Source organism: Pseudophryne corroboree, unplaced genomic scaffold, assembly GCF_028390025.1.
Source record: "Pseudophryne corroboree isolate aPseCor3 unplaced genomic scaffold, aPseCor3.hap2 scaffold_213, whole genome shotgun sequence".
In the NCBI taxonomy this organism is placed as follows: domain Eukaryota; kingdom Metazoa; phylum Chordata; class Amphibia; order Anura; family Myobatrachidae; genus Pseudophryne; species Pseudophryne corroboree.
The window spans coordinates 964,988-1,037,076 of NW_026968774.1; the positions used below are offsets into that span (position 1 = coordinate 964,988).

General features: G+C 36.8%; 8 non-coding genes across 8 annotated transcripts; all 8 read right to left on the reverse strand.

Annotated features, from left to right (window-relative positions):
* Positions 1-26,882: 26,882 nt before the first annotated feature.
* Positions 26,883-27,046, reverse strand: LOC135006437 (U1 spliceosomal RNA). Its single transcript, XR_010206636.1, has one exon. It is a non-coding gene; the product is annotated as a U1 spliceosomal RNA (small nuclear RNA).
* A 151-nt stretch (positions 27,047-27,197) lies between these two features.
* Positions 27,198-27,361, reverse strand: LOC135006366 (U1 spliceosomal RNA). Its single transcript, XR_010206568.1, has one exon. It is a non-coding gene; the product is annotated as a U1 spliceosomal RNA (small nuclear RNA).
* Positions 27,362-28,035: 674 nt separating this feature from the next.
* Positions 28,036-28,198, reverse strand: LOC135006503 (U1 spliceosomal RNA). The gene has a single exon (XR_010206696.1). It is a non-coding gene; the product is annotated as a U1 spliceosomal RNA (small nuclear RNA).
* A 152-nt stretch (positions 28,199-28,350) lies between these two features.
* Positions 28,351-28,514, reverse strand: LOC135006346 (U1 spliceosomal RNA). Its single transcript, XR_010206549.1, has one exon. It is a non-coding gene; the product is annotated as a U1 spliceosomal RNA (small nuclear RNA).
* Positions 28,515-39,507: 10,993 nt separating this feature from the next.
* On the reverse strand, positions 39,508-39,671 carry LOC135006433 (U1 spliceosomal RNA). Its single transcript, XR_010206632.1, has one exon. It is a non-coding gene; the product is annotated as a U1 spliceosomal RNA (small nuclear RNA).
* A 150-nt stretch (positions 39,672-39,821) lies between these two features.
* Positions 39,822-39,985, reverse strand: LOC135006374 (U1 spliceosomal RNA). The gene has a single exon (XR_010206576.1). It is a non-coding gene; the product is annotated as a U1 spliceosomal RNA (small nuclear RNA).
* A 674-nt stretch (positions 39,986-40,659) lies between these two features.
* On the reverse strand, positions 40,660-40,822 carry LOC135006504 (U1 spliceosomal RNA). The gene has a single exon (XR_010206697.1). It is a non-coding gene; the product is annotated as a U1 spliceosomal RNA (small nuclear RNA).
* Positions 40,823-40,974: 152 nt separating this feature from the next.
* On the reverse strand, positions 40,975-41,138 carry LOC135006621 (U1 spliceosomal RNA). Its single transcript, XR_010206797.1, has one exon. It is a non-coding gene; the product is annotated as a U1 spliceosomal RNA (small nuclear RNA).
* Positions 41,139-72,089: the final 30,951 nt, after the last annotated feature.

Consider the following 72,089-nt stretch of genomic DNA (forward strand, 5'->3'; position numbering starts at 1 on the left):
ATGAACAAAAAAAAATGCATATAGCAAAGGATAGTTTCAATCTGCCTACCTCTGGGTTATGGGCCCAGCATGCTTCCAGTGCAGTACTCTGCTGCACATGTAAGTGCAAGAGATCCTGAAGCACTCACTCATCATGCGAAAGTACCAATGTGTTTCTTCATTGGTTGCTGGAAGAAACATCTTACAAAAACTCTCCAGATTATTGACTTTTTAAAGTTTTTCTAGGAAACGTTCTAGATGAATGCTTATTAGTCTTTGTCAGTATGTACTTTTTGCAAAGTGTCTCTGTGGCGCAATCGGTTAGTGTGTTCAGCTATTAATCAAAAGGTTGGTGGTTCAATCCCACCCAGGGACGTAATTGACCTTGTGATCAGATTTTGGTGATATTTAAGTAGACAAGTCAAAATTTCGAAAACCCCTGTTATGGTGTAGGGTACCTGGCCTTCTCTGATGTAATCAGAGTTAGATTTGATTCAGTGATTTTATAAAAACAGCTAGGAAGCACAATTTAGCAGTGGGTTGCAGAGAAAAAGAAATATGCTGGCAAAAAAATCCAATTGACTGATTAAACAGCTCTTCATTTTCTGGCTTTATTTTTATGCTAACAAATTTGTTCTCTGAAAAGTGTCCACAAAGCCAAGTATCTGATTAACATCTTTGAAGGGATGGTTTTTCACCTATTACTAAATTAAACTTGCTTCATTGGAAAGGCAGCAAGATGCATCCTCATTTCAATATCTACTGAAATAATACAGGTTGACACCAGGAAACATTAACGCCACTGCATCCTTGCTGCTTTCTCATGTGGAAGTCTGTTTAATGTGAAAACAAGGTGATATCTAATTAGCACACAGGTAAGGAATTAAGAAAATCTTTATTTAAGGGTGAAGATGTTTCTCACAAAATCGTTGCCCCAATGCATCATTGAAATTCAAGCTGGAAAGATGATTTTAATATATCACTTGTACATTTTGTATTGCTCTTCTGGTGACAATGTAGTTTGCTTTTGTCAATTACCATTTTAATAATCGGGTAAAGAAAATTAATTGGATTTTTGAAAGAAAACAATACTGTCAATATACTATTAAAACAAATTAAAATGGTAAAAGTTATTGTACTTTAAGTAAAAATAAAAGAGCAAAAATATCAATCCCAGTTTTGGATTACTTTAATTAACAAAAAAAAAATGCATATAGCAGAGGATAGTTTCAATCTGCCTACCTCTGGGTTATGGACCCAGCATGCTTCCATTACAGTACTCTGCTGCACATGTAAGTGCAAGAGATCCTGAAGCACTCACTCATCATGGGAAAGTACCAATGTGTTTCTTCATTGGTTGCTGGAAGAAACATCTTACAAAAACTCTCCAGATTAATGACTTTTTAAAGTTTTTCTAGGAAACGTTCTAGATGAATGCTTATTAGTCTTTGTCAGTATGGACTTTTTGCAAAGTGTCTCTGTGGCGCAATCGGTTAGTGTGTTCAGCTATTAGTCAAAAGGTTGGTGGTTCAATCCCACCCAGGGACGTAATTGACCTTGTGATCAGATTTTGGTGATATTTAAGTAGACAAGTCAAAATTGCAAACCCCCTCTTATGGTGTAGGGTACCTGGCCTTCTCTGATGTAATCAGAGTTAGATTTGATTAAGTGATTTTATAAAAAATCAGCTAGGAAGCACAATTTAGCAGTGGGTTGCAGAGAAAAAGAAAAATGCTGGCAGAAAAATCCAATTGAGTGATTAAACAGCTCTTCATTTTCTGGCTTTATTTTTATGATAACAAATTTGTTCTCTGAAAAGTGTCCACAAAGCCAAGTATCTGATTAACATCTTTGTAGGGATGGTTTTTCACCTATTACTAAATTAAACTTGCTTCATTGGAAAGGCAGCAAGATGCATCCTCATTTCAATATCTACGGAAATAATACAGGTTGACACCAGGAAACATTAACGCCACTGCATCTTTGCTGTTTTCTCATGTGGAAGTCTGTTTAATGTGAAAACAAGGTGATATCTAATTAGCACACAGGTAAGGAATTAAGAAAATCTTTATTTAAGGGTGAAGATGTTTCTCACAAAATCGTTGCCCCAATGCATCATTGAAATTCAAGCTGGAAAGATGATTTTAATATATCACTTGTACATTTTGTATTGCTCTTCTGGTGACAATGTAGTTTGTTTTTGTCAATTACCATTTTAATAATCGGGTAAAGAAAATTAATTGGATTTTTGAAAGAAAACAATACTGTCAATATACTATTAAAACAAATTAAAATGGTAAAAGTTATTGTACTTTAAGTAAAAATAAAAGAGCAAAAAATATTAATCCCAGTTTTGGATTACTTTAATTAACAAAAAAAATGCATATAGCAGAGGATAGTTTCAATCTGCCTACCTCTGGGTTATGGACCCAGCATGCTTCCATTACAGTACTCTGCTGCACATGTAAGTGCAAGAGATCCTGAAGCACTCACTCATCATGGGAAAGTACCAATGTGTTTCTTCATTGGTTGATGGAAGAAACATCTTACAAAAACTCTCCACATTATTGACTTTTTAAAATGTTTCTAGGAATCGTTCTAGATGAATGCTTATTAGCCTTTGTCAGTATATAGTTTTGCAAAGTGTCGCTGTGGCGCAATCAGTTAGTGTGTAAGGCTATTAACCAAAAGGTTGGTGGTTCAATCCCACCCAGGGACTTAATTGACCTTGTTATCAGATTTTGGTGATCTTTAAGTAGACAAGTCAAAATTTCAAACCCCCTGTTATGGTGTAGGGTACCTGGCCTTCTCTGATGTAATCAGAGTTAGATTTGATTCAGTGATTTTATAAAAACAGCTAGGAAGCACAATTTAGCAGTGGGTTGCAGAGAAAAAGAAATATGCTGGCAGAAAAATCCAATTGAGTGATTAAACAGCTCTTCATTTTCTGGCTTTATTTTTATGCTAACTAATTTGTTCTCTGAAAAGTGTCCACAAAGCCAAGTATCTGATTAACATATTTGTAGTGATGGTTTTTCACCTATTACTAAATTAAACTTGCTTCATTGGAAAGGCAGCAAGATGCATCCTCATTTCAATATCTACTGAAATAATACAGGTTGACACCAGGAAACATTAACGCCACTGCATCCTTGCTGCTTTCTCATGTGGAAGTCTGTTTAATGTGAAAACAAGGTGATATCTAATTAGCACACAGGTAAGGAATTAAGAAAATCTTTATTTAAGGGTGAAGATGTTTCTCACAAAATCGTTGCCCCAATGCATCATTGAAATTCAAGCTGGAAAGATGATTTTAATATATCACTTGTACATTTTGTATTGCTCTTCTGGTGACAATGTAGTTTGTTTTTGTCAATTACCATTTTAATAATCGGGTAAAGAAAATTAATTGGATTTTTGAAAGAAAACAATACTGTCAATATACTATTAAAACAAATTAAAATGGTAAAAGTTATTGTACTTTAAGTAAAAATAAAAGCTAAAATATCAATCCAAGTTTTGGATTACTTTAATGAACAAAAAAAAAATGCATATAGCAAAGGATAGTTTCAATCTGCCTACCTCTGGGTTATGGGCCCAGCATGCTTCCAGTGCAGTACTCTGCTGCACATGTAAGTGCAAGAGATCCTGAAGCACTCACTCATCATGCGAAAGTACCAATGTGTTTCTTCATTGGTTGCTGGAAGAAACATCTTACAAAAACTCTCCAGATTATTGACTTTTTAAAGTTTTTCTAGGAAACGTTCTAGATGAATGCTTATTAGTCTTTGTCAGTATGTACTTTTTGCAAAGTGTCTCTGTGGCGCAATCGGTTAGTGTGTTCAGCTATTAATCAGAAGGTTGGTGGTTCAATCCCACCCAGGGATGTAATTGACCTTGTGATCAGATTTTGGTGATATTTAAGTAGACAAGTCAAAATTTCGAAAACCCCTGTTATGGTGTAGGGTACCTGGCCTTCTCTGATGTAATCAGAGTTAGATTTGATTCAGTGATTTTATAAAAACAGCTAGGAAGCACAATTTAGCAGTGGGTTGCAGAGAAAAAGAAATATGCTGGCAAAAAAATCCAATTGAGTGATTAAACAGCTCTTCATTTTCTGGCTTTATTTTTATGCTAACAAATTTGTTCTCTGAAAAGTGTCCACAAAGCCAAGTTTCTGATTAACACCTTTGTAGGGATGGTTTTTCACCTATTACTAAATTAAACTTGCTTCATTGGAAAGGCAGCAAGATGCATCCTCATTTGAATATCTACTGAAATAATACAGGTTGACACCAGGAAACATTAACGCCACTGCATCCTTGCTGCTTTCTCATGTGGAAGTCTGTTTAATGTGAAAACAAGGTGATATCTAATTAGCACACAGGTAAGGAATTAAGAAAATCTTTATTTAAGGGTGAAGATGTTTCTCACAAAATCGTTGCCCCAATGCATCATTGAAATTCAAGCTGGAAAGATGATTTTAATATATCACTTGTACATTTTGTATTGCTCTTCTGGTGACAATGTAGTTTGTTTTTGTCAATTACCATTTTAATAATCGGGTAAAGAAAATTAAGTGGATTTTTGAAAGAAAACAATACTGTCAATATACTATTAAAACAAATGAAAATGGTAAAAGTTATTGTACTTTAAGTAAAAATAAAAGAGCAAAAATATCAATCCCAGTTTTGGATTACTTTAATTAACAAAAAAAAACGCATATAGCAGAGGATAGTTTCAATCTGCCTACCTCTGGGCTATGGACCCAGCATGCTTCCATTACAGTACTCTGCTGCACATGTAATTGCAAGAGATCCTGAAGTACTCACTCATCATGGGAAAGTACCAATGTGTTTCTTCATTGGTTGATGGAAGAAACATCTTACAAAAACTCTCCAGATTATTGACTACTTAAAGTTTTTCTAGGAAACGTTCTAGATGAATGCTTATTAGCCTTTGTCAGTATGTACTTTTGCAAAGTGTCGCTGTGGCGCAATCAGTTAGTGTGTACGGCTATTAACCAAAAGGTTGGTGGTTCAATCCCACCCAGGGATGTAATTGACCTTGTTATCAGATTTTGGTGATCTTTAAGTAGACAAGTCAAAATTTCAAAAACCCCTGTTATGGTGTAGGGTACCTGGCCTTCTCTGATGTAATCAGAGTTAGATTTGATTCAGTGATTTTATAAAAACAGCTAGGAAGCACAATTTAGCAGTGGTTTGCAGAGAAAAAGAAATATGCTGGCAAAAAAATCCAATTGAGTGATTAAACAGCTCTTCATTTTCTGGCTTTATTTTTATGCTAACAAATTTGTTCTCTGAAAAGTGTCCACAAAGCCAAGTATCTGATTAACATCTTTGTAGGGATGGTTTTTCACCTATTACTAAATTAAACTTGCTTCATTGGAAAGGCAGCAAGATGCATCCTCATTTCAATATCTACTGAAATAATACAGGTTGACACCAGGAAACATTAACGCCACTGCATCCTTGCTGCTTTCTCATGTGGAAGTCTGTTTAATGTGAAAACAAGGTGATATCTAATTAGCACACAGGTAAGGAATTAAGAAAATCTTTATTTAAGGGTGAAGATGTTTCTCACAAAATCGTTGCCCCAATGCATCATTGAAATTCAAGCTGGAAAGATGATTTTAATATATCACTTGTACATTTTGTATTGCTCTTCTGGTGACAATGTAGTTTGTTTTTGTCAATTACCATTTTAATAATCGGGTAAAGAAAATTAAGTGGATTTTTGAAAGAAAACAATACTGTCAATATACTATTAAAACAAATGAAAATGGTAAAAGTTATTGTACTTTAAGTAAAAATAAAAGAGCAAAAATATCAATCCCAGTTTTGGATTACTTTAATTAACAAAAAAAAACGCATATAGCAGAGGATAGTTTCAATCTGCCTACCTCTGGGCTATGGACCCAGCATGCTTCCATTACAGTACTCTGCTGCACATGTAATTGCAAGAGATCCTGAAGTACTCACTCATCATGGGAAAGTACCAATGTGTTTCTTCATTGGTTGATGGAAGAAACATCTTACAAAAACTCTCCAGATTATTGACTACTTAAAGTTTTTCTAGGAAACGTTCTAGATGAATGCTTATTAGCCTTTGTCAGTATGTACTTTTGCAAAGTGTCGCTGTGGCGCAATCAGTTAGTGTGTACGGCTATTAACCAAAAGGTTGGTGGTTCAATCCCACCCAGGGATGTAATTGACCTTGTTATCAGATTTTGGTGATCTTTAAGTAGACAAGTCAAAATTTCAAAAACCCCTGTTATGGTGTAGGGTACCTGGCCTTCTCTGATGTAATCAGAGTTAGATTTGATTCAGTGATTTTATAAAAACAGCTAGGAAGCACAATTTAGCAGTGGTTTGCAGAGAAAAAGAAATATGCTGGCAAAAAAATCCAATTGAGTGATTAAACAGCTCTTCATTTTCTGGCTTTATTTTTATGCTAACAAATTTGTTCTCTGAAAAGTGTCCACAAAGCCAAGTATCTGATTAACATCTTTGTAGGGATGGTTTTTCACCTATTACTAAATTAAACTTGCTTCATTGGAAAGGCAGCAAGATGCATCCTCATTTCAATATCTACTGAAATAATACAGGTTGACACCAGGAAACATTAACGCCACTGCATCCTTGCTGCTTTCTCATGTGGAAGTCTGTTTAATGTGAAAACAAGGTGATATCTAATTAGCACACAGGTAAGGAATTAAGAAAATCTTTATTTAAGGGTGAAGATGTTTCTCACAAAATCGTTGCCCCAATGCATCATTGAAATTCAAGCTGGAAAGATGATTTTAATATATCACTTGTACATTTTGTATTGCTCTTCTGGTGACAATGTAGTTTGTTTTTGTCAATTACCATTTTAATAATCGGGTAAAGAAAATTAATTGGATTTTTGAAAGAAAACAATACTGTCAATATACTATTAAAACAAATTAAAATGGTAAAAGTTATTGTACTTTAAGTAAAAATAAAAGAGCAAAAATATCAATCCCAGTTTTGGATTACTTTAATTAACAAAAAAAAATGCATATAGCAGAGGATAGTTTCAATCTGCCTACCTCTGGGTTAAGGGGCCCAGCATGCTTCCATTGCAGTACTCTGCTGCACATGTAAGTGCAAGAGAACCTGAAGCACTCACTCATCATGGGAAAGTACCAATGCGTTTCTTCATTGGTTGATGGAAGAAACATCTTACAAAAACTCTCCAGATTATTGACTTTTTAAAGTTTTCTAGGAAACGTTCTAGATGAATGCTTATTAGCCTTTGTCAGTATGTACTTTTGCAAAGTGTCTCTGTGGTGCAATCGATTAGTGTGTTTGGTTATTAACCAAAGGGTTGGTGGTTCAATCCCACCCAGGGATGTTATTGACCTTGTCATCAGATTTTGGTGATCTTTAAGTAGACAAGTCAAAATTTCAAACCCCCTCTTATGGTGTAGGGTACCTGGCCTACTCTGATGTAATCAGAGTTAGATTTGATTAAGTGATTTTATCAAAAAACAGCTAGGAAGCACAATTTAGCAGTGGTTTGCAGAGAAAATGAAATATGCTGGCAGAAAAATCCAATTGAGTGATTAAACAGCTCTTCATTTTCTGGCTTTATTTTTATGCTAACTAATTTGTTCTCTGAAAAGTGTCCACAAAGCCAAGTATCGGATTAACATCTTTGTAGGGATGGTTTTTCACCTATTACTAAATTAAACTTGCTTCATTGGAAAGGCAGCAAGATGCATCCTCATTTCAATATCTACTGAAATAATACAGGTTGACACCAGGAAACATTAACGCCACTGCATCCTTGCTGCTTTCTCATGTGGAAGTCTGTTTAATGTGAAAACAAGGTGATATCTAATTAGCACACAGGTAAGGAATTAAGAAAATCTTTATTTAAGGGTAAGATGTTTCTCACAAAATCGTTGCCCCAATGCATCATTGAAATTCAAGCTGGAAAGATGATTTTAATATATCATTTGTACATTTTGTATTGCTCTTCTGGTGACAATGTAGTTTGTTTTTGTCAATTACCATTTTAATAATCGGGTAAAGAAAATTAATTGGATTTTTGAAAGAAAACAATACTGTCAATATACTATTAAAACAAATTAAAATGGTAAAAGTTATTGTACTTTAAGTAAAAATAAAAGAGCAAAAATATCAATCCCAGTTTTGGATTACTTTAATTAACAAAAAAAAATGCATATAGCAGAGGATAGTTTCAATCTGCCTACCTCTGGGTTATGGACCCAGCATGCTTCCATTACAGTACTCTGCTGCACATGTAAGTGCAAGAGATCCTGAAGCACTCACTCATCATGGGAAAGTACCAATGTGTTTCTTCATTGGTTGATGGAAGAAACATCTTACAAAAACTCTCCACATTATTGACTTTTTAAAATGTTTCTAGGAATCGTTCTAGATGAATGCTTATTAGCCTTTGTCAGTATGGACTTTTGCAAAGTGTTGCTGTGGCGCAATCAGTTACTGTGTAAGGCTATTAACCAAAAGGTTGGTGGTTCAATCCCACCCAGGGACGTAATTGACCTTGTTATCAGATTTTGGTGATCTTTATGTAGACAAGTCAAAATTTCAAACCCCCTCTTATGGTGTAGGGTACCTGGCCTTCTCTGATGTAATCAGAGTTAGATTTGATTCAGTGATTTTATAAAAACAGCTAGGAAGCACAATTTAGCAGTGGGTTGCAGAGAAAAAGAAATATGCTGGCAAAAAAATCCAATTGAGTGATTAAACAGCTCTTCATTTTCTGGCTTTATTTTTATGCTAACAAATTTGTTCTCTGAAAAGTGTCCACAAAGCCAAGTTTCTGATTAACACCTTTGTAGGGATGGTTTTTCACCTATTACTAAATTAAACTTGCTTCATTGGAAAGGCAGCAAGATGCATCCTCATTTGAATATCTACTGAAATAATACAGGTTGACACCAGGAAACATTAACGCCACTGCATCCTTGCTGCTTTCTCATGTGGAAGTCTGTTTAATGTGAAAACAAGGTGATATCTAATTAGCACACAGGTAAGGAATTAAGAAAATCTTTATTTAAGGGTGAAGATGTTTCTCACAAAATCGTTGCCCCAATGCATCATTGAAATTCAAGCTGGAAAGATGATTTTAATATATCACTTGTACATTTTGTATTGCTCTTCTGGTGACAATGTAGTTTGTTTTTGTCAATTACCATTTTAATAATCGGGTAAAGAAAATTAAGTGGATTTTTGAAAGAAAACAATACTGTCAATATACTATTAAAACAAATGAAAATGGTAAAAGTTATTGTACTTTAAGTAAAAATAAAAGAGCAAAAATATCAATCCCAGTTTTGGATTACTTTAATTAACAAAAAAAAACGCATATAGCAGAGGATAGTTTCAATCTGCCTACCTCTGGGCTATGGACCCAGCATGCTTCCATTACAGTACTCTGCTGCACATGTAATTGCAAGAGATCCTGAAGTACTCACTCATCATGGGAAAGTACCAATGTGTTTCTTCATTGGTTGATGGAAGAAACATCTTACAAAAACTCTCCAGATTATTGACTACTTAAAGTTTTTCTAGGAAACGTTCTAGATGAATGCTTATTAGCCTTTGTCAGTATGTACTTTTGCAAAGTGTCGCTGTGGCGCAATCAGTTAGTGTGTACGGCTATTAACCAAAAGGTTGGTGGTTCAATCCCACCCAGGGATGTAATTGACCTTGTTATCAGATTTTGGTGATCTTTAAGTAGACAAGTCAAAATTTCAAAAACCCCTGTTATGGTGTAGGGTACCTGGCCTTCTCTGATGTAATCAGAGTTAGATTTGATTCAGTGATTTTATAAAAACAGCTAGGAAGCACAATTTAGCAGTGGTTTGCAGAGAAAAAGAAATATGCTGGCAAAAAAATCCAATTGAGTGATTAAACAGCTCTTCATTTTCTGGCTTTATTTTTATGCTAACAAATTTGTTCTCTGAAAAGTGTCCACAAAGCCAAGTATCTGATTAACATCTTTGTAGGGATGGTTTTTCACCTATTACTAAATTAAACTTGCTTCATTGGAAAGGCAGCAAGATGCATCCTCATTTCAATATCTACTGAAATAATACAGGTTGACACCAGGAAACATTAACGCCACTGCATCCTTGCTGCTTTCTCATGTGGAAGTCTGTTTAATGTGAAAACAAGGTGATATCTAATTAGCACACAGGTAAGGAATTAAGAAAATCTTTATTTAAGGGTGAAGATGTTTCTCACAAAATCGTTGCCCCAATGCATCATTGAAATTCAAGCTGGAAAGATGATTTTAATATATCACTTGTACATTTTGTATTGCTCTTCTGGTGACAATGTAGTTTGTTTTTGTCAATTACCATTTTAATAATAGGGTAAAGAAAATTAAGTGGATTTTTGAAAGAAAACAATACTGTCAATATACTATTAAAACAAATTAAAATGGTAAAAGTTATTGTACTTTAAGTAAAAATAAAAGAGCAAAAATATCAATCCCAGTTTTGGATTACTTTAATTAACAAAAAAAAATGCATATAGCAGAGGATAGTTTCAATCTGCCTACCTCTGGGTTAAGGGGCCCAGCATGCTTCCATTGCAGTACTCTGCTGCACATGTAAGTGCAAGAGAACCTGAAGCACTCACTCATCATGGGAAAGTACCAATGCGTTTCTTCATTGGTTGATGGAAGAAACATCTTACAAAAACTCTCCAGATTATTGACTTTTTAAAGTTTTCTAGGAAACGTTCTAGATGAATGCTTATTAGCCTTTGTCAGTATGTACTTTTGCAAAGTGTCTCTGTGGTGCAATCGATTAGTGTGTTTGGTTATTAACCAAAGGGTTGGTGGTTCAATCCCACCCAGGGATGTTATTGACCTTGTCATCAGATTTTGGTGATCTTTAAGTAGACAAGTCAAAATTTCAAACCCCCTCTTATGGTGTAGGGTACCTGGCCTACTCTGATGTAATCAGAGTTAGATTTGATTAAGTGATTTTATCAAAAAACAGCTAGGAAGCACAATTTAGCAGTGGTTTGCAGAGAAAATGAAATATGCTGGCAGAAAAATCCAATTGAGTGATTAAACAGCTCTTCATTTTCTGGCTTTATTTTTATGCTAACTAATTTGTTCTCTGAAAAGTGTCCACAAAGCCAAGTATCGGATTAACATCTTTGTAGGGATGGTTTTTCACCTATTACTAAATTAAACTTGCTTCATTGGAAAGGCAGCAAGATGCATCCTCATTTCAATATCTACTGAAATAATACAGGTTGACACCAGGAAACATTAACGCCACTGCATCCTTGCTGCTTTCTCATGTGGAAGTCTGTTTAATGTGAAAACAAGGTGATATCTAATTAGCACACAGGTAAGGAATTAAGAAAATCTTTATTTAAGGGTAAGATGTTTCTCACAAAATCGTTGCCCCAATGCATCATTGAAATTCAAGCTGGAAAGATGATTTTAATATATCATTTGTATATTTTGTATTGCTCTTCTGGTGACAATGTAGTTTGTTTTTGTCAATTACCATTTTAATAATCGGGTAAAGAAAATTAATTGGATTTTTGAAAGAAAACAATACTGTCAATATACTATTAAAACAAATTAAAATGGTAAAAGTTATTGTACTTTAAGTAAAAATAAAAGAGCAAAAATATCAATCCCAGTTTTGGATTACTTTAATTAACAAAAAAAAATGCATATAGCAGAGGATAGTTTCAATCTGCCTACCTCTGGGTTATGGACCCAGCATGCTTCCATTACAGTACTCTGCTGCACATGTAAGTGCAAGAGATCCTGAAGCACTCACTCATCATGGGAAAGTATCAATGTGTTTCTTCATTGGTTGATGGAAGAAACATCTTACAAAAACTCTCCACATTATTGACTTTTTAAAATGTTTCTAGGAATCGTTCTAGATGAATGCTTATTAGCCTTTGTCAGTATGGACTTTTGCAAAGTGTTGCTGTGGCGCAATCAGTTACTGTGTAAGGCTATTAACCAAAAGGTTGGTGGTTCAATCCCACCCAGGGACGTAATTGACCTTGTTATCAGATTTTGGTGATCTTTATGTAGACAAGTCAAAATTTCAAACCCCCTCTTATGGTGTAGGGTACCTGGCCTTCTCTGATGTAATCAGAGTTAGATTTGATTCAGTGATTTTATAAAAACAGCTAGGAAGCACAATTTAGCAGTGGGTTGCAGAGAAAAAGAAATATGCTGGCAAAAAAATCCAATTGAGTGATTAAACAGCTCTTCATTTTCTGGCTTTATTTTTATGCTAACAAATTTGTTCTCTGAAAAGTGTCCACAAAGCCAAGTTTCTGATTAACACCTTTGTAGGGATGGTTTTTCACCTATTACTAAATTAAACTTGCTTCATTGGAAAGGCAGCAAGATGCATCCTCATTTGAATATCTACTGAAATAATACAGGTTGACACCAGGAAACATTAACGCCACTGCATCCTTGCTGCTTTCTCATGTGGAAGTCTGTTTAATGTGAAAACAAGGTGATATCTAATTAGCACACAGGTAAGGAATTAAGAAAATCTTTATTTAAGGGTGAAGATGTTTCTCACAAAATCGTTGCCCCAATGCATCATTGAAATTCAAGCTGGAAAGATGATTTTAATATATCACTTGTACATTTTGTATTGCTCTTCTGGTGACAATGTAGTTTGTTTTTGTCAATTACCATTTTAATAATCGGGTAAAGAAAATTAAGTGGATTTTTGAAAGAAAACAATACTGTCAATATACTATTAAAACAAATGAAAATGGTAAAAGTTATTGTACTTTAAGTAAAAATAAAAGAGCAAAAATATCAATCCCAGTTTTGGATTACTTTAATTAACAAAAAAAAACGCATATAGCAGAGGATAGTTTCAATCTGCCTACCTCTGGGCTATGGACCCAGCATGCTTCCATTACAGTACTCTGCTGCACATGTAATTGCAAGAGATCCTGAAGTACTCACTCATCATGGGAAAGTACCAATGTGTTTCTTCATTGGTTGATGGAAGAAACATCTTACAAAAACTCTCCAGATTATTGACTACTTAAAGTTTTTCTAGGAAACGTTCTAGATGAATGCTTATTAGCCTTTGTCAGTATGTACTTTTGCAAAGTGTCGCTGTGGCACAATCAGTTAGTGTGTACGGCTATTAACCAAAAGGTTGGTGGTTCAATCCCACCCAGGGATGTAATTGACCTTGTTATCAGATTTTGGTGATCTTTAAGTAGACAAGTCAAAATTTCAAAAACCCCTGTTATGGTGTAGGGTACCTGGCCTTCTCTGATGTAATCAGAGTTAGATTTGATTCAGTGATTTTATAAAAACAGCTAGGAAGCACAATTTAGCAGTGGTTTGCAGAGAAAAAGAAATATGCTGGCAAAAAAATCCAATTGAGTGATTAAACAGCTCTTCATTTTCTGGCTTTATTTTTATGCTAACAAATTTGTTCTCTGAAAAGTGTCCACAAAGCCAAGTATCTGATTAACATCTTTGTAGGGATGGTTTTTCACCTATTACTAAATTAAACTTGCTTCATTGGAAAGGCAGCAAGATGCATCCTCATTTCAATATCTACTGAAATAATACAGGTTGACACCAGGAAACATTAACGCCACTGCATCCTTGCTGCTTTCTCATGTGGAAGTCTGTTTAATGTGAAAACAAGGTGATATCTAATTAGCACACAGGTAAGGAATTAAGAAAATCTTTATTTAAGGGTGAAGATGTTTCTCACAAAATCGTTGCCCCAATGCATCATTGAAATTCAAGCTGGAAAGATGATTTTAATATATCACTTGTACATTTTGTATTGCTCTTCTGGTGACAATGTAGTTTGTTTTTGTCAATTACCATTTTAATAATAGGGTAAAGAAAATTAAGTGGATTTTTGAAAGAAAACAATACTGTCAATATACTATTAAAACAAATTAAAATGGTAAAAGTTATTGTACTTTAAGTAAAAATAAAAGAGCAAAAATATCAATCCCAGTTTTGGATTACTTTAATTAACAAAAAAAAATGCATATAGCAGAGGATAGTTTCAATCTGCCTACCTCTGGGTTAAGGGGCCCAGCATGCTTCCATTGCAGTACTCTGCTGCACATGTAAGTGCAAGAGAACCTGAAGCACTCACTCATCATGGGAAAGTACCAATGCGTTTCTTCATTGGTTGATGGAAGAAACATCTTACAAAAACTCTCCAGATTATTGACTTTTTAAAGTTTTCTAGGAAACGTTCTAGATGAATGCTTATTAGCCTTTGTCAGTATGTACTTTTGCAAAGTGTCTCTGTGGTGCAATCGATTAGTGTGTTTGGTTATTAACCAAAGGGTTGGTGGTTCAATCCCACCCAGGGATGTTATTGACCTTGTCATCAGATTTTGGTGATCTTTAAGTAGACAAGTCAAAATTTCAAACCCCCTCTTATGGTGTAGGGTACCTGGCCTACTCTGATGTAATCAGAGTTAGATTTGATTAAGTGATTTTATCAAAAAACAGCTAGGAAGCACAATTTAGCAGTGGTTTGCAGAGAAAATGAAATATGCTGGCAGAAAAATCCAATTGAGTGATTAAACAGCTCTTCATTTTCTGGCTTTATTTTTATGCTAACTAATTTGTTCTCTGAAAAGTGTCCACAAAGCCAAGTATCGGATTAACATCTTTGTAGGGATGGTTTTTCACCTATTACTAAATTAAACTTGCTTCATTGGAAAGGCAGCAAGATGCATCCTCATTTCAATATCTACTGAAATAATACAGGTTGACACCAGGAAACATTAACGCCACTGCATCCTTGCTGCTTTCTCATGTGGAAGTCTGTTTAATGTGAAAACAAGGTGATATCTAATTAGCACACAGGTAAGGAATTAAGAAAATCTTTATTTAAGGGTAAGATGTTTCTCACAAAATCGTTGCCCCAATGCATCATTGAAATTCAAGCTGGAAAGATGATTTTAATATATCATTTGTACATTTTGTATTGCTCTTCTGGTGACAATGTAGTTTGTTTTTGTCAATTACCATTTTAATAATCGGGTAAAGAAAATTAATTGGATTTTTGAAAGAAAACAATACTGTCAATATACTATTAAAACAAATTAAAATGGTAAAAGTTATTGTACTTTAAGTAAAAATAAAAGAGCAAAAATATCAATCCCAGTTTTGGATTACTTTAATTAACAAAAAAAAATGCATATAGCAGAGGATAGTTTCAATCTGCCTACCTCTGGGTTATGGACCCAGCATGCTTCCATTACAGTACTCTGCTGCACATGTAAGTGCAAGAGATCCTGAAGCACTCACTCATCATGGGAAAGTACCAATGTGTTTCTTCATTGGTTGATGGAAGAAACATCTTACAAAAACTCTCCACATTATTGACTTTTTAAAATGTTTCTAGGAATCGTTCTAGATGAATGCTTATTAGCCTTTGTCAGTATGGACTTTTGCAAAGTGTTGCTGTGGCGCAATCAGTTACTGTGTAAGGCTATTAACCAAAAGGTTGGTGGTTCAATCCCACCCAGGGACGTAATTGACCTTGTTATCAGATTTTGGTGATCTTTATGTAGACAAGTCAAAATTTCAAACCCCCTCTTATGGTGTAGGGTACCTGGCCTTCTCTGATGTAATCAGAGTTAGATTTGATTCAGTGATTTTATAAAAACAGCTAGGAAGCACAATTTAGCAGTGGGTTGCAGAGAAAAAGAAATATGCTGGCAAAAAAATCCAATTGAGTGATTAAACAGCTCTTCATTTTCTGGCTTTATTTTTATGCTAACAAATTTGTTCTCTGAAAAGTGTCCACAAAGCCAAGTTTCTGATTAACACCTTTGTAGGGATGGTTTTTCACCTATTACTAAATTAAACTTGCTTCATTGGAAAGGCAGCAAGATGCATCCTCATTTGAATATCTACTGAAATAATACAGGTTGACACCAGGAAACATTAACGCCACTGCATCCTTGCTGCTTTCTCATGTGGAAGTCTGTTTAATGTGAAAACAAGGTGATATCTAATTAGCACACAGGTAAGGAATTAAGAAAATCTTTATTTAAGGGTGAAGATGTTTCTCACAAAATCGTTGCCCCAATGCGTCATTGAAATTCAAGCTGGAAAGATGATTTTAATATATCACTTGTACATTTTGTATTGCTCTTCTGGTGACAATGTAGTTTGTTTTTGTCAATTACCATTTTAATAATCGGGTAAAGAAAATTAAGTGGATTTTTGAAAGAAAACAATACTGTCAATATACTATTAAAACAAATGAAAATGGTAAAAGTTATTGTACTTTAAGTAAAAATAAAAGAGCAAAAATATCAATCCCAGTTTTGGATTACTTTAATTAACAAAAAAAAACGCATATAGCAGAGGATAGTTTCAATCTGCCTACCTCTGGGCTATGGACCCAGCATGCTTCCATTACAGTACTCTGCTGCACATGTAATTGCAAGAGATCCTGAAGTACTCACTCATCATGGGAAAGTACCAATGTGTTTCTTCATTGGTTGATGGAAGAAACATCTTACAAAAACTCTCCAGATTATTGACTACTTAAAGTTTTTCTAGGAAACGTTCTAGATGAATGCTTATTAGCCTTTGTCAGTATGTACTTTTGCAAAGTGTCGCTGTGGCGCAATCAGTTAGTGTGTACGGCTATTAACCAAAAGGTTGGTGGTTCAATCCCACCCAGGGATGTAATTGACCTTGTTATCAGATTTTGGTGATCTTTAAGTAGACAAGTCAAAATTTCAAAAACCCCTGTTATGGTGTAGGGTACCTGGCCTTCTCTGATGTAATCAGAGTTAGATTTGATTCAGTGATTTTATAAAAACAGCTAGGAAGCACAATTTAGCAGTGGTTTGCAGAGAAAAAGAAATATGCTGGCAAAAAAATCCAATTGAGTGATTAAACAGCTCTTCATTTTCTGGCTTTATTTTTATGCTAACAAATTTGTTCTCTGAAAAGTGTCCACAAAGCCAAGTATCTGATTAACATCTTTGTAGGGATGGTTTTTCACCTATTACTAAATTAAACTTGCTTCATTGGAAAGGCAGCAAGATGCATCCTCATTTCAATATCTACTGAAATAATACAGGTTGACACCAGGAAACATTAACGCCACTGCATCCTTGCTGCTTTCTCATGTGGAAGTCTGTTTAATGTGAAAACAAGGTGATATCTAATTAGCACACAGGTAAGGAATTAAGAAAATCTTTATTTAAGGGTAAGATGTTTCTCACAAAATCGTTGCCCCAATGCATCATTGAAATTCAAGCTGGAAAGATGATTTTAATATATCACTTGTACATTTTGTATTGCTCTTCTGGTGACAATGTAGTTTGTTTTTGTCAATTACCATTTTAATAATAGGGTAAAGAAAATTAAGTGGATTTTTGAAAGAAAACAATACTGTCAATATACTATTAAAACAAATTAAAATGGTAAAAGTTATTGTACTTTAAGTAAAAATAAAAGAGCAAAAATATCAATCCCAGTTTTGGATTACTTTAATTAACAAAAAAAAAATGCATATAGCAGAGGATAGTTTCAATCTGCCTACCTCTGGGTTAAGGGGCCCAGCATGCTTCCATTGCAGTACTCTGCTGCACATGTAAGTGCAAGAGATCCTGAAGCACTCACTCATCATGGGAAAGTACCAATGCGTTTCTTCATTGGTTGATGGAAGAAACATCTTACAAAAACTCTCCAGATTATTGACTTTTTAAAGTTTTCTAGGAAACGTTCTAGATGAATGCTTATTAGCCTTTGTCAGTATGTACTTTTGCAAAGTGTCTCTGTGGTGCAATCGGTTAGTGTGTTTGGTTATTAACCAAAGGGTTGGTGGTTCAATCCCACCCAGGGATGTTATTGACCTTGTCATCAGATTTTGGTGATCTTTAAGTAGACAAGTCAAAATTTCAAACCCCCTCTTATGGTGTAGGGTACCTGGCCTACTCTGATGTAATCAGAGTTAGATTTGATTAAGTGATTTTATCGAAAAACAGCTAGGAAGCACAATTTAGCAGTGGTTTGCAGAGAAAATGAAATATGCTGGCAGAAAAATCCAATTGAGTGATTAAACAGCTCTTCATTTTCTGGCTTTATTTTTATGCTAACTAATTTGTTCTCTAAAAAGTGTCCACAAAGCCAAGTATCGGATTAACATCTTTGTAGGGATGGTTTTTCACCTATTACTAAATTAAACTTGCTTCATTGGAAAGGCAGCAAGATGCATCCTCATTTCAATATCTACTGAAATAATACAGGTTGACACCAGGAAACATTAACGCCACTGCATCCTTGCTGCTTTCTCATGTGGAAGTCTGTTTAATGTGAAAACAAGGTGATATCTAATTAGCACACAGGTAAGGAATTAAGAAAATCTTTATTTAAGGGTAAGATGTTTCTCACAAAATCGTTGCCCCAATGCATCATTGAAATTCAAGCTGGAAAGATGATTTTAATATATCACTTGTACATTTTGTATTGCTCTTCTGGTGACAATGTAGTTTGTTTTTGTCAATTACCATTTTAATAATCGGGTAAAGAAAATTAAGTGGATTTTTGAAAGAAAACAATACTGTCAATATACTATTAAAACAAATTAAAATGGTAAAAGTTATTGTACTTTAAGTAAAAATAAAAGAGCAAAAATATCAATACCAGTTTTGGATTACTTTAATTAACAAAAAAAAATGCATATAGCAGAGGATAGTTTCAATCTGCCTACCTCTGGGTTATGGACCCAGCATGCTTCCATTACAGTCCTCTGCTGCACATGTAAGTGCAAGAGATCCTGAAGCACTCACTCATCATGGGAAAGTACCAATGTGTTTCTTCATTGGTTGATGGAAGAAACATCTTACAAAAACTCTCCACATTATTGACTTTTTAAAATGTTTCTAGGAATCGTTCTAGATGAATGCTTATTAGCCTTTGTCAGTATGGACTTTTGCAAAGTGTTGCTGTGGCGCAATCAGTTACTGTGTAAGGCTATTAACCAAAAGGTTGGTGGTTCAATCCCACCCAGGGATGTAATTGACCTTGTTATCAGATTTTGGTGATCTTTATGTAGACAAGTCAAAATTTCGAAAACCCCTGTTATGGTGTAGGGTACCTGGCCTTCTCTGATGTAATCAGAGTTAGATTTGATTCAGTGATTTTATAAAAACAGCTAGGAAGCACAATTTAGCAGTGGGTTGCAGAGAAAAAGAAATATGCTGGCAAAAAAATCCAATTGAGTGATTAAACAGCTCTTCATTTTCTGGCTTTATTTTTATGCTAACAAATTTGTTCTCTGAAAAGTGTCCACAAAGCCAAGTTTCTGATTAACACCTTTGTAGGGATGGTTTTTCACCTATTACTAAATTAAACTTGCTTCATTGGAAAGGCAGCAAGATGCATCCTCATTTGAATATCTACTGAAATAATACAGGTTGACACCAGGAAACATTAACGCCACTGCATCCTTGCTGCTTTCTCATGTGGAAGTCTGTTTAATGTGAAAACAAGGTGATATCTAATTAGCACACAGGTAAGGAATTAAGAAAATCTTTATTTAAGGGTGAAGATGTTTCTCACAAAATCGTTGCCCCAATGCATCATTGAAATTCAAGCTGGAAAGATGATTTTAATATAACACTTGTACATTTTGTATTGCTCTTCTGGTGACAATGTAGTTTGTTTTTGTCAATTACCATTTTAATAATCGGGTAAAGAAAATTAAGTGGATTTTTGAAAGAAAACAATACTGTCAATATACTATTAAAACAAATGAAAATGGTAAAAGTTATTGTACTTTAAGTAAAAATAAAAGAGCAAAAATATCAATCCCAGTTTTGGATTACTTTAATTAAAAAAAAAAAACGCATATAGCAGAGGATAGTTTCAATCTGCCTACCTCTGGGCTATGGACCCAGCATGCTTCCATTACAGTACTCTGCTGCACATGTAATTGCAAGAGATCCTGAAGTACTTACTCATCATGGGAAAGTACCAATGTGTTTCTTCATTGGTTGATGGAAGAAACATCTTACAAAAACTCTCCAGATTATTGACTATTTAAAGTTTTTCTAGGAAACGTTCTAGATGAATGCTTATTAGCCTTTGTCAGTATGTACTTTTGCAAAGTGTCGCTGTGGCGCAATCAGTTAGTGTGTACGGCTATTAACCAAAAGGTTGGTGGTTCAATCCCACCCAGGGATGTAATTGACCTTGTTATCAGATTTTGGTGATCTTTAAGTAGACAAGTCAAAATTTCAAAAACCCCTGTTATGGTGTAGGGTACCTGGCCTTCTCTGATGTAATCAGAGTTAGATTTGATTCAGTGATTTTATAAAAACAGCTAGGAAGCACAATTTAGCAGTGGTTTGCAGAGAAAAAGAAATATGCTGGCAAAAAAATCCAATTGAGTGATAAAACAGCTCTTCATTTTCTGGCTTTATTTTTATGCTAACAAATTTGTTCTCTGAAAAGTGTCCACAAAGCCAAGTATCTGATTAACATCTTTGTAGGGATGGTTTTTCACCTATTACTAAATTAAACTTGCTTCATTGGAAAGGCAGCAAGATGCATCCTCATTTCAATATCTACTGAAATAATACAGGTTGACACCAGGAAACATTAACGCCACTGCATCCTTGCTGCTTTCTCATGTGGAAGTCTGTTTAATGTGAAAACAAGGTGATATCTAATTAGCACACAGGTAAGGAATTAAGAAAATCTTTATTTAAGGGTAAGATGTTTCTCACAAAATCGTTGCCCCAATGCATCATTGAAATTCAAGCTGGAAAGATGATTTTAATATATCACTTGTACATTTTGTATTGCTCTTCTGGTGACAATGTAGTTTGTTTTTGTCAATTACCATTTTAATAATCGGGTAAAGAAAATTAAGTGGATTTTTGAAAGAAAACAATAATGTCAATATACTATTAAAACAAATTAAAATGGTAAAAGTTATTGTACTTTAAGTAAAAATAAAAGAGCAAAAATATCAATACCAGTTTTGGATTACTTTAATTAACAAAAAAAAAATGCATATAGCAGAGGATAGTTTCAATCTGCCTACCTCTGGGTTATGGACCCAGCATGCTTCCATTACAGTCCTCTGCTGCACATGTAAGTGCAAGAGATCCTGAAGCACTCACTCATCATGGGAAAGTACCAATGTGTTTCTTCATTGGTTGATGGAAGAAACATCTTACAAAAACTCTCCACATTATTGACTTTTTAAAATGTTTCTAGGAATCGTTCTAGATGAATGCTTATTAGCCTTTGTCAGTATGGACTTTTGCAAAGTGTTGCTGTGGCGCAATCAGTTACTGTGTAAGGCTATTAACCAAAATGTTGGTGGTTCAATCCCACCCAGGGATGTAATTGACCTTGTTATCCGATTTTGGTGATCTTTATGTAGACAAGTCAAAATTTCGAAAACCCCTGTTATGGTGTAGGGTACCTGGCCTTCTCTGATGTAATCAGAGTTAGATTTGATTCAGTGATTTTATAAAAACAGCTAGGAAGCACAATTTAGCAGTGGGTTGCAGAGAAAAAGAAATATGCTGGCAAAAAAATCCAATTGAGTGATTAAATAGCTCTTCATTTTCTGGCTTTATTTTTATGCTAACAAATTTGTTCTCTGAAAAGTGTCCACAAAGCCAAGTATCTGATTAACATCTTTGTAGGGATGGTTTTTCACCTATTACTAAATTAAACTTGCTTCATTGGAAAGGCAGCAAGATGCATCCTCATTTCAATATCTACTGAAATAATACAGGTTGACACCAGGAAACATTAACGCCACTGCATCCTTGCTGCTTTCTCATGTGGAAGTCTGTTTAATGTGAAAACAAGGTGATATCTAATTAGCACACAGGTAAGGAATTAAGAAAATCTTTATTTAAGGGTGAAGATGTTTCTCACAAAATCGTTGCCCCAATGCATCATTGAAATTCAAGCTGGAAAGATGATTTTAATATATCATTTGTACATTTTGTATTGCTCTTCTGGTGACAATGTAGTTTGTTTTTGTCAATTACCATTTTAATAATCGGGTAAAGAAAATTAATTGGATTTTTGAAAGAAAACAATACTGTCAATATACTATTAAAACAAATTAAAATGGTAAAAGTTATTGTACTTTAAGTAAAAATAAAAGAGCAAAAATATCAATCCCAGTTTTGGATTACTTTAATTAACAAAAAAAAATGCATATAGCAGAGGATAGTTTCAATCTGCCTACCTCTGGGTTATGGACCCAGCATGCTTCCATTACAGTACTCTGCTGCACATGTAAGTGCAAGAGATCCTGAAGCACTCACTCATCATGGGAAAGTACCAATGTGTTTCTTCATTGGTTGATGGAAGAAACATCTTACAAAATCTCTCCACATTATTGACTTTTTAAAATGTTTCTAGGAATCGTTCTAGATGAATGCTTATTAGCCTTTGTCAGTAAGGACTTTCGCAAAGTGTTGCTGTGGCGCAATCAGTTACTGTGTAAGGCTATTAACCAAAAGGTTGGTGGTTCAATCCCACCCAGGGACGTAATTGACCTTGTTATCAGATTTTGGTGATCTTTATGTAGACAAGTCAAAATTTCAAACCCCCTCTTATGGTGTAGGGTACCTGGCCTTCTCTGATGTAATCAGAGTTAGATTTGATTCAGTGATTTTATAAAAACAGCTAGGAAGCACAATTTAGCAGTGGGTTGCATAGAAAAAGAAATATGCTGGCAAAAAAATCCAATTGAGTGATTAAACAGCTCTTCATTTTCTGGCTTTATTTTTATGCTAACAAATTTGTTCTCTGAAAAGTGTCCACAAAGCCAAGTTTCTGATTAACACCTTTGTAGGGATGGTTTTTCACCTATTACTAAATTAAACTTGCTTCATTGGAAAGGCAGCAAGATGCATCCTCATTTGAATATCTACTGAAATAATACAGGTTGACACCAGGAAACATTAACGCCACTGCATCCTTGCTGCTTTCTCATGTGGAAGTCTGTTTAATGTGAAAACAAGGTGATATCTAATTAGCACACAGGTAAGGAATTAAGAAAATCTTTATTTAAGGGTGAAGATGTTTCTCACAAAATCGTTGCCCCAATGCATCATTGAAATTCAAGCTGGAAAGATGATTTTAATATATCACTTGTACATTTTGTATTGCTCTTCTGGTGACAATGTAGTTTGTTTTTGTCAATTACCATTTTAATAATCGGGTAAAGAAAATTAAGTGGATTTTTGAAAGAAAACAATACTGTCAATATACTATTAAAACAAATGAAAATGGTAAAAGTTATTGTACTTTAAGTAAAAATAAAAGAGCAAAAATATCAATCCCAGTTTTGGATTACTTTAATTAACAAAAAAAAACGCATATAGCAGAGGATAGTTTCAATCTGCCTACCTCTGGGCTATGGACCCAGCATGCTTCCATTACAGTACTCTGCTGCACATGTAATTGCAAGAGATCCTGAAGTACTCACTCATCATGGGAAAGTACCAATGTGTTTCTTCATTGGTTGATGGAAGAAACATCTTACAAAAACTCTCCAGATTATTGACTATTTAAAGTTTTTCTAGGAAACGTTCTAGATGAATGCTTATTAGCCTTTGTCAGTATGTACTTTTGCAAAGTGTCGCTGTGGCGCAATCAGTTAGTGTGTACGGCTATTAACCAAAAGGTTGGTGGTTCAATCCCACCCAGGGATGTAATTGACCTTGTTATCAGATTTTGGTGATCTTTAAGTAGACAAGTCAAAATTTCAAAAACCCCTGTTATGGTGTAGGGTACCTGGCCTTCTCTGATGTAATCAGAGTTAGATTTGATTCAGTGATTTTATAAAAACAGCTAGGAAGCACAATTTAGCAGTGGTTTGCAGAGAAAAAGAAATATGCTGGCAAAAAAATCCAATTGAGTGATTAAACAGCTCTTCATTTTCTGGCTTTATTTTTATGCTAACTAATTTGTTCTCTGAAAAGTGTCCACAAAGCCAAGTATCGGATTAACATCTTTGTAGGGATGGTTTTTCACCTATTACTAAATTAAACTTGCTTCATTGGAAAGGCAGCAAGATGCATCCTCATTTCAATATCTACTGAAATAATACAGGTTGACACCAGGAAACATTAACGCCACTGCATCCTTGCTGCTTTCTCATGTGGAAGTCTGTTTAATGTGAAAACAAGGTGATATCTAATTAGCACACAGGTAAGGAATTAAGAAAATCTTTATTTAAGGGTAAGATGTTTCTCACAAAATCGTTGCCCCAATGCATCATTGAAATTCAAGCTGGAAAGATGATTTTAATATATCACTTGTACATTTTGTATTGCTCTTCTGGTGACAATGTAGTTTGTTTTTGTCAATTACCATTTTAATAATCGGGTAAAGAAAATTAAGTGGATTTTTGAAAGAAAACAATACTGTCTATATACTATTAAAACAAATTAAAAAGGTAAAAGTTATTGTACTTTAAGTAAAATAAAAAGAGCAAAAATATCAATCCCAGTTTTGGATTACTTTAATTAACAAAAAAAATGCATATAGCAGAGGATAATTTCAATCTGCCTACCTCTGGGTTATGGACCCAGCATGCTTCCATTACAGTACTCTGCTGCACATGTAAGTGCAAGAGATCCTGAAGCACTCACTCATCATGGGAAAGTACCAATGTGTTTCTTCATTGGTTGATGGAAGAAACATCTTACAAAAACTCTCCAGATTATTGACTATTTAAAGTTTTTCTAGGAAACGTTCTAGATGAATGCTTATTAGCCTTTGTCAGTATGTACTTTCACAAAGTGTCGCTGTAGCGCAATCAGTTAGTGTGTACGGCTATTAACCAAAAAGTTGGTGGTTCAATCCCACCCAGGGACGTAATTGACCTTGTGATCAGATTTTGGTGATATTTAAGTAGACAAGTCAAAATTTCAAACCCTCTCTTATGGTGTAGGGTACCTGGCCTACTCTGATGTAATCAGTTAGATTTGATTAAGTGATTTTATGAAAAAAAACAGCTAGGAAGCACAATTTAGCAGTGGGTTGCAGAGAAAAAGAAATATGCTGGCAGAAAAATCCAATTGAGTGATTAAACAGCTCTTCATTTTCTGGCTTTATTTTTATGCTAACAAATTTGTTCTCTGAAAAGAGTCCACAAAGCCAAATATCTGATTAACACCTTTGTAGGGATGGTTTTTCACCTATTACTAAATTAAACATGCTTCATTGGAAAGGCAGCAATATGCATCCTCATTTCAATATCTACTGAAATAATACAGGTTGACACCAGGAAACATTAACGCCACTGCATCCTTGCTGCTTTCTCATGTGGAAGTCTGTTTAATGTGAAAACAAGGTGATATCTAATTAGCACACAGGTAAGGAATTAAGAAAATCTTTATTTAAGGGTGAAGAGGTTTCTCACAAAATCGTTGCCCCAATGCATCATTGAAATTCAAGCTGGAAAGATGATTTTAATATATCACTTGTACATTTTGTATTGCTCTTCTGGTGACAATGTAGTTTGTTTTTGTCAATTACCATTTGAATAATAGGGTAAAGAAAATTAAGTGGATTTTTGAAAGAAAACAATACTGTCAATATACTATTAAAACAAATTAAAATAATAAAAGTTATTGTACTTTAAGTAAAAATAAAAGAGCAAAAATATCAATCCCAGTTTTGGATAACTTTAATTAACAAAAAAAAAATGCATATAGCAGAGGATAGTTTCAATCTGCCTACCTCTGGGTTATGGGCCCAGCATGCTTCCATTGCAGTACTCTGCTGCACATGTAAGTGCAAGAGATCCTGAAGCACTCACTCATCATGGGAAAGTACCAATGTGTTTCTTCATTGGTTGATGGAAGAAACATCTTACAAAAACTCTCCAGATTATTGACTTTTTAAAGTTTTTCTAGGAAACGTTCTAGATGAATGCTTATTAGCCTTTGTCAGTATATACTTTTGCAATGTGTCTCTGTGGCGCAATCAGTTAGCGTGTTCGGTTATTAACCAAAAGGTTGGTGGTTCAATCCTACCCAGGGACGTAATTTTCCTTGTTATCAGATTTTGGTGATCTTTAAGTAGACAAGTCAAAATTTCAAACCCCCTCTTATGGTGTAGGGTACCTGGCCTTCTCTGATGTAATCAGAGTTAGATTTGATTAAGTGATTTTATAAAAGAACAGCTAGGAAGCACAACTTAGCAGTGGGTTGCAGAGAAAAAGAAATACGCTTGCAGAAAAATCCAATTGAGTGATTAAACAGCTCTTCATTTTCTGGCTTTATTTTTATGCTAACAAATTTGTTCTCTGAAAAGTGTCCACAAAGCCAAGTATCTGATTAACACCTTTGTAGGGATGGTTTTTCACTTATTACTAAATTAAACTTGCTTCATTGGAAAGGCAGCAAGTGATGTCATCCAAGCAGTGGGTCAAAGTTGGCTTCATCCCTCGTCTGCTTATGAAAAGAGAAAAGGGATATGCAGGGCATGGCGGCCTTTTGCGACGCTTGGATGACCCCTAGTTCGCATTAAACACCCCCACCCTCCTTCGGTGTGGGGCTCATGTTGGCCATGCCCCAGCCCCTAAAGCATTCAAGCTGATTTCTTGCAGCAGCTGGGTACTGTAACAGCTCCAGAGCTGCTCTGTAAGGCAAGTAAAAGGGTGTGGGCCCTGCAGCACTACCTGTAGTTTGCATTGTGCATTGGAAGGCACAAAGTAAGCAGACGGGAGGAGAAGTCAGGATAGTGCACAAGGTTATAGAAGGGATGGGCTCAAGAAAAGAGAAGTGGAAACAGACAGCATACTAGGCTGGAGAGAGACCTGAGACAAAGAGATCTGAATTATACGAGAGCCGTCCAGGGGAAACACAAATTATGCAGTCAAGTTTCCCACATTTGGGGAAATCGCAAGGGGCAGCACACCCAGAGTGCAATGGGTGAGCCTTGCCCTGGGAGAAGCACCTTCATGATCATAGTATCTCACCTGGCAGGTTAGTAGGAGTTGGGCTAGAGCTGGGGAGGGTCGCTGCTCGGGCACTACCTTTCAAGTGAAGGAGATCCAACTGAGGCAGCACAAGGGAACTCTCAAAAGAAGAACAAGGCTAGAGGAAGATCTGAGACAAAGAAATCTGACTTTTACCAGAGCTGACCAGAGGAAAGCACAAACACAGTCCACCACTACCACAAATAATGCAGTCGAGTTTCCCACATTTGGGGAAATCACAGGGGTCAGCATACCCAGAATGCAATGAATGAACCTCACCCTGGGAGAACAATCTTCATGACAATAGTATCTCCTATGCAAAATAAGTATGATTTGGGATAGGGCTGGGGAGGGCCGTTGCTCAGGCACATCTCTGTCAAGTAAAGGAGATTCAACTGAGGCAGCACAAGGGAACTCTCATCTGGGGACAACAACTGCAGGGAGAACACATATTTTCAGATGAACATGGGGTGGCAGAAGGCTGCCTAATACTGAAGCACCCCCAAACAACAAACCAAATGCAACAACTAGTGCAAGCATTCCTGGGGGATGGCCTGCAGCAGATGGATTTGAATATGGTGATGTCTTCCAAGCAGTGGGTCAAAGTTGGCTTCAACCCTCGTCTGCATATGAAAAGAGAAAAGGAGCGTGCAGGGCATGGAGGCCTTTTGTGGTGCTTGGATGACCCCTAGTTCGCATTAAGCACCCCCACCCTCCTTCGGTGTGGGGCTCATGTTGGCCATTCCCCAGCCCCTGAAGCATTCAAGCTGATTTCTTGCAGCAGCTGGGCACTGTAACAGCTCCAGAGCTGCTCTGTAAAGCAAGTAAAAGGGTGTGGGCCCTGCAGCACTACCCGTAGTTTGCATTGTGCATTGGGAGGCACAAAGTAAGCAGACGGGAGGAGAAGTCAGGATAGTGCACAAGGGTATAGAAGGGAGGGGCTCAAGAAAAAAGAAGTGGAACCAGACAGCAAACTAGGCTGGAGAGAGACCTGAGACAAAGAGATCTGAATTACATGAGAGCCGACCAGGGAAAACTCAAATTATGCAGTCAAGTTTCCCACATTTGGGGAAATCGCAGGGGCAGCACACCCAGAGTGCAATGGGTGAGCCTTGCCCTGGGAGAAGCAACTTCATGATCATAGTATCTCACCTGGCAGGTAAGTAGGAGTTGGGCTAGAGCTGGGGAGGGTCGCTGCTCGGGCACCCCCCTGTCAAGTGAAGGAGATCCAACTGAGGCAGCACAAGGGAACTCTCGAAAGAAGACAAAGGCTAGAGGAAGATCTGAGACAAAGAAATCTGACTTTTACCAGAGCTGACCAGAGGAAAGCACAAACACAGTCCCCCACTACCACAAATAATGCAGTCGAGTTTCCCACATTTGGGGAAATCACAGGGGTCAGCATACCCAGAATGCAATGAATGAACCTAACCCTGGGAGAACAATCTTCATGACCATGGTATCTCCTATGCAAAATAAGTATGATTTGGGATAGGGCTGGGGAGGGCCGTTGCTCAGGCACATCTCTGTCAAGTAAGTTGCATTTGATTTGTTGTTTGGGGGTGCTTTAGTATTAGGCAGCCTTCTGCCCTACCATGTTCATCTGAAAATATGTGTTCTCCCTGCAGTTGTTGTCCCCAGATGAGAGTTCCCTTGTGCTGCCTCAGTTGAATCTCCTTTTGGAGAAGACCTCAATAAGATTGTAGCTGATCTGGCTACTGCTAAAACAGCTTGCCTACCTAGTATGACTCCTACCACGCAGAAGGCTAAAAGTACTTTTCTTGGCCCTTTCATCCTCCAGGTAAAGCGTACCCAAGGTCAGGCATACCCAAAGCAAGCTCATGTTTCCAGACCTGCCAAGCCCAGACTGAAGCAATCCTGGGCTGCCCATCAGCCTGCTTCCAAAACGGACAAGCCTGCCGCATGACGGTGCAGGCCTCCCTCTGGGGGATCCCAGGGTGGGGGGCCCGACTTCTAGGTTTGGCAAAGAAAGGTATAATTCTAAGCTAGAGAATTCTGTTTGGAGCTCACCTTGTACTTTGTGAAGAAATAATCAGCATTGTGGCTGAGCAGATACATGTAGTGTGTGGCTGCAAACTGCATGGATCTGCTGCGTTGTAATGCTGATTCTTTTTTTTTGCAAAGTACCAATAGCTTCATATAATGTTCACAATTTTTATGCAGGATCAAATAGCTCAATAGGTAGGGTGTTTGATTAGAATTCAACAGGTTATAGGTTTGAATCCTGGGTATGGTAGTTTGAGATGTGTTATTTAATAAAGTATGTTGTTCTGACTGCCGGCATCCTATCACCTGGGATATCATACTAAATAAATGGAGTTGATCAAATTTTTTTTTTTTTTTTTTTAACTAGGGACAATTTCCAGATACTTCTCTTTATAACTGAGATTGCCCCCTGGAACTTCACATCAGTTGACAACTATGCATGAGTGGGCAGTGCTTGCCCTGGATCTGTCCACCCATTTATGTGCCGCCATAAAATAAAGCATGACTAACAGTTATCCTGGGCGTACACTACACAATTATCTGTCAGGCTATCTATCCAGTCTGGATGGATGGAATGAAAATCTGGTAATGTATAGGAGCAAATGTCAATTAACCATTTGCTCCCAAACACTAGAAAAGTGGTCAAAAATGGTCATTACACAAATTGGTTAAACCCAAAATTTAACCAATTTGTTTAGGGGACCATTTTTGTCCATTTTTTAGTGTTTGAGAGTAAATCGTTGATGGTCATTTGCTCACATAGATAACCGGATTTCTATTCCAACCAGCCAGTGTTGGAGAGATGGTCTGCCAGATTACATAATGCATACCAGAGCCATAACTAGACTTTTTGGTGCCCTGTGACAGAGAATTATATGCCCTCCCCCCCATTTTTGCAATATGGACAAAAGGCGCATGCCTTGTGGGGAAGGGGCATAACAAGATTGGTCTCAGAGAAAGCACATGAGATATGAAGATATATCTAGTATACTTGACACTCAATGGTTTGTGGTATTGCAGGGGTGCCCTCCTTAAATGCATATACAGTCACACATGGCATGTTTGTGTAAATGGCATATCAGCAGTCAGCACTAACTGGTGACATGCCATTTGTACAAGTAAGCCATGTGTGACTAATATATAAACATACTTTATTAAATAACACCTCAAACTATCATACCCAGGATTCAAACCTATAACCTGTTAAATTCTAATCAAACACCCTACCCATTGAGCTACTTGATCCTGCATCTATTCTAACCTCCAAAAACAGATTCAGTTGCATTTTCCAGCGTGTTTTGTTTGCGCCTTTGCAAATGTCTTACATCGACAAACTTATTTAGTACTATTTTGCAAATAGGGTTACATTGTCGCAACATTGTGTTCCCTAATTGCTTGATTTTTTAAATGCAAAAATTGATAAAGACACCTGATAATTGCTCTGTGGAGTCTTCTTTTGTGTCTACTTCTTATCTACATTTAATTCCCTACCTATAATCAAGGCATTTTTAAATGCTGGGTGCTGCCAGGACGTGAGGCCTACCTAGTCTTTAGATCTGAATTTGAATGTACTTGTGAACTAACTTAATTTCCTACTTCTAAACTCATTCCTAAATTCACTACTTACATTAATCCTGTAGTTGGGCATTTTGAGCCTTCAATTGTGGGCATTGTTTTGTGTCCAGACCAGCAGCTGGTGGTGTGCATTTGCTGGAAAGGCATCGAAGACCTCCGATATGCTGCATCTCCTGATGTGTGTCTGCCTCAAGTGGCTGTCAGCAAATGCATGCTAGACACCCCATTCCAAGCTGATTGTGACATCACGGAACATGCATCATAGAACAGGCATGCTAGAACATGGGTCTTCAACCTGCGACCCTCCAGCTGCTGTGGAACTACATATCCCAGCATGCCCTGCCTCAGTTTTAGCATACCTTAATAGCAAAACTGTGGCAGGGCATGCTGGGATGTGTAGTTTCACAGCAGCTGGAGGGCCACAGGATGAAGACCCATGTGCTAGAACCAAACCGCAGGTACATTGAATGCTAGCAAGCTGAATGTTTAAATCCTTTTTGTTCCGCAGCATTCCAATGCGGAAGATTCCATGGAACCAGAGATTATTCCATTGAGAAGGACATGCTGCCTGGATGACTGCACTGTGCAAATTAAATCACGGAGCCAGTTGGCTTGTGGGTGGCTCTGGTGACTGGGTGGTTGGGTGGGCGGTGTGTCGGAGGTGGAGCACATGCAAATGAATGTGTATCATCCAGCTAGTGAGAGAGAAAACTCATGCAGGAGTGTGCCTGCTTGTCAGTGAGTTATGCACCTTGCCAGACGTCAAATCTACATGGAGCAACTGGAGGGGACAAGAGCAGGTTTGGAAAATATACACAGAAGAGCATATATGCTGGCGCATTCTCCATGATTGTGTCAGCTTATGTTTTGGTGCACTGCACTTTCCTCCACTAAGTTTTAGCCATTTTGTTTAAACGCAAGTGTAGTTGCTTCTCGCTCTTTTGGCTGTGATATTGTATTGTGGTTGAAGAGTCTGCTGGAGGGATTGTTTTCTTCATTGGCGAGAGACTGAAGATATTCCAGGATGGAAGGCTTGGGAACACTATCCGTTTTTCAGTTGTGGAAGAGTTGAAAGACCGGATTGGACTACATTCTATAGTAAAGGGTATCTTTGTATTTATTAATCCTCCCTTTATATGTGTCTGTCTTTCAATAAAGCTTTGGGCTTGTGATTCCGTCACCCTCTTACACTCCACACCCATAGCCTTATTAACTATTGTATTGTTTAAATGTATAGTGCAGTTCATGATTTATAGTGTAGGCTGACCTGTACTGTAGTTCTTGAACTGTACTATACCGACAGCATTTGTATTGTGTTTTGGCTGTGCTGCAACACAGTACTTATGTGTGTAATGTTTATGTATGTTTTTTTGCTTCTTTATGTCAATAAAGACTGCTTTTTCAATCCAATATCTGAAAACAATCAATGTTTATCTTTGATGGCAATAGAAGTGGTATGATATTTGCTGCTTTTGAAAGGCAATATCTGATATGTCCCCTATCTGGGAACCATATATTAAATGGCTTTTCAGAAAAGGGAGATGGGAGAAGAGCTTTCAGTACTTGTAGGACCGATGCACATTTCCTATTCTAGCCTCCAAAAACAGATTCAGTTGCATTTTCCAGCGTGTTTTGGATGCGCCTTTGCAAATGTCTTACATCGACAAACTTATTTAGTACTATTTTGCAAATAGGGTTACATTGTTGCAACATTGTGTTCCCTAATTGCTTGATTTTTTAAATGCAACAATTGATAAAAACACCTGATAACTGCTCTGCGGAGTCTTATTTTGTGTCTACTTCTTATCTACATTTAATTCCGTACCTCTAATCAAGGCATTTTTAAATGCTGGCGGCTGCCAGGACGTGAGGCCTACCTAGACTTTAGATCTGAATTTGAATGTACTTGTGAACTAACTTAATTTCCTACTTCTAAATTCATTCCTAAATTCACTACTTACATGAATCCTGTAGTTGGGCATTTTGGGACTTCGATTGTGGGCATTGTTTTGTGTCCAGACCAGCAGCAGGTGGTGTGCATTTGCTGGAAAGGCATCAAAGACCTCCGATATGCTGCATCTCCTGATGTGTGTCTCCCTCAAGTGGCTGTCAGCAAATGCCTGCTAGACACCCCATTCCAAGCTGATTGTGACATCACGGAACATGCATCATAGAACAGGCATGCTAAAACATGGGTCTTCAACCTGCGACCCTCCAGCTGCTGTGGAACTACACATCCCAGCATGCCCTGCCTCAGTTTTAGCATACCTTATAGCAAAACTGTGGCAGGGCGTGCTGGGATGTGTAGTTTCACAGCAGCTGGAGGGCCACAGGATGAAGACCCATGTGCTAGAGCCAAGCCGCAGGTACATTGAATGCTAGCAAGCTGAATATTTAAATCCTTTTTGTTCCGCAGCATTCCAATGCGGAAGATTCCATGGAACCAGAGATCCTTCCATTGAGAAGGACATGCTGCCTGGATGACTACACTGTGCAAATTAAATCACGGAGCCAGTTGGTTTGTGGGTGGCTCTGGTGACTGGGTGGTTGGGTGGGTGGTGTGTCGGAGGTGGAGCACATGCAAATGATTGTGTATCATCCAGCTAGTGAGAGTGAAAACTCATGCAGGAGTGTGCCTGCTTGTCAGTGGGTTATGCACCTTGCCAGACGTTAAATCTACATAGAGCAGCTGGAGGGGACAAGAGCATGTTTGCAAAATATAGATAGAAGAGCATATATGCTGGCGCATTCTCCATGATTGTGTCAGCTTATGTTTTGGTGCACTGCACTTTCCTCCACTAAGTTTTAGCCATTTTTGTTAAGCTCAAGTGTAGTTGCTTCTCGGCCTTTTGGCTGTGATCTTGTATTGTGGTTGAAGGGTCTGCTGGAGGGAGGGATTGCTTTCTTCATTGGCGAAAGACCAAAGATATTCCAGGATGGAAGGCTTGGGAACACTATCTGTTTTTCAGTTGTGGAAGAGCACAGAGGTCGGATTGGACTACATTCTATAGTAAAGGATGTCTTTCTATTTATTAAACCTCCCCTTATATGTGTCAGTCTTTCAATAAAGCTTTGGGCTTGTGATTCCCTCACCCTCTTACACTCCACACCCATAGCCTTATTAACTGTTGTATTATTGTACAGTTTAAATGTATAGTGCAGTTCATGATTTATAGTGTAGGCTGGCCTGTGCTGTAGTTCTTGAACTGTACTATACCATCAGCATTTCTATTGTGTTTTGGCTGTGCCGCAACGCGGTACTTATGTGTGTAATGTTTATGTATGTTTTTTTGCTTCTTTATGTGCATCGGTCCTACAAGTAATGAAAGCTCTTCTCCCATCTCCCTTTTCTGAAAAGCCATTTAATATATGGTTCCCAGATAGGGGACATATCAGATATTGGATTTCAAAAGCATCAAATATCATACCACTTTTATTGCCATCAAAGATAAACATTGATTGTTTTCAGATATTGGCTTGAAAAAGCAGTCTTTATTGACATAAAAAAAAAACATACATAAACATTGCACACATAAATACAGTGTTGCAGCACAGCCAAAACACAATACAAATGCTGACGGTATAGTACAGTTCAAGAACTACAGCACAGGCCAGTCTACACTATAAATCATGAACTGCACTATACATTTAAAGTATACAATAATACAACAGTTAATAAGGCTATGGGTGTGGAGTGTAAGAGGGTGAGGGATTCACAAAACCGAAGCTTTATTGTAACACAGACACATATAAGGGGAGGGTCAATAAATAGAAAGATATCCTTTACTATAGAATGTAGTCCAATCCGACCTCTGTGCTCTTCCACAACTGAAAAACAGATAGTGTTCCCAAGCCTTCCATCCTGGAATATCTTTGGTCTTTCGCCAATGAAGAAAACAATCCCTCCCTCCAGCAGACCCTTCAACCACGATACAAGATCACAGCCAAAAGGCCGAGAAGCAACTACACTTGAGCTTAACAAAAATGGCTAAAACTTAGTGGAGGAAAGTGCAGTGCACCAAAACATAAGCTGACACAATCATGGAGAATGCGCCAGCATATATGCTCTTCTATCTATATTTTGCAAACCTGCTCTTGTCCCCTCCAGCTGCTCTATGTAGATTTAACGTCTGGCAAGGTGCATAACCCACTGACAAGCAGGAACACTCCTGCATGAGTTTTCTCTCTCACTAGCTGGATGATACACAATCATTTGCATGCGCTCCACTTCCGACACACCACCCACCCAACCACCCAGTCACCAGAGCCACCCACAAGCCAACTGGCTCCGTGATTTAATTTGCACAGTGTAGTCATCCAGGCAGCATGTCCTTCTCAATGGAAGGATCTCTGGTTCCATGGAATCTTCCGCATTGGAATGCTGCGGAACAAAAAGGATTTAAATATTCAGCTTGCTAGCATTCAATGTACCTGCGGCTTGGCTCTAGCACATGGGTCTTCATCCTGTGGCCCTCCAGCTGCTGTGAAACTACACATCCCAGCATGCCCTGCCACAGTTTTGCTATTAAGGTATGCTAAAACTGAGGCAGGGCATGCTGGGATGTGTAGTTCCACAGCAGCTGGAGGGTCGCAGGTTGAAGACCCATGTTTTAGCATGCCTGTTCTATGATGCATGTTCCATGATGTCACAATCAGCTTGGAATGGGGTGTCTAGCAGGCATTTGCTGACAGCCACTTGAGGGAGACACACATCAGGAGATGCAGCATATCGGAGGTCTTCGATGCCTTTCCAGCAAATGCACACCACCTGCTGCTGGTCTGGACACAAAACAATGCCCACAATCGAAGTCCCAAAATGCCCAACTACAGGATTCATGTAAGTAGTGAATTTAGGAATGAATTTAGAAGTAGGAAATTAAGTTAGTTCACAAGTACATTCAAATTCAGATCTAAAGACTAAACACAAAACACAAAATAAGACTCCACAGAGCAATTATCAGGTGTCTTTATCAATTGTTGCATTTAAAAAATCAAGCAATTAGGGAGCACAATGTTGCGACAATGTAACCCTATTTGCAAAATAGTACTAAATAAGTTTGTCGATGTAAGACATTTGCAAAGGCGCAAACAAAACACGCTGGAAAATGCAACTGAATCTGTTTTTGGAGGTTAGAAAAGATGCAGGATCAAGTAGCTCCATGGGTAGGGTGTTTGATTAGAATTCAACAGGTTATAGGTTTGAATCCTGGGTATGATAGTTTGAGGTGTTATTTAATAAAGCATGTTTATATATTAGTCACACATGGCTTACTTGTACAAATGGCATGTCACCAGTTAGTGCTGACTGCTGATATGCCATTTGCACTAAAACAAATTAAAATGGTAAAAGTTATTGTACTTTAAGTAAAAATAAAAGCTAAAATATCAATCCCAGTTTTGGATTACTTTAATGAACAAAAAAAAAATGCATATAGCAAAGGATAGTTTCAATCTGCCTACCTCTGGGTTATGGACCCAGCATGCTTCCATTACAGTACTCTGCTGCACATGTAAGTGCAAGAGATCCTGAAGCACTCACTCATCATGGGAAAGTACCAATGTGTTTCTTCATTGGTTGATGGAAGAAACATCTTACAAAAACTCTCCACATTATTGACTTTTTAAAATGTTTCTAGGAATCGTTCTAGATGAATGCTTATTAGCCTTTGTCAGTATAGACTTTTACAAAGTGTTGCTGTGGCGCAATCAGTTACTGTGTAAGGCTATTAACCAAAAGGTTGGTGGTTCAATCCCACCCAGGGACGTAATTGACCTTGTTATCAGATTTTGGTGATCTTTATGTAGACAAGTGAAAATTTCAAACCCCCTCTTATGGTGTAGGGTACCTGGCCTTCTCTGATGTAATCAGAGTTAGATTTGATTCAGTGATTTTATAAAAACAGCTAGGAAGCACAATTTAGCAGTGGGTTGCAGAGAAAAAGAAATATGCTGGCAAAAAAATCCAATTGAGTGATTAAACAGCTTTTCATTTTCTGGCTTTATTTTTATGCTAACAAATTTGTTCTCTGAAAAGTGTCCACAAAGCCAAGTTTCTGATTAACACATTTGTAGGGATGGTTTTTAACCTATTACTAAATTAAACTTGCTTCATTGGAAAGGCAGCAAGATGCATCCTCATTTCAATATCTACTGAAATAATACAGGTTGACACCAGGAAACATTAACGCCACTGCATCCTTTGTGCTTTCTCATGTGGAAGTCTGTTTAATGTGAAAACAAGGTGATATCTAATTAGCACACAGGTAAGGAATTAAGAAAATATTTATTTAAGGGTGAAGATGTTTCTCACAAAATCGTTGCCCCAATGCATCATTGAAATTCAAGCTGGAAAGATGATTTTAATATATCACTTGTACATTTTGTATTGCTCTTCTGGTGACAATGTAGTTTGTTTTTGTCAATTACCATTTTAATAATCGGGTAAAGAAAATTAAGTGGATTTTTGAAAGAAAACAATACTGTCAATATACTATTAAAACAAATGAAAATGGTAAAAGTTATTGTACTTTAAGTAAAAATAAAAGAGCAAAAATATCAATCCCAGTTTTGGATTACTTTAATTAACAAAAAAAAAACGCATATAGCAGAGGATAGTTTCAATCTGCCTACCTCTGGGCTATGGACCCAGCATGCTTCCATTACAGTACTCTGCTGCACATGTAATTGCAAGAGATCCTGAAGCACTCACTCATCATGGGAAAGTACCAATGTGTTTCTTCATTGGTTGATGGAAGAAACATCTTACAAAAACTCTCCAGATTATTGACTATTTAAAGTTTTTCTAGGAAACGTTCTAGATGAATGCTTATTAGCCTTTGTCAGTATGTACTTTTGCAAAGTGTCGCTGTGGCGCAATCAGTTAGTGTGTACAGCTATTAACCAAAAGGTTGGTGGTTCAATCCCACCCAGGGATGTAATTGACCTTGTTATCAGATTTTGGTGATCTTTAAGTAGACAAGTCAAAATTTCAAAAACCCCTGTTATGGTGTAGGGTACCTGGCCTTCTCTGATGTAATCAGAGTTAGATTTGATTCAGTGATTTTATAAAAACAGCTAGGAAGCACAATTTAGCAGTGGTTTGCAGAGAAAAAGAAATATGCTGGCAAAAAAATCAAATTGAGTGATTAAACAGCTCTTCATTTTCTGGCTTTATTTTTATGCTAACAAATTTGTTCTCTGAAAAGTGTCCACAAAGCCAAGTATCTGATTAACATCTTTGTAGGGATGGTTTTTCACCTATTACTAAATTAAACTTGCTTCATTGGAAAGGCAGCAAGATGCATCCTCATTTCAATATCTACTGAAATAATACAGGTTGACACCAGGAAACATTAACGCCACTGCATCCTTGCTGCTTTCTCATGTGGAAGTCTGTTTAATGTGAAAACAAGGTGATATCTAATTAGCACACAGGTAAGGAATTAAGAAAATCTTTATTTAAGGGTGAAGATGTTTCTCACAAAATCGTTGCCCCAATGCATCATTGAAATTCAAGCTGGAAAGATGATTTTAATATATCACTTGTACATTTTGTATTGCTCTTCTGGTGACAATGTAGTTTGTTTTTGTCAATTACCATTTTAATAATAGGGTAAAGAAAATTAAGTGGATTTTTGAAAGAAAACAATACTGTCAATATACTATTAAAACAAATTAAAATGGTAAAAGTTATTGTACTTTAAGTAAAAATAAAAGAGCAAAAATATCAATCCCAGTTTTGGATTACTTTAATTAACAAAAAAAAATGCATATAGCAGAGGATAGTTTCAATCTGCCTACCTCTGGGTTAAGGGGCCCAGCATGCTTCCATTGCAGTACTCTGCTGCACATGTAAGTGCAAGAGTTCCTGAAGCACTCACTCATCATGGGAAAGTACCAATGCGTTTCTTCATTGGTTGATGGAAGAAACATCTTACAAAAACTCTCCAGATTATTGACTTTTTAAAGTTTTCTAGGAAACGTTCTAGATGAATGCTTATTAACCTTTGTCAGTATGTACTTTTGCAAAGTGTCTCGGTGGTGCAATCGGTTAGTGTGTTTGGTTATTAACCAAAGGGTTGGTGGTTCAATCCCACCCAGGGATGTTATTGACCTTGTCATCAGATTTTGGTGATCTTTAAGTAGACAAGTCAAAATTTCAAACCCCCTCTTATGGTGTAGGGTACCTGGCCTTCTCTGATGTAATCAGAGTTAGATTTGATTAAGTGATTTTATAAAAGAACAGCTAGGAAGCACAACTTAGCAGTGGGTTGCAGAGAAAAAGAAATACGCTTGCAGAAAAATCCAATTGAGTGATTAAACAGCTCTTCATTTTCTGGCTTTATTTTTATGCTAACTAATTTGTTCTCTGAAAAGTGTCCACAAAGCCAAGTATCTGATTAACACCTTTGTAGGGATGGTTTTTCACCTATTACTAAATTAAACTTGCTTCATTGGAAAGGCAGCAAGTGATGTCATCCAAGCAGTGGGTCAAAGTTGGCTTCAACCCTCGTCTGCTTATGAAAAGAGAAAAGGGATATGCAGGGCATGGCGGCCTTTTGCGACGCTTGGATGACCCCTAGTTCGCATTAAACACCCCCACCCTCCTTCGGTGTGGGGCTCATGTTGGCCATGCCCCAGCCCCTGAAGCATTCAAGCTGATTTCTTGCAGCAGCTGGGTACTGTAACAGCTCCAGAGCTGCTCTGTAAGGCAAGTAAAAGGGTGTGGGCCCTGCAGCACTACCTGTAGTTTGCATTGTGCATTGGAAGGCACAAAGTAAGCAGACGGGAGGAGAAGTCAGGATAGTGCACAAGGTTATAGAAGGGAGGGGCTCAAGAAAAGAGAAGTGGAAACAGACAGCATACTAGGCTGGAGAGAGACCTGAGACAAAGAGATCTGAATTATACGAGAGCCGTCCAGGGGAAACACAAATTATGCAGTCAAGTTTCCCACATTTGGGGAAATCGCAAGGGGCAGCACACCCAGAGTGCAATGGGTGAGCCTTGCCCTGGGAGAAGCACCTTCATGATCGTAGTATCTCACCTGGCAGGTTAGTAGGAGTTGGGCTAGAGCTGGGGAGGGTCGCTGCTCGGGCACTACCTTTCAAGTGAAGGAGATCCAACTGAGGCAGCACAAGGGAACTCTCAAAAGAAGAACAAGGCTAGAGGAAGATCTGAGACAAAGAAATCTGACTTTACCAGAGCTGACCAGAGGAAAGCACAAACACAGTCCACCACTACCACAAATAATGCAGTCGAGTTTCCCACATTTGGGGAAATCACAGGGGTCAGCATACCCAGAATGCAATGAATGAACCTCACCCTGGGAAAACAATCTTCATGACAATAGTATCTCCTATGCAAAATAAGTATGATTTGGGATAGGGCTGGGGAGGGCCGCTGCTCAGGCACATCTCTGTCAAGTAAAGGAGATTCAACTGAGGCAGCACAAGGGAACTCTCATCTGGGGACAACAACTGCAGGGAGAACACATATTTTCAGATGAACATGGGGTGGCAGAAGGCTGCCTAATACTGAAGCACCCCCAAACAACAAACCAAATGCAACAACTAGTGCAAGCATTCCTGGGGGATGGCCTGCAGCAGATGGATTTGAATATGGTGATGTCATCCAAGCAGTGGGTCAAAGTTGGCTTCAACCCTTGTCTGCATATGAAAAGAGAAAAGGAGCGTGCAGGGCATGGAGGCCTTTTGTGGTGCTTGGATGACCCCTAGTTCGCATTAAGCACCCCCACCCTCCTTCGGTGTGGGGCTCATGTTGGCCATTCCCCAGCCCCTGAAGCATTCAAGCTGATTTCTTGCAGCAGCTGGGCACTGTAACAGCTCCAGAGCTGCTCTGTAAAGCAAGTAAAAGGGTGTGGGCCCTGCAGCACTACCCGTAGTTTGCATTGTGCATTGGGAGGCACAAAGTAAGCAGACGGGAGGAGAAGTCAGGATAGTGCACAAGGGTATAGAAGGGAGGGGCTCAAGAAAAAAGAAGTGGAACCAGACAGCAAACTAGGCTGGAGAGAGACCTGAGACAAAGAGATCTGAATTACATGAGAGCCGACCAGGGAAAACTCAAATTATGCAGTCAAGTTTCCCACATTTGGGGAAATCGCAGGGGCAGCACACCCAGAGTGCAATGGGTGAGCCTTGCCCTGGGAGAAGCAACTTCATGATCATAGTATCTCACCTGGCAGGTAAGTAGGAGTTGGGCTAGAGCTGGGGAGGGTCGCTGCTCGGGCACCCCCCTGTCAAGTGAAGGAGATCCAACTGAGGCAGCACAAGGGAACTCTCGAAAGAAGAACAAGGCTAGAGGAAGATCTGAGACAAAGAAATCTGAATTTTACCAGAGCTGACCAGAGGAAAGCACAAATACAGTCCCCCACTACCACAAATAATGCAGTCGAGTTTCCCACATTTGGGGAAATCACAGGGGTCAGCATACCCAGAATGCAATGAATGAACCTAACCCTGGGAGAACAATCTTCATGACCATGGTATCTCCTATGCAAAATAAGTATGATTTGGGATAGGGCTGGGGAGGGCCGTTGCTCAGGCACATCTCTGTCAAGTAAGTTGCATTTGATTTGTTGTTTGGGGGTGCTTCAGTATTAGGCAGCCTTCTGCCCTACCATGTTCATCTGAAAATATGTGTTCTCCCTGCAGTTGTTGTCCCCAGATGAGAGTTCCCTTGTGCTGCCTCAGTTGAATCTCCTTTTGGAGAAGACCTCAATAAGATTGTAGCTGATCTGGCTACTGCTAAAACAGCTTGCCTACCTAGTATGACTCCTACCACGCAGAAGGCTAAAAGTACTTTTCTTGGCCCTTTCATCCTCCAGGTAAAGCGTACCCAAGGTCAGGCATACCCAAAGCAAGCTCATGTTTCCAGACCTGCCAAGCCCAGACTGAAGCAATCCTGGGCTGCCCATCAGCCTGCTTCCAAAACGGACAAGCCTGCCGCATGACGGTGCAGGCCTCCCTCTGGGGGATCCCAGGGTGGGGGGCCCGACTTCTAGGTTTGGCAAAGAAAGGTATAATTCTAAGCTAGAGAATTCTGTTTGGAGCTCACCTTGTACTTTGTGAAGAAATAATCAGCATTGTGGCTGAGCAGATACATGTAGTGTGTGGCTGCAAACTGCATGGATCTGCTGCGTTGTAATGCTGATTCTTTTTTTTTGCAAAGTACCAATAGCTTCATATAATGTTCACAATTTTTATGCAGGATCAAATAGCTCAATAGGTAGGGTGTTTGATTAGAATTCAACAGGTTATAGGTTTGAATCCTGGGTATGGTAGTTTGAGATGTGTTATTTAATAAAGTATGTTGTTCTGACTGCCGGCATCCTATCACCTGGGATATCATACTAAATAAATGGAGTTGATCAAATTTTTTTTTTTTTAACTAGGGACAATTTCCAGATACTTCCCTTTATAACTGAGATTGCCCCCTGGAACTTCACATCAGTTGACAACTATGCATGAGTGGGCAGTGCTTGCCCTGGATCTGTCCACCCATTTATGTGCCGCCATAAAATAAAGCATGACTAACAGTTATCCTGGGCGTACACTACACAATTATCTGTCAGGCTATCTATCCAGTCTGGATGGTTGGAATGAAAATCTGGTAATGTATAGGAGCAAATGTCAATTAACCATTTGCTCCCAAACACTAGAAAAGTGGTCAAAAATGGTCATTACACAAATTGGTTAAACCCAAAATTTAACCAATTTGTTTAGGGGACCATTTTTGTCCATTTTTTAGTGTTTGAGAGTAAATCGTTGATGGTCATTTGCTCACATAGATAACCGGATTTCTATTCCAACCAGCCAGTGTTGGAGAGATGGTCTGCCAGATTACATAATGCATACCAGAGCCATAACTAGACTTTTTGGTGCCCTGTGACAGAGAATTATATGCCCTCCCCCCCATTTTTGCAATATGGACAAAAGGCGCATGCCTTGTGGGGAAGGGGCATAACAAGATTGGTCTCAGAGAAAGCACATGAGATATGAAGATATATCTAGTATACTTGACACTCAATGGTTTGTGGTATTGCAGGGGTGCCCTCCTTAAATGCATATACAGTCACACATGGCATGTTTGTGTAAATGGCATATCAGCAGTCAGCACTAACTGGTGACATGCCATTTGTACAAGTAAGCCATGTGTGACTAATATATAAACATACTTTATTAAATAACACCTCAAACTATCATACCCAGGATTCAAACCTAAAACCTGTTAAATTCTAATCAAACACCCTACCCATTGAGCTACTTGATCCTGCATCTATTCTAACCTCCAAAAACAGATTCAGTTGCATTTTCCAGCGTGTTTTGTTTGCGCCTTTGCAAATGTCTTACATCGACAAACTTATTTAGTACTATTTTGCAAATAGGGTTACATTGTCGCAACATTGTGTTCCCTAATTGCTTGATTTTTTAAATGCAAAAATTGATAAAGACACCTGATAATTGCTCTGTGGAGTCTTCTTTTGTGTCTACTTCTTATCTACATTTAATTCCCTACCTATAATCAAGGCATTTTTAAATGCTGGGTGCTGCCAGGACGTGAGGCCTACCTAGTCTTTAGATCTGAATTTGAATGTACTTGTGAACTAACTTAATTTCCTACTTCTAAATTCATTCCTAAATTCACTACTTACATTAATCCTGTAGTTGGGCATTTTGAGCCTTCAATTGTGGGCATTGTTTTGTGTCCAGACCAGCAGCTGGTGGTGTGCATTTGCTGGAAAGGCATCGAAGACCTCCGATATGCTGCATCTCCTGATGTGTGTCTGCCTCAAGTGGCTGTCAGCAAATGCATGCTAGACACCCCATTCCAAGCTGATTGTGACATCACGGAACATGCATCATAGAACAGGCATGCTAGAACATGGGTCTTCAACCTGCGACCCTCCAGCTGCTGTGGAACTACATATCCCAGCATGCCCTGCCTCAGTTTTAGCATACCTTAAAAGCAAAACTGTGGCAGGGCATGCTGGGATGTGTAGTTTCACAGCAGCTGGAGGGCCACAGGATGAAGACCCATGTGCTAGAACCAAACCGCAGGTACATTGAATGCTAGCAAGCTGAATGTTTAAATCCTTTTTGTTCCGCAGCATTCCAATGCGGAAGATTCCATGGAACCAGAGATTATTCCATTGAGAAGGACATGCTGCCTGGATGACTGCACTGTGCAAATTAAATCACGGAGCCAGTTGGCTTGTGGGTGGCTCTGGTGACTGGGTGGTTGGGTGGGCGGTGTGTCGGAGGTGGAGCACATGCAAATGAATGTGTATCATCCAGCTAGTGAGAGAGAAAACTCATGTAGGAGTGTGCCTGCTTGTCAGTGAGTTATGCACCTTGCCAGACGTCAAATCTACATGGAGCAACTGGAGGGGACAAGAGCAGGTTTGGAAAATATAGACAGAAGAGCATATATGCTGGCGCATTCTCCATGATTGTGTCAGCTTATGTTTTGGTGCACTGCACTTTCCTCCACTAAGTTTTAGCCATTTTGTTTAAACGCAAGTGTAGTTGCTTCTCGCTCTTTTGGCTGTGATATTGTATTGTGGTTGAAGAGTCTGCTGGAGGGATTGTTTTCTTCATTGGCGAGAGACTGAAGATATTCCAGGATGGAAGGCTTGGGAACACTATCCGTTTTTCAGTTGTGGAAGAGTTGAAAGACCGGATTGGACTACATTCTATAGTAAAGGGTATCTTTGTATTTATTAATCCTCCCTTTATATGTGTCTGTCTTTCAATAAAGCTTTGGGCTTGTGATTCCGTCACCCTCTTACACTCCACACCCATAGCCTTATTAACTATTGTATTGTTTAAATGTATAGTGCAGTTCATGATTTATAGTGTAGGCTGACCTGTGCTGTAGTTCTTGAACTGTACTATACCGACAGCATTTGTATTGTGTTTTGGCTGTGCTGCAACACAGTACTTATGTGTGTAATGTTTATGTATGTTTTTTTGCTTCTTTATGTCAATAAAGACTGCTTTTTCAATCCAATATCTGAAAACAATCAATGTTTATCTTTGATGGCAATAGAAGTGGTATGATATTTGCTGCTTTTGAAAGGCAATATCTGATATGTCCCCTATCTGGTAACCATATATTAAATGGCTTTTCAGAAAAGGGAGATGGGAGAAGAGCTTTCAGTACTTGTAGGACCGATGCACATTTCCTATTCTAGCCTCCAAAAACAGATTCAGTTGCATTTTCCAGCGTGTTTTGGATGCGCCTTTGCAAATGTCTTACATCGACAAACTTATTTAGTACTATTTTGCAAATAGGGTTACATTGTTGCAACATTGTGTTCCCTAATTGCTTGATTTTTTAAATGCAACAATTGATAAAAACACCTGATAACTGCTCTGCGGAGTCTTATTTTGTGTCTACTTCTTATCTACATTTAATTCCGTACCTCTAATCAAGGCATTTTTAAATGCTGGCGGCTGCCAGGACGTGAGGCCTACCTAGACTTTAGATCTGAATTTGAATGTACTTGTGAACTAACTTAATTTCCTACTTCTAAATTCATTCCTAAATTCACTACTTACATGAATCCTGTAGTTGGGCATTTTGGGACTTCGATTGTGGGCATTGTTTTGTGTCCAGACCAGCAGCAGGTGGTGTGCATTTGCTGGAAAGGCATCGAAGACCTCCGATATGCTGCATCTCCTGATGTGTGTCTCCCTCAAGTGGCTGTCAGCAAATGCCTGCTAGACACCCCATTCCAAGCTGATTGTGACATCACGGAACATGCATCATAGAACAGGCATGCTAAAACATGGGTCTTCAACCTGCGACCCTCCAGCTGCTGTGGAACTACACATCCCAGCATGCCCTGCCTCAGTTTTAGCATACCTTATAGCAAAACTGTGGCAGGGCATGCTGGGATGTGTAGTTTCACAGCAGCTGGAGGGCCACAGGATGAAGACCCATGTGCTAGAGCCAAGCCGCAGGTACATTGAATGCTAGCAAGCTGAATATTTAAATCCTTTTTGTTCCGCAGCATTCCAATGCGGAAGATTCCATGGAACCAGAGATCCTTCCATTGAGAAGGACATGCTGCCTGGATGACTACACTGTGCAAATTAAATCACGGAGCCAGTTGGTTTGTGGGTGGCTCTGGTGACTGGGTGGTTGGGTGGGTGGTGTGTCGGAGGTGGAGCACATGCAAATGATTGTGTATCATCCAGCTAGTGAGAGTGAAAACTCATGCAGGAGTGTGCCTGCTTGTCAGTGGGTCATGCACCTTGCCAGACGTTAAATCTACATAGAGCAGCTGGAGGGGACAAGAGCAGGTTTGCAAAATATAGATAGAAGAGCATATATGCTGGCGCATTCTCCATGATTGTGTCAGCTTATGTTTTGGTGCACTGCACTTTCCTCCACTAAGTTTTAGCCATTTTTGTTAAGCTCAAGTGTAGTTGCTTCTCGGCCTTTTGGCTGTGATCTTGTATTGTGGTTGAAGGGTCTGCTGGAGGGAGGGATTGCTTTCTTCATTGGCGAAAGACCAACAGGTTATAGGTTTGAATCCAGGGTATGATAGTTTGAGGTGTTATTTAATAAAGTATGTTTATATATTAGTCACACATGGCTTACTTGTACAAATGGCATGTCACCAGTTAGTGCTGACTGCTGATATGCCTTTTGCACTAAAACAAATTAAAATGGTAAAAGTTATTGTACTTTAAGTAAAAATAAAAGCTAAAATATCAATCCCAGTTTTGGATTACTTTAATGAACAAAAAAAAAATGCATATAGCAAAGGATAGTTTCAATCTGCCTACCTCTGGGTTATGGGCCCAGCATGCTTCCATTGCAGTACTCTGCTGCACATGTAAGTGCAAGAGATCCTGAAGCACTCACTCATCATGCGAAAGTACCAATGTGTTTCTTCATTGGTTGCTGGAAGAAACATCTTACAAAAACTCTCCAGATTATTGACTTTTTAAAGTTTTTCTAGGAAACGTTCTAGATGAATGCTTATTAATCTTTGTCAGTATGTACTTTTTGCAAAGTGTCTCTGTGGCGCAATCGGTTAGTGTGTTCAGCTATTAATCAAAAGGTTGGTGGTTCAATCCCACCCAGGGACGTAATTGACCTTGTAATCAGATTTTGGTGATATTTAAGTAGACAAGTCAAAATTGCAAACCCCCTCTTATGGTGTAGGGTACCTGGCCTTCTCTGATGTAATCAGAGTTAGATTTGATTAAGTGATTTTATAAAAAAAACAGCTAGGAAGCACAATTTAGCAGTGGGTTGCAGAGAAAAAGAAAAATGCTGGCAGAAAAATCCAATTGAGTGATTAAACAGCTCTTCATTTTCTGGGTTTATTTTTATGATAACAAATTTGTTCTCTGAAAAGTGTCCACAAAGCCAAGTATCTGATTAACATCTTTGTAGGGATGTTTTTTCACCTATTACTAAATTAAACTTGCTTCATTGGAAAGGCAGCAAGATGCATCCTCATTTCAATATCTACGGAAATAATACAGGTTGACACCAGGAAACATTAACGCCACTGCATCTTTGCTGTTTTCTCATGTGGAAGTCTGTTTAATGTGAAAACAAGGTGATATCTAATTAGCACACAGGTAAGGAATTAAGAAAATCTTTATTTAAGGGTGAAGATGTTTCTCACAAAATCGTTGCCCCAATGCATCATTGAAATTCAAGCTGGAAAGATGATTTTAATATATCACTTGTACATTTTGTATTGCTCTTCTGGTGACAATGTAGTTTGTTTTTGTCAATTACCATTTTAATAATCGGGTAAAGAAAATTAATTGGATTTTTGAAAGAAAACAATACTGTCAATATACTATTAAAACAAATTAAAATGGTAAAAGTTATTGTACTTTAAGTAAAAATAAAAGAGCAAAAATATCAATCCCAGTTTTGGATTAATTTAATTAACAAAACAAAATGCATATAGCAGAGGATAGTTTCAATCTGCCTACCTCTGGGTTATGGACCCAGCATGCTTCCATTACAGTACTCTGCTGCACATGTAAGTGCAAGAGATCCTGAAGCACTCACTCGTCATGGGAAAGTACCAATGTGTTTCTTCATTGGTTGATGGAAGAAACATCTTACAAAAACTCTCCACATTATTGACTTTTTAAAATGTTTCTAGGAATCGTTCTAGATGAATGCTAATTAGCCTTTGTCAGTATGTACTTTTGCAAAGTGTCGCTGTGGCGCAATCAGTTAGTGTGTAAGGCTATTAACCAAAAGGTTGGTGGTTCAATCCCACCCAGGGACTTAATTGACCTTGTTATCAGATTTTGGTGATCTTTAAGTAGACAAGTCAAAATTTCAAACCCCCTGTTATGGTGTAGGGTACCTGGCCTTCTCTGATGTAATCAGAGTTAGATTTGATTCAGTGATTTTATAAAAACAGCTAGGAAGCACAATTTAGCAGTGGGTTGCAGAGAAAAAGAAATATGCTGGCAAAAAAATCCAATTGAGTGATTAAACAGCTCTTCATTTTCTGGCTTTATTTTTATGCTAACTAATTTGTTCTCTGAAAAGTGTCCACAAAGCCAAGTATCTGATTAACATATTTGTAGGGATGGTTTTTCACCTATTACTAAATTAAACTTGCTTCATTGGAAAGGCAGCAAGATGCATCCTCATTTCAATATCTACTGAAATAATACAGGTTGACACCAGGAAACATTAACGCCACTGCATCCTTGCTGCTTTCTCATGTGGAAGTCTGTTTAATGTGAAAACAAGGTGATATCTAATTAGCACACAGGTAAGGAATTAAGAAAATCTTTATTTAAGGGTGAAGATGTTTCTCACAAAATCGTTGCCCCAATGCATCATTGAAATTCAAGCTGGAAAGATGATTTTAATATATCACTTGTACATTTTGTATTGCTCTTCTGGTGACAATGTAGTTTGTTTTTGTCAATTACCATTTTAATAATAGGGTAAAGAAAATTAAGTGGATTTTTGAAAGAAAACAATACTGTCAATATACTATTAAAACAAATTAAAATGGTAAAAGTTATTGTACTTTAAGTAAAAATAAAAGCTAAAATATCAATCCCAGTTTTGGATTACTTTAATGAACAAAAAAAAAATGCATATAGCAAAGGATAGTTTCAATCTGCCTACCTCTGGGTTATGGGCCCAGCATGCTTCCATTGCAGTACTCTGCTGCACATGTAAGTGCAAGAGATCCTGAAGCACTCACTCATCATGCGAAAGTACCAATGTGTTTCTTCATTGGTTGCTGGAAGAAACATCTTACAAAAACTCTCCAGATTATTGACTTTTTAAAGTTTTTCTAGGAAACGTTCTAGATGAATGCTTATTAGTCTTTGTCAGTATGGACTTTTTGCAAAGTGTCTCTGTGGCGCAATCGGTTAGTGTGTTCAGCTATTAGTCAAAAGGTTGGTGGTTCAATCCCACCCAGGGACGTAATTGACCTTGTGATCAGATTTTGGTGATATTTAAGTAGACAAGTCAAAATTTCGAAAACCCCTGTTATGGTGTAGGGTACCTGGCCTTCTCTGATGTAATCAGAGTTAGATTTGATTCAGTGATTTTATAAAAACAGCTAGGAAGCACAATTTAGCAGTGGGTTGCAGAGAAAAAGAAATATGCTGGCAAAAAAATCCAATTGACTGATTAAACAGCTCTTCATTTTCTGGCTTTATTTTTATGCTAACAAATTTGTTCTCTGAAAAGTGTCCACAAAGCCAAGTATCTGATTAACATCTTTGTAGGGATGGTTTTTCACCTATTACTAAATTAAACTTGCTTCATTGGAAAGGCAGCAAGATGCATCCTCATTTCAATATCTACTGAAATAATACAGGTTGACACCAGGAAACATTAACGCCACTGCATCCTTGCTGCTTTCTCATGTGGAAGTCTGTTTAATGTGAAAACAAGGTGATATCTAATTAGCACACAGGTAAGGAATTAAGAAAATCTTTATTTAAGGGTGAAGATGTTTCTCACAAAATCGTTGCCCCAATGCATCATTGAAATTCAAGCTGGAAAGATGATTTTAATATATCACTTGTACATTTTGTATTGCTCTTCTGGTGACAATGTAGTTTGCTTTTGTCAATTACCATTTTAATAATCGGGTAAAGAAAATTAATTGGATTTTTGAAAGAAAACAATACTGTCAATATACTATTAAAACAAATTAAAATGGTAAAAGTTATTGTACTTTAAGTAAAAATAAAAGAGCAAAAATATCAATCCCAGTTTTGGATTACTTTAATTAACAAAAAAAAATGCATATAGCAGAGGATAGTTTCAATCTGCCTACCTCTGGGTTATGGACCCAGCATGCTTCCATTACAGTACTCTGCTGCACATGTAAGTGCAAGAGATCCTGAAGCACTCACTCATCATGGGAAAGTACCAATGTGTTTCTTCATTGGTTGATGGAAGAAACATCATACAAAAACTCTCCACATTATTGACTTTTTAAAATGTTTCTAGGAATCGTTCTAGATGAATGCTTATTAGCCTTTGTCAGTATGTACTTTTGCAAAGTGTCGCTGTGGCGCAATCAGTTAGTGTGTAAGGCTATTAACCAAAAGGTTGGTGGTTCAATCCCACCCAGGGACTTAATTGACCTTGTTATCAGATTTTGGTGATCTTTAAGTAGACAAGTCAAAATTTCAAACCCCCTGTTATGGTGTAGGGTACCTGGCCTTCTCTGATGTAATCAGAGTTAGATTTGATTCAGTGATTTTATAAAAACAGCTAGGAAGCACAATTTAGCAGTGGGTTGCAGAGAAAAAGAAAAATGCTGGCAGAAAAATCCAATTGAGTGATTAAACAGCTCTTCATTTTCTGGCTTTATTTTTATGCTAACTAATTTGTTCTCTGAAAAGTGTCCACAAAGCCAAGTATCTGATTAACATATTTGTAGGGATGGTTTTTCACCTATTACTAAATTAAACTTGCTTCATTGGAAAGGCAGCAAGATGCATCCTCATTTCAATATCTACTGAAATAATACAGGTTGACACCAGGAAACATTAACGCCACTGCATCCTTGCTGCTTTCTCATGTGGAAGTCTGTTTAATGTGAAAACAAGGTGATATCTAATTAGCACACAGGTAAGGAATTAAGAAAATCTTTATTTAAGGGTGAAGATGTTTCTCACAAAATCGTTGCCCCAATGCATCATTGAAATTCAAGCTGGAAAGATGATTTTAATATATCACTTGTACATTTTGTATTGCTCTTCTGGTGACAATGTAGTTTGTTTTTGTCAATTACCATTTTAATAATAGGGTAAAGAAAATTAAGTGGATTTTTGAAAGAAAACAATACTGTCAATATACTATTAAAACAAATTAAAATGGTAAAAGTTATTGTACTTTAAGTAAAAATAAAAGCTAAAATATCAATCCCAGTTTTGGATTACTTTAATGAACAAAAAAAAAATGCATATAGCAAAGGATAGTTTCAATCTGCCTACCTCTGGGTTATGGACCCAGCATGCTTCCATTGCAGTACTCTGCTGCACATGTAAGTGCAAGAGATCCTGAAGCACTCACTCATCATGCGAAAGTACCAATGTGTTTCTTCATTGGTTGCTGGAAGAAACATCTAACAAACACTCTCCAGATTATTGACTTTTTAAAGTTTTTCTAGGAAACGTTCTAGATGAATGCTTATTAGTCTTTGTCAGTATATACTTTTTGCAAAGTGTCTCTGTGGCGCAATCGGTTAGTGTGTTCAGCTATTAATCAAAAGGTTGGTGGTTCAATCCCACCCAGGGACGTAATTGACCTTGTGATCAGATTTTGGTGATATTTAAGTAGACAAGTCAAAATTGCAAACCCCCTCTTATGGTGTAGGGTACCTGGCCTTCTCTGATGTAATCAGAGTTAGATTTGATTCAGTGATTTTATAAAAACAGCTAGGAAGCACAATTTAGCAGTGGGTTGCAGAGAAAAAGAAATATGCTGGCAGAAAAATCCAATTGAGTGATTAAACAGCTCTTCATTTTCTGGCTTTATTTTTATGCTAACTAATTTGTTCTCTGAAAAGTGTCCACAAAGCCAAGTATCTGATTAACATATTTGTAGTGATGGTTTTTCACCTATTACTAAATTAAACTTGCTTCATTGGAAAGGCAGCAAGATGCATCCTCATTTCAATATCTACTGAAATAATACAGGTTGACACCAGGAAACATTAACGCCACTGCATCCTTGCTGCTTTCTCATGTGGAAGTCTGTTTAATGTGAAAACAAGGTGATATCTAATTAGCACACAGGTAAGGAATTAAGAAAATCTTTATTTAAGGGTGAAGATGTTTCTCACAAAATCGTTGCCCCAATGCATCATTGAAATTCAAGCTGGAAAGATGATTTTAATATATCACTTGTACATTTTGTATTGCTCTTCTGGTGACAATGTAGTTTGCTTTTGTCAATTACCATTTTAATAATCGGGTAAAGAAAATTAATTGGATTTTTGAAAGAAAACAATACTGTCAATATACTATTAAAACAAATTAAAATGGTAAAAGTTATTGTACTTTAAGTAAAAATAAAAGAGCAAAAATATCAATCCCAGTTTTGGATTACTTTAATTAACAAAAAAAAAATGCATATAGCAGAGGATAGTTTCAATCTGCCTACCTCTGGGTTATGGACCCAGCATGCTTCCATTACAGTACTCTGCTGCACATGTAAGTGCAAGAGATCCTGAAGCACTCACTCATCATGGGAAAGTACCAATGTGTTTCTTCATTGGTTGCTGGAAGAAACATCTTACAAAAACTCTCCAGATTATTGACTTTTTAAAGTTTTTCTAGGAAACGTTCTAGATGAATGCTTATTAGTCTTTGTCAGTATGGACTTTTTGCAAAGTGTCTCTGTGGCGCAATCGGTTAGTGTGTTCAGCTATTAGTCAAAAGGTTGGTGGTTCAATCCCACCCAGGGACGTAATTGACCTTGTGATCAGATTTTGGTGATATTTAAGTAGACAAGTCAAAATTGCAAACCCTCTCTTATGGTGTAGGGTACCTGGCCTTCTCTGATGTAATCAGAGTTAGATTTGTTTAAGTGATTTTATAAAAAATCAGCTAGGAAGCACAATTTAGCAGTGGGTTGCAGAGAAAAAGAAAAATGCTGGCAGAAAAATCCAATTGAGTGATTAAACAGCTCTTCATTTTCTGGCTTTATTTTTATGATAACAAATTTGTTCTCTGAAAAGTGTCCACAAAGCCAAGTATCTGATTAACATCTTTGTAGGGATGGTTTTTCACCTATTACTAAATTAAACTTGCTTCATTGGAAAGGCAGCAAGATGCATCCTCATTTCAATATCTACGGAAATAATACAGGTTGACACCAGGAAACATTAACGCCACTGCATCTTTGCTGTTTTCTCATGTGGAAGTCTGTTTAATGTGAAAACAAGGTGATATCTAATTAGCACACAGGTAAGGAATTAAGAAAATCTTTATTTAAGGGTGAAGATGTTTCTCACAAAATCGTTGCCCCAATGCATCATTGAAATTCAAGCTGGAAAGATGATTTTAATATATCACTTGTACATTTTGTATTGCTCTTCTGGTGACAATGTAGTTTGTTTTTGTCAATTACCATTTTAATAATCGGGTAAAGAAAATTAATTGGATTTTTGAAAGAAAACAATACTGTCAATATACTATTAAAACAAATTAAAATGGTAAAAGTTATTGTACTTTAAGTAAAAATAAAAGAGCAAAAATATCAATCCCAGTTTTGGATTACTTTAATTAACAAAAAAAATGCATATAGCAGAGGATAGTTTCAATCTGCCTACCTCTGGGTTATGGACCCAGCATGCTTCCATTACAGTACTCTGCTGCACATGTAAGTGCAAGAGATCCTGAAGCACTCACTCATCAGGGGAAAGTACCAATGTGTTTCTTCATTGGTTGATGGAAGAAACATCTTACAAAAACTCTCCACATTATTGACTTTTTAAAATGTTTCTAGGAATCGTTCTAGATGAATGCTTATTAGCCTTTGTCAGTATATAGTTTTGCAAAGTGTCGCTGTGGCGCAATCAGTTAGTGTGTAAGGCTATTAACCAAAAGGTTGGTGGTTCAATCCTACCCAGGGACTTAATTGACCTTGTTATCAGATTTTGGTGATATTTAAGTAGACAAGTCAAAATTTCAAACCCCCTGTTATGGTGTAGGGTACCTGGCCTTCTCTGATGTAATCAGAGTTAGATTTGATTCAGTGATTTTATAAAAACAGCTAGGAAGCACAATTTAGCAGTGGGTTGCAGAGAAAAAGAAATATGCTGGCAGAAAAATCCAATTGAGTGATTAAACAGCTCTTCATTTTCTGGCTTTATTTTTATGCTAACTAATTTGTTCTCTGAAAAGTGTCCACAAAGCCAAGTATCTGATTAACATATTTGTAGTGATGGTTTTTCACCTATTACTAAATTAAACTTGCTTCATTGGAAAGGCAGCAAGATGCATCCTCATTTCAATATCTACTGAAATAATACAGGTTGACACCAGGAAACATTAACGCCACTGCATCCTTGCTGCTTTCTCATGTGGAAGTCTGTTTAATGTGAAAACAAGGTGATATCTAATTAGCACACAGGTAAGGAATTAAGAAAATCTTTATTTAAGGGTGAAGATGTTTCTCACAAAATCGTTGCCCCAATGCATCATTGAAATTCAAGCTGGAAAGATGATTTTAATATATCACTTGTACATTTTGTATTGCTCTTCTGGTGACAATGTAGTTTGTTTTTGTCAATTACCATTTTAATAATCGGGTAAAGAAAATTAATTGGATTTTTGAAAGAAAACAATACTGTCAATATACTATTAAAACAAATTAAAATGGTAAAAGTTATTGTACTTTAAGTAAAAATAAAAGCTAAAATATCAATCCCAGTTTTGGATTACTTTAATGAACAAAAAAAAAATGCATATAGCAAAGGATAGTTTCAATCTGCCTACCTCTGGGTTATGGGCCCAGCATGCTTCCAGTGCAGTACTCTGCTGCACATGTAAGTGCAAGAGATCCTGAAGCACTCACTCATCATGCGAAAGTACCAATGTGTTTCTTCATTGGTTGCTGGAAGAAACATCTTACAAAAACTCTCCAGATTATTGACTTTTTAAAGTTTTTCTAGGAAACGTTCTAGATGAATGCTTATTAGTCTTTGTCAGTATGTACTTTTTGCAAAGTGTCTCTGTGGCGCAATCGGTTAGTGTGTTCAGCTATTAATCAAAAGGTTGGTGGTTCAATCCCACCCAGGGACGTAATTGACCTTGTGATCAGATTTTGGTGATATTTAAGTAGACAAGTCAAAATTTCGAAAACCCCTGTTATGGTGTAGGGTACCTGGCCTTCTCTGATGTAATCAGAGTTAGATTTGATTCAGTGATTTTATAAAAACAGCTAGGAAGCACAATTTAGCAGTGGGTTGCAGAGTAAAAGAAATATGCTGGCAAAAAAATCCAATTGACTGATTAAACAGCTCTTCATTTTCTGGCTTTATTTTTATGCTAACAAATTTGTTCTCTGAAAAGTGTCCACAAAGCCAAGTATCTGATTAACATCTTTGTAGGGATGGTTTTTCACCTATTACTAAATTAAACTTGCTTCATTGGAAAGGCAGCAAGATGCATCCTCATTTCAATATCTACTGAAATAATACAGGTTGACACCAGGAAACATTAACGCCACTGCATCCTTGCTGCTTTCTCATGTGGAAGTCTGTTTAATGTGAAAACAAGGTGATATCTAATTAGCACACAGGTAAGGAATTAAGAAAATCTTTATTTAAGGGTGAAGATGTTTCTCACAAAATCGTTGCCCCAATGCATCATTGAAATTCAAGCTGGAAAGATGATTTTAATATATCACTTGTACATTTTGTATTGCTCTTCTGGTGACAATGTAGTTTGCTTTTGTCAATTACCATTTTAATAATCGGGTAAAGAAAATTAATTGGATTTTTGAAAGAAAACAATACTGTCAATATACTATTAAAACAAATTAAAATGGTAAAAGTTATTGTACTTTAAGTAAAAATAAAAGAGCAAAAATATCAATCCCAGTTTTGGATTACTTTAATTAACAAAAAAAAAATGCATATAGCAGAGGATAGTTTCAATCTGCCTACCTCTGGGTTATGGACCCAGCATGCTTCCATTACAGTACTCTGCTGCACATGTAAGTGCAAGAGATCCTGAAGCACTCACTCATCATGGGAAAGTACCAATGTGTTTCTTCATTGGTTGCTGGAAGAAACATCTTACAAAAACTCTCCAGATTATTGACTTTTTAAAGTTTTTCTAGGAAACGTTCTAGATGAATGCTTATTAGTCTTTGTCAGTATGGACTTTTTGCAAAGTGTCTCTGTGGCGCAATCGGTTAGTGTGTTCAGCTATTAGTCAAAAGGTTGGTGGTTCAATCCCACCCAGGGACGTAATTGACCTTGTGATCAGATTTTGGTGATATTTAAGTAGACAAGTCAAAATTGCAAACCCTCTCTTATGGTGTAGGGTACCTGGCCTTCTCTGATGTAATCAGAGTTAGATTTGTTTAAGTGATTTTATAAAAAATCAGCTAGGAAGCACAATTTAGCAGTGGGTTGCAGAGAAAAAGAAAAATGCTGGCAGAAAAATCCAATTGAGTGATTAAACAGCTCTTCATTTTCTGGCTTTATTTTTATGATAACAAATTTGTTCTCTGAAAAGTGTCCACAAAGCCAAGTATCTGATTAACATCTTTGTAGGGATGGTTTTTCACCTATTACTAAATTAAACTTGCTTCATTGGAAAGGCAGCAAGATGCATCCTCATTTCAATATCTACGGAAATAATACAGGTTGACACCAGGAAACATTAACGCCACTGCATCTTTGCTGTTTTCTCATGTGGAAGTCTGTTTAATGTGAAAACAAGGTGATATCTAATTAGCACACAGGTAAGGAATTAAGAAAATCTTTATTTAAGGGTGAAGATGTTTCTCACAAAATCGTTGCCCCAATGCATCATTGAAATTCAAGCTGGAAAGATGATTTTAATATATCACTTGTACATTTTGTATTGCTCTTCTGGTGACAATGTAGTTTGTTTTTGTCAATTACCATTTTAATAATCGGGTAAAGAAAATTAATTGGATTTTTGAAAGAAAACAATACTGTCAATATACTATTAAAACAAATTAAAATGGTAAAAGTTATTGTACTTTAAGTAAAAATAAAAGAGCAAAAATATCAATCCCAGTTTTGGATTACTTTAATTAACAAAAAAAATGCATATAGCAGAGGATAGTTTCAATCTGCCTACCTCTGGGTTATGGACCCAGCATGCTTCCATTACAGTACTCTGCTGCACATGTAAGTGCAAGAGATCCTGAAGCACTCACTCATCAGGGGAAAGTACCAATGTGTTTCTTCATTGGTTGATGGAAGAAACATCTTACAAAAACTCTCCACATTATTGACTTTTTAAAATGTTTCTAGGAATCGTTCTAGATGAATGCTTATTAGCCTTTGTCAGTATATAGTTTTGCAAAGTGTCGCTGTGGCGCAATCAGTTAGTGTGTAAGGCTATTAACCAAAAGGTTGGTGGTTCAATCCTACCCAGGGACTTAATTGACCTTGTTATCAGATTTTGGTGATATTTAAGTAGACAAGTCAAAATTTCAAACCCCCTGTTATGGTGTAGGGTACCTGGCCTTCTCTGATGTAATTAGATTTGATTCAGTGATTTTATAAAAACAGCTAGGAAGCACAATTTAGCAGTGGGTTGCAGAGAAAAAGAAATATGCTGGCAGAAAAATCCAATTGAGTGATTAAACAGCTCTTCATTTTCTGGCTTTATTTTTATGCTAACTAATTTGTTCTCTGAAAAGTGTCCACAAAGCCAAGTATCTGATTAACATATTTGTAGTGATGGTTTTTCACCTATTACTAAATTAAACTTGCTTCATTGGAAAGGCAGCAAGATGCATCCTCATTTCAATATCTACTGAAATAATACAGGTTGACACCAGGAAACATTAACGCCACTGCATCCTTGCTGCTTTCTCATGTGGAAGTCTGTTTAATGTGAAAACAAGGTGATATCTAATTAGCACACAGGTAAGGAATTAAGAAAATCTTTATTTAAGGGTGAAGATGTTTCTCACAAAATCGTTGCCCCAATGCATCATTGAAATTCAAGCTGGAAAGATGATTTTAATATATCACTTGTACATTTTGTATTGCTCTTCTGGTGACAATGTAGTTTGTTTTTGTCAATTACCATTTTAATAATCGGGTAAAGAAAATTAATTGGATTTTTGAAAGAAAACAATACTGTCAATATACTATTAAAACAAATTAAAATGGTAAAAGTTATTGTACTTTAAGTAAAAATAAAAGCTAAAATATCAATCCCAGTTTTGGATTACTTTAATGAACAAAAAAAAAATGCATATAGCAAAGGATAGTTTCAATCTGCCTACCTCTGGGTTATGGGCCCAGCATGCTTCCAGTGCAGTACTCTGCTGCACATGTAAGTGCAAGAGATCCTGAAGCACTCACTCATCATGCGAAAGTACCAATGTGTTTCTTCATTGGTTGCTGGAAGAAACATCTTACAAAAACTCTCCAGATTATTGACTTTTTAAAGTTTTTCTAGGAAACGTTCTAGATGAATGCTTATTAGTCTTTGTCAGTATGTACTTTTTGCAAAGTGTCTCTGTGGCGCAATCGGTTAGTGTGTTCAGCTATTAATCAAAAGGTTGGTGGTTCAATCCCACCCAGGGACGTAATTGACCTTGTGATCAGATTTTGGTGATATTTAAGTAGACAAGTCAAAATTTCGAAAACCCCTGTTATGGTGTAGGGTACCTGGCCTTCTCTGATGTAATCAGAGTTAGATTTGATTCAGTGATTTTATAAAAACAGCTAGGAAGCACAATTTAGCAGTGGGTTGCAGAGTAAAAGAAATATGCTGGCAAAAAAATCCAATTGACTGATTAAACAGCTCTTCATTTTCTGGCTTTATTTTTATGCTAACAAATTTGTTCTCTGAAAAGTGTCCACAAAGCCAAGTATCTGATTAACATCTTTGTAGGGATGGTTTTTCACCTATTACTAAATTAAACTTGCTTCATTGGAAAGGCAGCAAGATGCATCCTCATTTCAATATCTACTGAAATAATACAGGTTGACACCAGGAAACATTAACGCCACTGCATCCTTGCTGCTTTCTCATGTGGAAGTCTGTTTAATGTGAAAACAAGGTGATATCTAATTAGCACACAGGTAAGGAATTAAGAAAATCTTTATTTAAGGGTGAAGATGTTTCTCACAAAATCGTTGCCCCAATGCATCATTGAAATTCAAGCTGGAAAGATGATTTTAATATATCACTTGTACATTTTGTATTGCTCTTCTGGTGACAATGTAGTTTGTTTTTGTCAATTACCATTTTAATAATCGGGTAAAGAAAATTAATTGGATTTTTGAAAGAAAACAATACTGTCAATATACTATTAAAACAAATTAAAATGGTAAAAGTTATTGTACTTTAAGTAAAAATAAAAGAGCAAAAATATCAATCCCAGTTTTGGATTACTTTAATTAACAAAAAAAAAATGCATATAGCAGAGGATAGTTTCAATCTGCCTACCTCTGGGTTATGGACCCAGCATGCTTCCATTACAGTACTCTGCTGCACATGTAAGTGCAAGAGATCCTGAAGCACTCACTCATCATGGGAAAGTACCAATGTGTTTCTTCATTGGTTGCTGGAAGAAACATCTTACAAAAACTCTCCAGATTAATGACTTTTTAAAGTTTTTCTAGGAAACGTTCTAGATGAATGCTTATTAGTCTTTGTCAGTATGGACTTTTTGCAAAGTGTCTCTGTGGCGCAATCGGTTAGTGTGTTCAGCTATTAGTCAAAAGGTTGGTGGTTCAATCCCACCCAGGGACGTAATTGACCTTGTTATCAGATTTTGGTGATATTTAAGTAGACAAGTCAAAATTGCAAACCCCCTCTTATGGTGTAGGGTACCTGGCCTTCTCTGATGTAATCAGAGTTAGATTTGTTTAAGTGATTTTATAAAAAATCAGCTAGGAAGCACAATTTAGCAGTGGGTTGCAGAGAAAAAGAAAAATGCTGGCAGAAAAATCCAATTGAGTGATTAAACAGCTCTTCATTTTCTGGCTTTAATTTTATGATAACAAATTTGTTCTCTGAAAAGTGTCCACAAAGCCAAGTATCTGATTAACATCTTTGTAGGGATGGTTTTTCACCTATTACTAAATTAAACTTGCTTCATTGGAAAGGCAGCAAGATGCATCCTCATTTCAATATCTACGGAAATAATACAGGTTGACACCAGGAAACATTAACGCCACTGCATCTTTGCTGTTTTCTCATGTGGAAGTCTGTTTAATGTGAAAACAAGGTGATATCTAATTAGCACACAGGTAAGGAATTAAGAAAATCTTTATTTAAGGGTGAAGATGTTTCTCACAAAATCGTTGCCCCAATGCATCATTGAAATTCAAGCTGGAAAGATGATTTTAATATATCACTTGTACATTTTGTATTGCTCTTCTGGTGACAATGTAGTTTGTTTTTGTCAATTACCATTTTAATAATCGGGTAAAGAAAATTAATTGGATTTTTGAAAGAAAACAATACTGTCAATATACTATTAAAACAAATTAAAATGGTAAAAGTTATTGTACTTTAAGTAAAAATAAAAGAGCAAAAATATCAATCCCAGTTTTGGATTACTTTAATTTACAAAAAAAATGCATATAGCAGAGGATAGTTTCAATCTGCCTACCTCTGGGTTATGGACCCAGCATGCTTCCATTACAGTACTCTGCTGCACATGTAAGTGCAAGAGATCCTGAAGCACTCACTCATCATGGGAAAGTACCAATGTGTTTCTTCATTGGTTGATGGAAGAAACATCTTACAAAAACTCTCCACATTATTGACTTTTTAAAATGTTTCTAGGAATCGTTCTAGATGAATGCTTATTAGCCTTTGTCAGTATATAGTTTTGCAAAGTGTCGCTGTGGCGCAATCAGTTAGTGTGTAAGGCTATTAACCAAAAGGTTGGTGGTTCAATCCCACCCAGGGACTTAATTGACCTTGTTATCAGATTTTGGTGATCTTTAAGTAGACAAGTCAAAATTTCAAACCCCCTGTTATGGTGTAGGGTACCTGGCCTTCTCTGATGTAATCAGAGTTAGATTTGATTCAGTGATTTTATAAAAACAGCTAGGAAGCACAATTTAGCAGTGGGTTGCAGAGAAAAAGAAATATGCTGGCAGAAAAATCCAATTGAGTGATTAAACAGCTCTTCATTTTCTGGCTTTATTTTTATGCTAACTAATTTGTTCTCTGAAAAGTGTCCACAAAGCCAAGTATCTGATTAACATATTTGTAGTGATGGTTTTTCACCTATTACTAAATTAAACTTGCTTCATTGGAAAGGCAGCAAGATGCATCCTCATTTCAATATCTACTGAAATAATACAGGTTGACACCAGGAAACATTAACGCCACTGCATCCTTGCTGCTTTCTCATGTGGAAGTCTGTTTAATGTGAAAACAAGGTGATATCTAATTAGCACACAGGTAAGGAATTAAGAAAATCTTTATTTAAGGGTGAAGATGTTTCTCACAAAATCGTTGCCCCAATGCATCATTGAAATTCAAGCTGGAAAGATGATTTTAATATATCACTTGTACATTTTGTATTGCTCTTCTGGTGACAATGTAGTTTGTTTTTGTCAATTACCATTTTAATAATCGGGTAAAGAAAATTAATTGGATTTTTGAAAGAAAACAATACTGTCAATATACTATTAAAACAAATTAAAATGGTAAAAGTTATTGTACTTTAAGTAAAAATAAAAGCTAAAATATCAATCCCAGTTTTGGATTACTTTAATGAACAAAAAAAAAATGCATATAGCAAAGGATAGTTTCAATCTGCCTACCTCTGGGTTATGGGCCCAGCATGCTTCCAGTGCAGTACTCTGCTGCACATGTAAGTGCAAGAGATCCTGAAGCACTCACTCATCATGCGAAAGTACCAATGTGTTTCTTCATTGGTTGCTGGAAGAAACATCTTACAAAAACTCTCCAGATTATTGACTTTTTAAAGTTTTTCTAGGAAACGTTCTAGATGAATGCTTATTAGTCTTTGTCAGTATGTACTTTTTGCAAAGTGTCTCTGTGGCGCAATCGGTTAGTGTGTTCAGCTATTAATCAAAAGGTTGGTGGTTCAATCCCACCCAGGGACGTAATTGACCTTGTGATCAGATTTTGGTGATATTTAAGTAGACAAGTCAAAATTTCGAAAACCCCTGTTATGGTGTAGGGTACCTGGCCTTCTCTGATGTAATCAGAGTTAGATTTGATTCAGTGATTTTATAAAAACAGCTAGGAAGCACAATTTAGCAGTGGGTTGCAGAGTAAAAGAAATATGCTGGCAAAAAAATCCAATTGACTGATTAAACAGCTCTTCATTTTCTGGCTTTATTTTTATGCTAACAAATTTGTTCTCTGAAAAGTGTCCACAAAGCCAAGTATCTGATTAACATCTTTGTAGGGATGGTTTTTCACCTATTACTAAATTAAACTTGCTTCATTGGAAAGGCAGCAAGATGCATCCTCATTTCAATATCTACTGAAATAATACAGGTTGACACCAGGAAACATTAACGCCACTGCATCCTTGCTGCTTTCTCATGTGGAAGTCTGTTTAATGTGAAAACAAGGTGATATCTAATTAGCACACAGGTAAGGAATTAAGAAAATCTTTATTTAAGGGTGAAGATGTTTCTCACAAAATCGTTGCCCCAATGCATCATTGAAATTCAAGCTGGAAAGATGATTTTAATATATCACTTGTACATTTTGTATTGCTCTTCTGGTGACAATGTAGTTTGTTTTTGTCAATTACCATTTTAATAATCGGGTAAAGAAAATTAATTGGATTTTTGAAAGAAAACAATACTGTCAATATACTATTAAAACAAATTAAAATGGTAAAAGTTATTGTACTTTAAGTAAAAATAAAAGAGCAAAAATATCAATCCCAGTTTTGGATTACTTTAATTAACAAAAAAAATGCATATAGCAGAGGATAGTTTCAATCTGCCTACCTCTGGGTTATGGACCCAGCATGCTTCCATTACAGTACTCTGCTGCACATGTAAGTGCAAGAGATCCTGAAGCACTCACTCATCAGGGGAAAGTACCAATGTGTTTCTTCATTGGTTGATGGAAGAAACATCTTACAAAAACTCTCCACATTATTGACTTTTTAAAATGTTTCTAGGAATCGTTCTAGATGAATGCTTATTAGCCTTTGTCAGTATATAGTTTTGCAAAGTGTCGCTGTGGCGCAATCAGTTAGTGTGTAAGGCTATTAACCAAAAGGTTGGTGGTTCAATCCTACCCAGGGACTTAATTGACCTTGTTATCAGATTTTGGTGATATTTAAGTAGACAAGTCAAAATTTCAAACCCCCTGTTATGGTGTAGGGTACCTGGCCTTCTCTGATGTAATCAGAGTTAGATTTGATTCAGTGATTTTATAAAAACAGCTAGGAAGCACAATTTAGCAGTGGGTTGCAGAGAAAAAGAAATATGCTGGCAGAAAAATCCAATTGAGTGATTAAACAGCTCTTAATTTTCTGGCTTTATTTTTATGCTAACTAATTTGTTCTCTGAAAAGTGTCCACAAAGCCAAGTATCTGATTAACATATTTGTAGTGATGGTTTTTCACCTATTACTAAATTAAACTTGCTTCATTGGAAAGGCAGCAAGATGCATCCTCATTTCAATATCTACTGAAATAATACAGGTTGACACCAGGAAACATTAACGCCACTGCATCCTTGCTGCTTTCTCATGTGGAAGTCTGTTTAATGTGAAAACAAGGTGATATCTAATTAGCACACAGGTAAGGAATTAAGAAAATCTTTATTTAAGGGTGAAGATGTTTCTCACAAAATCGTTGCCCCAATGCATCATTGAAATTCAAGCTGGAAAGATGATTTTAATATATCACTTGTACATTTTGTATTGCTCTTCTGGTGACAATGTAGTTTGTTTTTGTCAATTACCATTTTAATAATCGGGTAAAGAAAATTAATTGGATTTTTGAAAGAAAACAATACTGTCAATATACTATTAAAACAAATTAAAATGGTAAAAGTTATTGTACTTTAAGTAAAAATAAAAGCTAAAATATCAATCCCAGTTTTGGATTACTTTAATGAACAAAAAAAAAATGCATATAGCAAAGGATAGTTTCAATCTGCCTACCTCTGGGTTATGGGCCCAGCATGCTTCCAGTGCAGTACTCTGCTGCACATGTAAGTGCAAGAGATCCTGAAGCACTCACTCATCATGCGAAAGTACCAATGTGTTTCTTCATTGGTTGCTGGAAGAAACATCTTACAAAAACTCTCCAGATTATTGACTTTTTAAAGTTTTTCTAGGAAACGTTCTAGATGAATGCTTATTAGTCTTTGTCAGTATGTACTTTTTGCAAAGTGTCTCTGTGGCGCAATCGGTTAGTGTGTTCAGCTATTAATCAAAAGGTTGGTGGTTCAATCCCACCCAGGGACGTAATTGACCTTGTGATCAGATTTTGGTGATATTTAAGTAGACAAGTCAAAATTTCGAAAACCCCTGTTATGGTGTAGGGTACCTGGCCTTCTCTGATGTAATCAGAGTTAGATTTGATTCAGTGATTTTATAAAAACAGCTAGGAAGCACAATTTAGCAGTGGGTTGCAGAGTAAAAGAAATATGCTGGCAAAAAAATCCAATTGACTGATTAAACAGCTCTTCATTTTCTGGCTTTATTTTTATGCTAACAAATTTGTTCTCTGAAAAGTGTCCACAAAGCCAAGTATCTGATTAACATCTTTGTAGGGATGGTTTTTCACCTATTACTAAATTAAACTTGCTTCATTGGAAAGGCAGCAAGATGCATCCTCATTTCAATATCTACTGAAATAATACAGGTTGACACCAGGAAACATTAACGCCACTGCATCCTTGCTGCTTTCTCATGTGGAAGTCTGTTTAATGTGAAAACAAGGTGATATCTAATTAGCACACAGGTAAGGAATTAAGAAAATCTTTATTTAAGGGTGAAGATGTTTCTCACAAAATCGTTGCCCCAATGCATCATTGAAATTCAAGCTGGAAAGATGATTTTAATATATCACTTGTACATTTTGTATTGCTCTTCTGGTGACAATGTAGTTTGTTTTTGTCAATTACCATTTTAATAATCGGGTAAAGAAAATTAATTGGATTTTTGAAAGAAAACAATACTGTCAATATACTATTAAAACAAATTAAAATGGTAAAAGTTATTGTACTTTAAGTAAAAATAAAAGAGCAAAAATATCAATCCCAGTTTTGGATTACTTTAATTAACAAAAAAAAAATGCATATAGCAGAGGATAGTTTCAATCTGCCTACCTCTGGGTTATGGACCCAGCATGCTTCCATTACAGTACTCTGCTGCACATGTAAGTGCAAGAGATCCTGAAGCACTCACTCATCATGGGAAAGTACCAATGTGTTTCTTCATTGGTTGCTGGAAGAAACATCTTACAAAAACTCTCCAGATTATTGACTTTTTAAAGTTTTTCTAGGAAACGTTCTAGATGAATGCTTATTAGTCTTTGTCAGTATGGACTTTTTGCAAAGTGTCTCTGTGGCGCAATCGGTTAGTGTGTTCAGCTATTAGTCAAAAGGTTGGTGGTTCAATCCCACCCAGGGACGTAATTGACCTTGTTATCAGATTTTGGTGATATTTAAGTAGACAAGTCAAAATTGCAAACCCCCTCTTATGGTGTAGGGTACCTGGCCTTCTCTGATGTAATCAGAGTTAGATTTGTTTAAGTGATTTTATAAAAAATCAGCTAGGAAGCACAATTTAGCAGTGGGTTGCAGAGAAAAAGAAAAATGCTGGCAGAAAAATCCAATTGAGTGATTAAACAGCTCTTCATTTTCTGGCTTTAATTTTATGATAACAAATTTGTTCTCTGAAAAGTGTCCACAAAGCCAAGTATCTGATTAACATCTTTGTAGGGATGGTTTTTCACCTATTACTAAATTAAACTTGCTTCATTGGAAAGGCAGCAAGATGCATCCTCATTTCAATATCTACGGAAATAATACAGGTTGACACCAGGAAACATTAACGCCACTGCATCTTTGCTGTTTTCTCATGTGGAAGTCTGTTTAATGTGAAAACAAGGTGATATCTAATTAGCACACAGGTAAGGAATTAAGAAAATCTTTATTTAAGGGTGAAGATGTTTCTCACAAAATCGTTGCCCCAATGCATCATTGAAATTCAAGCTGGAAAGATGATTTTAATATATCACTTGTACATTTTGTATTGCTCTTCTGGTGACAATGTAGTTTGTTTTTGTCAATTACCATTTTAATAATCGGGTAAAGAAAATTAATTGGATTTTTGAAAGAAAACAATACTGTCAATATACTATTAAAACAAATTAAAATGGTAAAAGTTATTGTACTTTAAGTAAAAATAAAAGAGCAAAAATATCAATCCCAGTTTTGGATTACTTTAATTAACAAAAAAAATGCATATAGCAGAGGATAGTTTCAATCTGCCTACCTCTGGGTTATGGACCCAGCATGCTTCCATTACAGTACTCTGCTGCACATGTAAGTGCAAGAGATCCTGAAGCACTCACTCATCATGGGAAAGTACCAATGTGTTTCTTCATTGGTTGATGGAAGAAACATCTTACAAAAACTCTCCACATTATTGACTTTTTAAAATGTTTCTAGGAATCGTTCTAGATGAATGCTTATTAGCCTTTGTCAGTATATAGTTTTGCAAAGTGTCGCTGTGGCGCAATCAGTTAGTGTGTAAGGCTATTAACCAAAAGGTTGGTGGTTCAATCCCACCCAGGGACTTAATTGACCTTGTTATCAGATTTTGGTGATCTTTAAGTAGACAAGTCAAAATTTCAAACCCCCTGTTATGGTGTAGGGTACCTGGCCTTCTCTGATGTAATCAGAGTTAGATTTGATTCAGTGATTTTATAAAAACAGCTAGGAAGCACAATTTAGCAGTGGGTTGCAGAGAAAAAGAAATATGCTGGCAGAAAAATCCAATTGAGTGATTAAACAGCTCTTCATTTTCTGGCTTTATTTTTATGCTAACTAATTTGTTCTCTGAAAAGTGTCCACAAAGCCAAGTATCTGATTAACATATTTGTAGTGATGGTTTTTCACCTATTACTAAATTAAACTTGCTTCATTGGAAAGGCAGCAAGATGCATCCTCATTTCAATATCTACTGAAATAATACAGGTTGACACCAGGAAACATTAACGCCACTGCATCCTTGCTGCTTTCTCATGTGGAAGTCTGTTTAATGTGAAAACAAGGTGATATCTAATTAGCACACAGGTAAGGAATTAAGAAAATCTTTATTTAAGGGTGAAGATGTTTCTCACAAAATCGTTGCCCCAATGCATCATTGAAATTCAAGCTGGAAAGATGATTTTAATATATCACTTGTACATTTTGTATTGCTCTTCTGGTGACAATGTAGTTTGTTTTTGTCAATTACCATTTTAATAATCGGGTAAAGAAAATTAATTGGATTTTTGAAAGAAAACAATACTGTCAATATACTATTAAAACAAATTAAAATGGTAAAAGTTATTGTACTTTAAGTAAAAATAAAAGCTAAAATATCAATCCCAGTTTTGGATTACTTTAATGAACAAAAAAAAAATGCATATAGCAAAGGATAGTTTCAATCTGCCTACCTCTGGGTTATGGGCCCAGCATGCTTCCAGTGCAGTACTCTGCTGCACATGTAAGTGCAAGAGATCCTGAAGCACTCACTCATCATGCGAAAGTACCAATGTGTTTCTTCATTGGTTGCTGGAAGAAACATCTTACAAAAACTCTCCAGATTATTGACTTTTTAAAGTTTTTCTAGGAAACGTTCTAGATGAATGCTTATTAGTCTTTGTCAGTATGTACTTTTTGCAAAGTGTCTCTGTGGCGCAATCGGTTAGTGTGTTCAGCTATTAATCAAAAGGTTGGTGGTTCAATCCCACCCAGGGACGTAATTGACCTTGTGATCAGATTTTGGTGATATTTAAGTAGACAAGTCAAAATTTCGAAAACCCCTGTTATGGTGTAGGGTACCTGGCCTTCTCTGATGTAATCAGAGTTAGATTTGATTCAGTGATTTTATAAAAACAGCTAGGAAGCACAATTTAGCAGTGGGTTGCAGAGTAAAAGAAATATGCTGGCAAAAAAATCCAATTGACTGATTAAACAGCTCTTCATTTTCTGGCTTTATTTTTATGCTAACAAATTTGTTCTCTGAAAAGTGTCCACAAAGCCAAGTATCTGATTAACATCTTTGTAGGGATGGTTTTTCACCTATTACTAAATTAAACTTGCTTCATTGGAAAGGCAGCAAGATGCATCCTCATTTCAATATCTACTGAAATAATACAGGTTGACACCAGGAAACATTAACGCCACTGCATCCTTGCTGCTTTCTCATGTGGAAGTCTGTTTAATGTGAAAACAAGGTGATATCTAATTAGCACACAGGTAAGGAATTAAGAAAATCTTTATTTAAGGGTGAAGATGTTTCTCACAAAATCGTTGCCCCAATGCATCATTGAAATTCAAGCTGGAAAGATGATTTTAATATATCACTTGTACATTTTGTATTGCTCTTCTGGTGACAATGTAGTTTGTTTTTGTCAATTACCATTTTAATAATCGGGTAAAGAAAATTAATTGGATTTTTGAAAGAAAACAATACTGTCAATATACTATTAAAACAAATTAAAATGGTAAAAGTTATTGTACTTTAAGTAAAAATAAAAGAGCAAAAATATCAATCCCAGTTTTGGATTACTTTAATTAACAAAAAAAAATGCATATAGCAGAGGATAGTTTCAATCTGCCTACCTCTGGGTTATGGACCCAGCATGCTTCCATTACAGTACTCTGCTGCACATGTAAGTGCAAGAGATCCTGAAGCACTCACTCATCATGGGAAAGTACCAATGTGTTTCTTCATTGGTTGATGGAAGAAACATCATACAAAAACTCTCCACATTATTGACTTTTTAAAATGTTTCTAGGAATCGTTCTAGATGAATGCTTATTAGCCTTTGTCAGTATGTACTTTTGCAAAGTGTCGCGGTGGCGCAATCAGTTAGTGTGTAAGGCTATTAACCAAAAGGTTGGTGGTTCAATCCCACCCAGGGACTTAATTGACCTTGTTATCAGATTTTGGTGATCTTTAAGTAGACAAGTCAAAATTTCAAACCCCCTGTTATGGTGTAGGGTACCTGGCCTTCTCTGATGTAATCAGAGTTAGATTTGATTCAGTGATTTTATAAAAACAGCTAGGAAGCACAATTTAGCAGTGGGTTGCAGAGAAAAAGAAATATGCTGGCAGAAAAATCCAATTGAGTGATTAAACAGCTCTTCATTTTCTGGCTTTATTTTTATGCTAACTAATTTGTTCTCTGAAAAGTGTCCACAAAGCCAAGTATCTGATTAACATATTTGTAGTGATGGTTTTTCACCTATTACTAAATTAAACTTGCTTCATTGGAAAGGCAGCAAGATGCATCCTCATTTCAATATCTACTGAAATAATACAGGTTGACACCAGGAAACATTAACGCCACTGCATCCTTGCTGCTTTCTCATGTGGAAGTCTGTTTAATGTGAAAACAAGGTGATATCTAATTAGCACACAGGTAAGGAATTAAGAAAATCTTTATTTAAGGGTGAAGATGTTTCTCACAAAATCGTTGCCCCAATGCATCATTGAAATTCAAGCTGGAAAGATGATTTTAATATATCACTTGTACATTTTGTATTGCTCTTCTGGTGACAATGTAGTTTGTTTTTGTCAATTACCATTTTAATAATCGGGTAAAGAAAATTAATTGGATTTTTGAAAGAAAACAATACTGTCAATATACTATTAAAACAAATTAAAATGGTAAAAGTTATTGTACTTTAAGTAAAAATAAAAGCTAAAATATCAATCCCAGTTTTGGATTACTTTAATGAACAAAAAAAAAATGCATATAGCAAAGGATAGTTTCAATCTGCCTACCTCTGGGTTATGGGCCCAGCATGCTTCCAGTGCAGTACTCTGCTGCACATGTAAGTGCAAGAGATCCTGAAGCACTCACTCATCATGCGAAAGTACCAATGTGTTTCTTCATTGGTTGCTGGAAGAAACATCTTACAAAAACTCTCCAGATTATTGACTTTTTAAAGTTTTTCTAGGAAACGTTCTAGATGAATGCTTATTAGTCTTTGTCAGTATGTACTTTTTGCAAAGTGTCTCTGTGGCGCAATCGGTTAGTGTGTTCAGCTATTAATCAAAATGTTGGTGGTTCAATCCCACCCAGGGACGTAATTGACCTTGTGATCAGATTTTGGTGATATTTAAGTAGACAAGTCAAAATTTCGAAAACCCCTGTTATGGTGTAGGGTACCTGGCCTTCTCTGATGTAATCAGAGTTAGATTTGATTCAGTGATTTTATAAAAACAGCTAGGAAGCACAATTTAGCAGTGGGTTGCAGAGAAAAAGAAATATGCTGGCAAAAAAATCCAATTGACTGATTAAACAGCTCTTCATTTTCTGGCTTTATTTTTATGCTAACAAATTTGTTCTCTGAAAAGTGTCCACAAAGCCAAGTATCTGATTAACATCTTTGTAGGGATGGTTTTTCACCTATTACTAAATTAAACTTGCTTCATTGGAAAGGCAGCAAGATGCATCCTCATTTCAATATCTACTGAAATAATACAGGTTGACACCAGGAAACATTAACGCCACTGCATCCTTGCTGCTTTCTCATGTGGAAGTCTGTTTAATGTGAAAACAAGGTGATATCTAATTAGCACACAGGTAAGGAATTAAGAAAATCTTTATTTAAGGGTGAAGATGTTTCTCACAAAATCGTTGCCCCAATGCATCATTGAAATTCAAGCTGGAAAGATGATTTTAATATATCACTTGTACATTTTGTATTGCTCTTCTGGTGACAATGTAGTTTGTTTTTGTCAATTACCATTTTAATAATCGGGTAAAGAAAATTAATTGGATTTTTGAAAGAAAACAATACTGTCAATATACTATTAAAACAAATTAAAATGGTAAAAGTTATTGTACTTTAAGTAAAAATAAAAGAGCAAAAATATCAATCCCAGTTTTGGATTACTTTAATTAACAAAAAAAAAATGCATATAGCAGAGGATAGTTTCAATCTGCCTACCTCTGGGTTATGGACCCAGCATGCTTCCATTACAGTACTCTGCTGCACATGTAAGTGCAAGAGATCCTGAAGCACTCACTCATCATGGGAAAGTACCAATGTGTTTCTTCATTGGTTGATGGAAGAAACATCATACAAAAACTCTCCACATTATTGACTTGTTAAAATGTTTCTAGGAATCGTTCTAGATGAATGCTTATTAGCCTTTGTCAGTATGTACTTTTGCAAAGTGTCGCGGTGGCGCAATCAGTTAGTGTGTAAGGCTATTAACCAAAAGGTTGGTGGTTCAATCCCACCCAGGGACTTAATTGACCTTGTTATCAGATTTTGGTGATCTTTAAGTAGACAAGTCAAAATTTCAAACCCCCTGTTATGGTGTAGGGTACCTGGCCTTCTCTGATGTAATCAGAGTTAGATTTGATTCAGTGATTTTATAAAAACAGCTAGGAAGCACAATTTAGCAGTGGGTTGCAGAGAAAAAGAAAAATGCTGGCAGAAAAATCCAATTGAGTGATTAAACAGCTCTTCATTTTCTGGCTTTATTTTTATGCTAACTAATTTGTTCTCTGAAAAGTGTCCACAAAGCCAAGTATCTGATTAACATATTTGTAGGGATGGTTTTTCACCTATTACTAAATTAAACTTGCTTCATTGGAAAGGCAGCAAGATGCATCCTCATTTCAATATCTACTGAAATAATACAGGTTGACACCAGGAAACATTAACGCCACTGCATCCTTGCTGCTTTCTCATGTGGAAGTCTGTTTAATGTGAAAACAAGGTGATATCTAATTAGCACACAGGTAAGGAATTAAGAAAATCTTTATTTAAGGGTGAAGATGTTTCTCACAAAATCGTTGCCCCAATGCATCATTGAAATTCAAGCTGGAAAGATGATTTTAATATATCACTTGTACATTTTGTATTGCTCTTCTGGTGACAATGTAGTTTGTTTTTGTCAATTACCATTTTAATAATAGGGTAAAGAAAATTAAGTGGATTTTTGAAAGAAAACAATACTGTCAATATACTATTAAAACAAATTAAAATGGTAAAAGTTATTGTACTTTAAGTAAAAATAAAAGCTAAAATATC